Here is a 60,948-nt window from a genome sequence, read left to right as displayed (position 1 = left end):
TTAATTATGTAATTCTTAAAATTTGGCAATATTATTTTAAATTAAATTTCGAATTTTAATTATTTTTTTGAATTATAAAAAAAAATAGTCAATATTAATTTTGTAATTTTATCATTAATTCAATTAATTTATATTATAAAATAGATAATTAAATATATTGTAATGATATGAAGTTATTAATGAGACTCATTTTAGAACTTTTTAAGAAATGCTCCATTGGAGGGGTTGAGTACCTATTAGGTACTATTATTAAAAAAATAATAAATTGATGATGTGTTCATGTGGGACCATTTAGGTACTAAAAAATGAAGTGCTCCATTGTGGATGCTCTTATATAATACTCCCTCAGGATATAAGAAAAAATAATAGTTTACGCGGTGTTTAAGAAATTTAGGTAAGTGTAGTTAATTTTTTTGATTTAATGCAAAATATGAGTTAAGTTTACTATATTACCCTTTGAAAAGTGATTTATGCCTTGGAAATAACATAAACTTCTGAAAAGTGAAGTAAGTGTAAAAATGATTAAATAAGGGTATATTATGAATAGTAATATTAATTAGATTAAAAGTAGTTGACTTTTGCTTATTATTTGTGTCCAAAATTTAAAGTATTTTTTTTCTTCTTATATTTGTGTCCGGAGGGAGTAAGCGGTAACCACAAAATATTCCTTAAAAATAAATTAAATGCAAGTGAATGTAAAAATTTTAAATGTAGAGAATTCAAATCTGTTTCGTTCGTACTAAAATTGCTTCAAAATTGGCAAAACAAAACATTGCTTTTCAGGTTAGTACATATATATTATATTAACATTGTTTTTTTTTTTAATCAAACAAACTTACTACTGCATTTTATTAACTATTAAATGTTCAATACACTAGTTAGGAACCCGTGCAACGCATGGGCGAGAACGATTATATCATCTGATTAAACCAACACTAATTTTTGCGAGCTTATAAATAACAAAACCATGAAATTAACAGCAGCTAAATATCTAATGAAGCAACTAACAGCAGCAAACCATCAAACTAACAGCAGCACCTACTTCTTGCAGGACTCTTATGACTGCTTCATTATTTAGACTAACAGCAGCAAACCATCAACAAACATCACTAATGAAGCAATACCTATTTTGGCAGCAAACAAATTGTTGTTAACATAATATCATGATATTCAAAGATTCATTCAACAGATGTTCAAGACTTCAATAGGCACCAAATTCAAATAATTCCTAATTAATACATAGAAGAAATAATTCCTAATTAATACATTACCAGATCCTTTTTGCCATTCTGGTGTGAATTTACTTTTTATTCACACCAAATATTATAAGTTGTTAAATTTTCTAAGATTCACACCTGATTGTGGTCGGGCTTTATTTCTCTCGCGACCAAACTGTGAATTCCGGGCCCCCTTCCCTCGAGAACCCGATGGTTAATACCCAAAAAAAAAATCTCTAAATGACTAAATCTATTATATAAGTAAGAAGAATATACAAAATTAATTTGTGAGCACAATATATATAGAGATCAATTACACCTGTGTAACATTTGAGTAATGTTACACCGCTCAATAACGCTTTAACGAATACAAATTTTACAAAATCCACCGTTGGATTGAAAACTTATATCGTATAGATCATCTATGTTGAATTGTATAAAAATCTAAAATCGTTTGATATTTTTTGATATATATATATATATATATATATATATATATATATATATATATATATATATATATATATAGGGGAGGGATCAAATTACACCGGTGTAACATTTGAGTAATGTTACACCGCTCAATAACGCTTTAACGAATACAAATTTTACAAAATCCACCGTTGGATTGAAAGTTTATATCGTATAGATCATCCATATTAATTTTTACAAAAATCTAAAATCGTTTGATATGTTATTGAGATCGATCAAGATGAACGGTATTCAATAAAAACGCATAAACCATTAAGCTTGATCAATCTCAATAACATATCAAATGATTTTAGATTTTTATAGAATTGAACATGAATGATCTATATGATATAAACTTTCAATCCAACGGTGAATTTTGTAAAATTTGTATTCGTTGAAGCGTTATTGAGCGGTGTAACATTACTCAAATGTTACACCGGTGTAATTTGATCCCTCCCCATATATATATATATATATATATATATATATATATGGGGGCTGCTAATTTAGACCCAGTTGGGTCTAAATTAGCAAGGTGCACCTTTTGAGTTGGACAAAAATACCCATTTTTTAATTTTTTGGAAGAATAGAGCAACAGGGGCATTTCTGTAATTTTATGCAACAGTACACGCGCCCCCACTTCTTTTTCCCCCCCCCAGGACACGTGGCAGCTTCTCATTTGACAAAAATCACGCGCGTGCATGACACGCGCCGACAGGTGCGCGTGGTGGACAGGATTCCGCGGAGAGAGAAACCTTTTTGAAAAAGGCAGACACGTGTCACGCTATTATTGGGTCTGCGTGATTTTTTTCATTTTATACTTTAAACTCGATTATTTCGTCGTAAATTAATTTTTTATTTTTTAATTTTTATACCAAAATTCATAATTTTTTTTTCTCTACAAATAGAGACTTGGTTCGTTTGATTTGGACACCGAAAAAAAAACGCGATTTTTCACTACTTTAAACTCGATTATTTCGTCGTAAATTAATTTTTTATTTTTTATTTTTTATACCAAAATTCATAATTTTTTTTTCTCTACAAATAGAGACTTGGTTCGTTTGATTTGGACACAGAAAAAAAAACCCAATTTTTCACTACCTTAATCTCATCAAATAACTAATAATCAACTTACTGAAACCATTCTACCAGCAAAATGGTTTCAGATTACAACTCTCTGAAACCATTGTACCAGATAAATGGTTTCAGAAGCAAACACAATTAATAAATTACTCACTGAAACCATTCTACCAGTAAAATGGTTTCAGAATACAACTATGTGCAACCATTCTACAAGCTAAATGGTTTCAGAAGCAAATAACTAATAATCAACTTACTGAAACCATTCTACCAGCAAAATGGTTTCAGATTACAACTCTGAAACCATTGTACCAGATAAATGGTTTCAGAAGCAAACACAATTAATAAATTACTCACTGAAACCATTCTACCAGTAAAATGGTTTCAGAATACAACTATGTGCAACCATTCTACAAGCTAAATGGTTTCAGAAGCAAATAACTAATAATCAACTTACTGAAACCATTCTACCAGCAAAATGGTTTCAGATTACAACTCTCTGAAACCATTCTACCAGATAAATGGTTTCAGAAGCAAACACAATTAATAAATTACTCACTGAAACCATTCTACCAGTAAAATGGTTTCAGAATACAACTATGTGCAACCATTCTACAAGCTAAATGGTTTCAGAAGCAAATAACTAGTAATCAACTTACTGAAACCATTCTACCAGCAAAATGGTTTCAGATTACAACTCTCTGAAACCATTCTACCATATAAATGGTTTCAGAAGGATTTCGGTGTCCAAATCAAACGAACCAAGTCTCTATTTGTAGGAAAAAAAAAATTATGAATTTTGGTATAAAAAATAAAAAATTAAAAATTAATTTACGACGAAATAATCGAGTTTAAAGTAGTGAAAAATCGCGTTTTTTTTTTCGGTGTCCAAATCAAACGAACCAAGTCTCTATTTGTAGAGAAAAAAAAATTATGAATTTTGGTATAAAAAATAAAAAATAAAAAATTAATTTACGACGAAATAATCGAGTTTAAAGTAGTGAAAAATCGCGTTTTTTTTTCGGTGTCCAAATCAAACGAACCAAGTCTCTATTTGTAGAGAAAAAAAAATTATGAATTTTGGTATAAAAATTAAAAAATAAAAAATTAATTTACGACGAAATAATCGAGTTTAAAGCATAAAATGGAAAAAAATCAGGCAGACCCAGTCATATGCTGACACGTGGCTGCCTTTTTCAAAAGTAAAATTTTCTCTCTCCAGCTTATAATCTAGTGTGGCGCAGACATGATGGTAGGATGATCTGGGCTGTCTGATCAATCAGACAGCCTTAATGAGATCACATCTTGGCTGTCTGATGGAAATCAACGGTCTGTAACCATGGTCCTTCCGTACGCGCGCGACACTGGATCCACGTCTATTAATTTTTAAGAAGGTGGGGGCGCGTGTCTTTATTTTTTTTTTTATGTAAAATTACAGAAATGCCCCTGTTGCTCTATTCTTTCAAAAATTAAAAGAATGGGTATTTTGGTCCAACTCAAAAGGTGCACCTTGCTAACTTAGACCTAACTAGGGTCTAAGTTAGAAAACCCCTATATATATATATATATATATATATATATGTTAGTTCTAGTGCCCGTGCTAACGCACGGGAAGCACCAATTTTTAGTAATTTCATACATAATTTTTAATTTGCAAATGTTACATAAATTTGTGATAAAATTAAATGTCAAAATTTTGTTTCTTAGTTTCACTCCTCAATTTAGATGATATAGTTTTTAGTTATTCTTAAGATTTAATGGAAGTATATAGTACAAATAACTATATTCAATCAAATGACAACAAAAATTCCCTCTATAATATTAACAAACTTGATATATGCATAAACATAACCCTTTCGGGATGCCCCCGTATTTTTTCTAAATATAAAACTTGAAACTTAATTATCATAAAGTTACATAACAATGATATCATAATCCCTCTATAATATTTAACAAAGTTGATTTATGCATAAACATAATCCTTCCTTCCGGGACGTCATTGTGTTTTTTTCTAAATATAAAGTTAATATTTAACCAAATTTGGTTGACTAAGCATTATTCACTCTCTCATTGTCTTCCACTTCCTTGTATTCCTATATATAACCAACAGCTTTCACATTTAAAAGAGGGTATAATTTCCTAAAGAATAACAATTACTTTTCCAATATAATATGCATACACCAGGGAAACAAATTAAAGCTTTCATATTTTTTATTAAAGATATTTATACTACATACAATATGTATTGGGATGAAACAATATTAATCAAGATGTATATAACTCTCACCAACCAAACAAACTTATGCTGATACAAATAATAACCTATGTATTCTAGAGATATATAGAAATGATGCGTCTCATATTTAAACACCGCTTGATTGGAGATCCTTAGCTTGAATCCAACGACTTCAAATCCTCTTGAGGAAGATCTTTGTCGTTCATTGTGGTCCTATTTGACTCGAGATATTGGCCTCTACATTTGTGGCGAAGGATACCCTGTTCAAACAAAAATTGATATGAATACAAATATTGAAGGTAAGCTACAATGAAGAACTGAAGCTATATGATAGGACAGAAGCATAAAAGCTGGCATAAAGACATTAACATGAGGCCTACCTTTCTAAATATTTAAAACAAAAGCTCTATATGCAAATGGATACTGCAACTGAAAAATCAAAGTGACTAAACAACTAAAATTTGATCACGTTAGAGGCAACTCAGCCCCCATGATATAAATTTCTTTGTGGCAAGCACAGTATGTACAATGCAGATCTTTATAGTTTCAATGAATTTTAGGTTCTGCATATGTATGACCAATCACTACTTTTGACACTTATTCAATGTGAAGCTATAGCTAGTGTCATTTGATGGAAATTGAATGCTAAGGGAAGGATGCAGACAGTTCTCTAATTCTCTAATTTGCTTGAAAATCATTTCAAATATATTTGTTTGTTGACTTGATCCAAAACAGATCCAAACTCAGCTAATATTTTCTCTTATTCTTCTATAGTTTTCTGAAAAAATGGACTGGTAATTTTGACAGGGTCAATAAAGTCTAACAAATAATTATTTCAGCTAAAATTCAAACTCAGCTACTTCTTAACGATTGTTGAAACTCAACTCAGCTAAAACCTACTGCTTCTTAACAGATTAATTCTAATCATCACATCATATAGACTAAAACCTACTAAATCCAAAATCACTGCTTCTGCAACAATTACAGTATCACAACTTATCATTATCCGTAACATTCTGAGTTATTCCATAGGCATTGGAATAAGATTAATGATAAAAGTTAACATATTTACCTTCAATAGGTATAGAGCCTAGCAGTGACAATGCTGATCCTATTTCCACTGTTGTACTTGCTTTTCCTTCTTAATGTATCCATTGTAGTGTCTCTTTAAGTGGAAGATAAAAGTCATAAAATAAAACTACAAAAATAAGACCACAAAGCAATCAGTTTTTCATATTGAGACATTTCCTCAAACACTTTGTGAGTGCTCACTTTCACAATAAAAAAATTAAATCTAAAACATAAAAGTCATAACTGATTTCAGTCAGCTTCAGCAAAAAAAAAAAATCATAACTGATAAAGCACATATTTGAAACAATAAATGAGTATAGCCAAAAATAAACTATAAATGAAAAACGGATCAATTTATTCCAATCTAAATGAAAAAACAGAATGAACAAACAAAAACACTAATACTTTACAATCTTAACTTTTGTTTAGCTTCATCTGAATAGGATTTAGCGGTGAAATTATCAATTTGTTGATGTCAAAAGCTCCTTCACGTGTCATTAATCGAATATGGTCAGAAATTTGAAATAGTGAGATGAAGAGAAAGGAAAATAAATGGGTAAACAAAAACTAAAATTAGGGTTTGGAAGAAGAAAAATACAAAATTCGAAAGGTTAACAAATAGAAATCTAGAGTCATCAGTGTGAGTGAACAGAGGCAGGGTTGTGAGAAGTTTGCTACTACACAGTCCATTCAAAATTTCCATTGTGCAACTAATGTTTGAATAAAATAATGCACATAAATTGTAGATGTTGCTTTCAATCTCAAATTTTACTTACGTAAACCAGCAAGTTTTCATTGAAACTGCTCTTGACACCAAAAGCACTACCCAACGGTCAATAGGAAAATGACTAATCGCCATACTACTAAGCTACTTAAGAAAATAAAATAAAATTGCATCTCAAAATGAGTATAAACATAGGGTTGTGCTGCAATAATGAAAATCAAAATGAGTGAGAAAGAAGAGAGGGATAAAATGAATTATAAAGGACAAATCTTTGTTATCATTGGGTTGATAAGTTTAGCATAAGAATATTAGTCATTTGAATATGAAATTTCATGCTTTGAATTTTTTCCGGCTTAACATCTCTGGTTCAATTTATTTTTCTAGAATGGTACTACTCAAAATAATCCTAATAATGAAATAAAAAAATTGAATGTTTTGAAATAAGAACAATAGTGTTCTAATAACTCTTTCACTAATCAGTCATCCTATTTTTAAAAACCATATCCTATGAAAATATACCTTTAAACCATTTCTCTTCACAGCATCAACCAAAAACCTCTAGAGTTACCTGGAAAGAAGAAAGGAAAAAATGAGAGGAAAATGCAAAAATCAGAAATAAAAATTGCAATTCAAAAACAAATTAGGCAAAAATATAAAATAGAAATCGAAAATGAAAAATAAAAATAAAATATATTCCTTTCTTAAGAACAACTCCATGGCCGCCACTCATGTTCCTTTCTTCTAAATCTCCTAAAAAAGAAACAAAAGATCTATTTATGTAAATCTTAATGAAAAAAACAAAAACCAACATGCCAAAATGCAGCAGGTGTCGAAAATTCCTATTCATGCCATAACCATTGATTAAAATATCAAATATGGTTGGAAATTTGAAATAGTGAGAGGGAGAGACATGAAAAGGGATGGGTAAAGAAAAATTTAAATTAGGGTTTGGAAGAAATAATTAACGAAAAACTCCAATACAGTTCAAGTCTACATACCTGCTTAATATAGTTTGTTTGGTGCAGCGGAGACAATAAACTACATACCTGCTTAAATAGACAAAACCTCTAACCCTATTTCAATTATAAAATGAATAAATCGATTAAACCCTAAGGCGGGAGAATCTGAAATTGAAATTCAAAGTTACCTTTTACCTATTCATCTGATCTTATCCCTTTGGAGGGAAATCCAAACTGCATGCGCCTTGACCAAACCTGCAAAATCAACAGAGAATGAATCAATAAAATGGGTATTATTCAACATTGGGTTTTTCATCTTGTAAAGACATGAGAAAAAATTCCCAAATTAGAGGAGTATTTGAAGAGAGATAAGGGATTAAAATGGAATTTCTTAAGCTTTGACAGTGTGAGAAGTAGATGTTGCATGGATAAGGGATTGAAGACTTTTGATTTGAAAATTGTTTCAAAGTTCACAGCCGAAAGGAGAAGATGAATTCAGAGAGCACATGTATGATGAAAACGACATAACTCTGCTATTCTGCTGTCTTTGTTTGCCCGCATGCGTTTTTTTTATTATTTTGCACAATCCGGACCGGGCTTGGTTAATATGGTTGGACTGGACTCTTGCTTTAGGCCCAATAAGCGAACAGATGAATTGGAGGGAAAGATAATTCAAAATCATGGCCAAAAGAAGCAAAAATTTTAAAAATTTTCCAGCTAGGAATTTGGCAGATTGGATGTGTGATTAACATGTGTCAAAAATTGCCATTTAGCTGAGTTCAATTTGTGTAGTTAAAATGATAAGAAAATAGACTCAAATCTATGAATACTAGTATAAGAAGTGACCGCCCTAGCAAGGGTATGAGCAACTGAATTCGTTTGCCTCTTAATAAACTTAATTAACCTCAAAGTTTAGAAACGATGACATAAAAATAACAATATCATTAACAATTAAAAGAAATTATGAATTGCCTCTACGCTTCATGTGAATAGCATCACACAACAACTTCGAATCACTTTCAAATTGAACTCGATCTGATGCTTTATGTCTAGCTTCTTTCATAGCTAAAAGTAAAGCACATGCTTCTCCTTTTAAAGTTGACATCACAATCTACTGTCATTGTGTCATACCAGCCATGAACTGACCACTACTATCCCGAAAGCACAATCTCAACGAAATCTTCCTAGAGCGACTAACGAAAGCAGCATCAACACTACATTTTACCTAGTCTGAAGCTAGTTTTTCCCACTGTACCATTAACATTGTATTTTTTTATATAACTTATATTATCAATGTTTTATTCATATTGTTTTTACTTAATTAAATCAAAACTCCTCGTAGAATTTAGGGTTAAACAAGTTTTTATTTTATTTTTTATAACGGAGTAGAGGAACGAATCTAGCACCTTTTATATACTATCTAAATTCCTCACTATTAGACATCACAATTAGACTAAACCTAGTGATTTAGTTAAACAAGTTTTTTCATTGTGAATATAAAAAAAATATTTTAGCTTTTAAAAATAAAAATGACATGTTTTCATCTAAAAAAAAAATCTATTTTGTTTTTGGTTTCTAATAGACAAGATATAATTGATAGATATATAACATAGACCCATCTTTAACATAAAAAAGTCATAACTTTAACATTAAAATGAGCATAAATTTCTTGTTTCAAAAAAAAAAAAAAGAGCATAAATTGACCAGCAATAAATTGGTCCAACTGCAAAGGGTTTTGGTCCCCTCACCTTAATCATGTGGTCAAGAGTTCAATTTTTAGCCAAAGATAATATTATTGACCACAATCATTCTAATTTATTTTAAAATGAAATATAATAAAAAATAGATCCTTTATAGTGTATTTAATTTTGGTCAAAAAATATTCAAATGTATTTAGTCTAAAATTTTGACGAGTTACATTTGACTATTGGGATATTTTTTGTTTATATGGTATTCCGGATAAAATATTAGGTAGTCCAATTATGAAATGACACTTGCCAACTTAGTATAATTTGTATGCAATATAAATAAGAACCCAACCAGTCAAGGCTAACCCACACCAACATAAAATTGTGAAGTTTTCAAAGATAACAATTACAATTTGAGCATCATGAGTCTTCAATATGCTATTCTTCTCTTTATTGTTTTGTTGGCCTCTTCGGCGGTGAGAAATCAAGCTATTCCAGGTGGTTGGACCCCCATCAAGAATATAGATGACCCACATGTGACTGAAATCGCCAACTACGCTGTTACCGAGCATGACAAGCAAACCGGTTTGGACCTTAAGTTGGAAAAAGTCATCAGTGGTGAGACAAAAATTGTCAATGGAATAATCTATTGCCTTAATATTTCTGCTAGCGATAGTAACAAATATAACATTGCTGTGTTGGAGAGGCAACAATTCAGGAACCTCACTTCCTTTGTACCTCTTAAGGATTAAATTATTAAATGTTGATGATTCTAAGACATTATAACATTATTCACATGTAAACCGATTATGAATTATTATATAATAAACAATGGTGTTTTGGACTATATCTATGCATAAATTTTTATTATGATTATAATAACAAGTTGTTTTCCTTTTCTTTTTTAAATTTCACCTTCTAGCTTCTAACGAATCAATTTGACCTGGATGAAGACCTACACAATCCAAACACACATAAATCATGATTTTTTGCATTTTAAACACCGAAAATTAATATTTAAATACATAATCATGAATAAAGTCATTTCTTTTATGACATCGACATTTTTATGCATTTTAATTACTCGAAAATTGGTCCACAAATTTTAACTCAACCGATAAAAATATAAAAAATATTTGGTAGGATGCCGTGATCAGAACCACATTTTATTTTTCTCACCGTCGCTGGTCTTCATATCAATATCACAAAATCTCATTCATTTGATTGTGTTCATCTTCTTATCAAAATTGCAAAACTTTAGTTTTATGAATTCATCAACATCATGAAGAAGGATGATAACAAATTTGGGGTTTAACAATGTCAGTTTATGTTAAAGGAAGTTAACAATGTACAATCATCTTTTTTAATGAAAGAAGATGAAATATCTTAGAGAAAACAAAAAGTTTTATGACCTAAAAGACCAATTTATTAAAAACAATAATCTTAAAGGAACACTTTAAAAACAAAAAGTAAACATAAAAGACCAATATGTTACGAACCTTAAACTAACAAAAGATTGCATAATCCAAGCCACTAGGTTTGATCTAGTGGTGAGGAGTTTGGGTAGTACGCTATAGGTCCTGAGTTTGATCTCAAACTCATTGTAAACAATTTTTTTTTTGCATAATCCACTTAAAAATAAAAATAAGATTTATTTATTGATTTTTTTTTACGTAAATCAAATTTATTTTTGTCTAGTAGCTTTGTGGTTAGAAATTTTACCTTAAAATTGAATCAGTACAGTGTCCGGAATTCGAACCCCGACACATGCAAAATATATGCGATGTCCCTACCAACTGATATAGATTGATTATTATTAATGGTGGTGGAAACTTTGTACCAATATCATGATAACCCAAAAAATTGAACATCAATCAATCATTAGGGACTAAAAATAAAACATAAAATTTCGAGAGGATGAAAACATTTCATTTTTATTTTTAGGAACTAAATAAAAGTTTGTTATATTTTTAGGAAAAATAAATTTTTAGATTTGAATTTGACATAAAATATTTCATATATTACAGTTAGTAGTCATTATTTTTGTTTTTGACCAAAGTCATTCTTTTTTATAATATAGTAAATATATTATTGGTCAAAGATAATATTATTGACCACACTCATTCTTATTTATTTGAGAATGAAATATAGTAAAAAATATATCTTATAATGCATTTAATTTTGGTCAAAAAATATTCAAATGTATTTAGTCTAAAATTTTGACAAGCTACATTTGATTTTTGAGATGTTTTTTTTTTTATATTGTATTCCGAATAAAATATTAGTTAGTCAAATTACGAAATGCCACTTGTCAACTTAATATAATTTGTATGCAATATAAATAAGAACACAACCGGTCAAGGTTAATCCACACCAACATAAAATTGTGAAGTTTTGAAAGATAACAATTACAATTTGAGCATCATGAGTCTTCAATATGCTATTCTTCTCTTTATTGTTTTGTTGGCCTCTACGGCGGTGAGAAACCAAGCTATTCTAGGTGGTTGGACCCCCATCAAGAATATAGATGACCCACATGTGACTGAAATTGCCAACTACGCTGTTACTGAGCATGATAAGCAAACCGGTTTGAACCTTAAGCTGGAAAAAGTCATCAGTGGTGAGACAAAAATTGTCAATGGAATAATCTACTGCCTTAATATTTCTGCTAGCGACAGTAACAAATATAATATTGCTGTGTTGGAGAGGCAGCAATTCAGGAACCTCACTTCCTTTGTACCTCTTAAGGATTAAATTATTAAATGTTGATGATTCTAAGACATTATAACATTATTTACATGTAAACCGATTATGAATTATTATATAATAAAAGATGGTGTTTTGGACTATATCTATGCATAAATTTTATTATGATTATAATAACAAGTTGTTTTCCTTTTCTTTTTTAAATTTCACCTTCTAGCTTCTAACAAATCAATTTGACCTGGATGAAGACCCACACAATCCAAACACACATAAATCACGATTTTTTACATTTTAAACACCAAAAATTAATATTTAAATACATAATCACGAATAAAGTCATTTCTCTTATGATATCGACATTTTTATGCATTTTAATTACTCGGAAATTGGTCCACAAGTTTTAACTCAACTGATAAAAATGTAAAAAATATTTGGTAGGATGTCGTGATCAGAACCACACTTTATTTTTCTCACCGCCACTCGTCTTCATATCAATATCACAAAATCTCATTCATTTGACTATGTTCATATTCTTATCAAAATTGCAAAACTTTAGTTGTATGAATTCATCAACATTGTGATGAAGGATGATAACAAATTTGAGGTTTAACAATGTTAGTTTATGTTAAAGGAAGTTAACATTGTACAATCATCATTTTTAATGAAAGAAGATGAAATATCTTGAGAGAACAAAAAGTTTTATGACCTAAAAGACCAATTTATTAAAAACAATAGTCTTAAAATTCGTATTCGTTATAATAATAAGTCTTTCATGTTAGTCAAAGTCTTTAAAGGAACACTTTAAGAACAAAAATAAACATAAAAAGACCAATATGTTCCGAACCTTAAACTTACGAAATATTGCATAATCCAATTAAAAATAAAAATAAAATTTATTTATTGTTTTTTTTTGACGTAAATCGAATATTTGTTTTTTTAGTAACTTAGTGGTTAAAAATTTGACCTTAAAAGTGAATAAATTGAGTGTCGGAATGAATTCAAATCCTGGCTCATACATAATATATGCGATGTTCCTACCAACTGAGCTATGATCATGAGACTAAATCGAATCGAATATCTTTTACCAATTGGAGAAACTACAGTAATTCCTAATTTTGGCAACAATTTATTTATTGAATATATTTGTTTTTTTGTATTTGTATAGAAATCGGCGAACCGGTAACTAAACAGACATTACGGACAAAAATGGAAATACAAAAAACCAAGAAAATAAAAAGTAGTAAATCAATTAATTAATTAAAAAACAATTATTGCTGTAATTAATTAATTAATTTAAAAACAATATTTTTTTTTTGACACAACAACGAAAAAACAATTAGTTTGATCATATGATTCTGGAGTAACAGCAAAAGCCAGCAAACAGCATAGTCGTAAACGAACAAAACGATTACCGATTATTCATTCTCGATCGATAATCACAAACCCTAACGCAATCAAATTAATATAATCAGATTCTGCAAAAATAGGTGCCTGCGTTTCCAAACCCAAGGGGCTTCGAAGAGCCTCTTCATCGGAAGTGGTGGTTTATTCCGAACCTCCACCTCCGGCTGAATCAAAGAGTCTCTTCAAGCCTAAGCCTCGAACTCCTTCTGACATTGTTCGTAACACTAGAGATCTTCTTCGTCTTCTCCAAAATTCTACCGATAATAACAAACGGGATAATGACAAGGTTCAATTTCAATCAATTCTCTCTCATTTTTTTTTTTATTTTTTATTTTGATTCCGATTTCTGAATTTTCTGTTTGATTTGATGATTCTTATGTTACTAGTTGATCGAGTTGTTTAAGAATTTAAGGGAGCTGAAAACAATTCTGTATGGAAATAGTGAAGCTGAACCAGTTCCTGAAGCTTGTTCACAGTTGACTCAAGAGTTTTTTAACGATAATACTTTTCGACTTCTTGTTCAGTGTCTTCCAAAATTGAATTTGGAGGTAGTTATGAAATTTCAGATTATATGATATGAAATTTCTAATTTTTTGATCATATGGCTGATTTTATTTTTTTAATTTTTGGTGTTTTATTATATTGAGATTTTGGGGTTGTGCAGGCTAGGAAAGATGCTACTCAAGTTGTTGCTAATCTACAGAGACAACAGGTTCAATCCAGGCTGATTGCATCCGATTACTTGGAGAAAAATATGGATATTATGGATATTTTGATATCTAGGTAAAGAATTGTTGGATGAACATTTTTTGTCGAAAAACAATAAACTGTTGGATGAACATTTTGTTTTTTTTTTTTTAATTTTATTTTTTATGTTTGACTTATAGTTTGTTGGTGAATTCTTCGGCTTGACCAAATAAATGTATTGAAATTCGAATCTAATTTTGAAACATTTGCTGAATATTGTGTGGAAATTAGTTAGTCATGTTCATATGACTATGTGCATACGACTTTCTGCTTTTTATTGCGCTTCTTGTGAAATTTTACTTTTTCTGAAATTGATTCTAGCATGCTGTTGACTAATTATTGTTATTTTTTCAGCTATGACAACCCAGAGATGGCTTTGCACTATGGTACAATGTTAAGAGAGTGCATAAGACATCAGATTGTTGCAAAGTAAGGAAAAAGGAGAAAATAATTTCTCGGTTGTGTTTTTCGTGATTTCAAACTTACTGTAAAAGTTATTGTCGTTTTCTGTCAGAAATACAATCATTTTGGTCAAGGTTTTAAAATGTTAAATTAGTTTCATGTTTTGAAAGTCATATTATAAATGTTATTGCTTCCTATACTTCCGCATAATTGCACCTCTAGATGAATTGTTTTAGTTGCCAAGTAATGAAAAAGGAGAAAATAATTTCTTTTTTGTGTTTTATGTGATTTCAAACTTAAAAATAATTGTCGTTTTCCGTCGGAAATACAATCATTTTGATAAATGTTTTAATTCACGTTGGATTTGTTTCATGTTTTAAAAGTCGCATATAAATGCTATTGTTTCATATACTTGCATGTAATTACACCTCGCTCATTCAAAAATCTTGACCGTAGATCGGCAAAAGATTACAATTTTCATACGTATGCTATTTCTTTTGAGCTCAACTTTTGTGACTTACACAATAAGTATTTGTTTTTTACCAGATATGTTCTGGAATCACCTGATATGAAGAAGTTTTTTGACTACATTCAACTTCCGAATTTTGACATAGCCGCAGATGCTGCGGCAACTTTTAAGGTAGTTATTAGTTTCGGTGTCGTGCAATCTTCTCCACATAGTTTGTTATCATAACATGTGATTTTATTGCAGGAACTCATGACGAGACATAAATCTACTGTAGCCGAATTTCTTTCCAAGAATTATGAATGGGTAGGTCCCCGTACAACTCAATTTAGTTAGAAAATATTTTCCTTTATAGTTTATATGCTTGTCTATTGACATGCCACTTTTTGTCTGTCCCACCTCTTCCTAGCATGGGTGCTATGCTCAATTGGTGAAGCTTCTTACAGTAATAGACTAATATAGTTAGTAACTTGGTGCTGGTGAGGGCACTTTTAGTATTTGTTTGAACATACGAAAGCGAGAGGAAAGAAAATGTCAGAAATAAAAACACAATAATTGAGATCTATTCTGCATTTTGGTTTGCAACATACAACAGAGGGAATGGAATAATATACAGGGCCTACGCGTTAAATTGTTTCCGTCCTTTTTGGACGAAAAGCATGAGAAAAGGCTGCATAAAATGTAGTTGTTATCATTACCACAATAACCTTATTTCTTTAATAATTAACCATATGAACTTTTAATTGTTTACGTCATTTCGCCTACATACTCTTTTCTTGTCACTTTATACCAATCAAACAATTTAGCATTCTTTCCTTTCATTTTTTCCCTTCCGAACAACTAAAAAACTCAATTCTTTTTTCCTTCTACATTTTTCCTCTTAATATGTTCCCTTGGACTTTCTCTCAGAAACCAAACAATTCCGTTACTTGCAAATATTTTGTATTTGATTTATCTCAACTCATTTGTTTTTATTGTTAATCCTTTTCAGTTTTTTGCTGATTATAACTCTAAGCTACTGGAATCTTCCAATTATATTACAAGGCGTCAAGCTGTGAAGGTATGGTGTGTGTTTTTTGCATTTATCTTGTCTGTGAGAATATTGAATTAGGCAAGCCAATGCACTAGTGCTGTTCTCATAGTGTTTCTTGTTAAATTGATATGTAGTTATGTTTTTCTCTCTTTTTACAGTTGTTGGGAGATATGTTACTTGATCGTTCAAATGCAGCTGTAATGACAAGATATGTCAGCTCCAGAGAAAACTTAAGGATTTTAATGAATCTTTTGAGAGTATGTTCCTTACTGTATAACTTCATATATGTCTCTTGTGTCACCACTTGTCTTCCTGCCTTGCTTGTCTCCTTACCCGTCGAAACGCAAAAAGGGGGGGAAGGGGATAGTTTTGTTGAACTTCAAAACATCTTTTGTTTCGATAATATAGAAGTATGAATTTGTTATAACTTATAAGCATTGGAAAATGTATTTTGTTTCATTCAAATACTTAGCAACCTATTTACAGGTTCTTACTGTTCTAGCCTGTCTGTTCAGGCATAATGATCACTAAAAATTTAACCCTTATATGGTCAACATTAGGTTTCTGATGAGCATGCATTTTAATATTGAATAGAAAGTTCATCAGTTAATTATATGTTTACACATGATTTTAATGGGTTATTGCTGATATCTTTCTGCAGGAGTCAAGCAAGAGTATACAGATAGAAGCATTTCATGTTTTCAAGGTACGACAATTACTTAATTACGTAATTATACATGTTGAAACTGTTATTCTTAACCTTTTCCATCCCAAAAATTGATTCTCTGTATTAACGTGTTCTTTTCGTAACAGCTATTTGTTGCCAACCAAAGGAAACCACCTGATATCATTGGCATACTTGTTGCGAACAGAAGCAAGCTTCTAAGATTGTTGGGCGAGTTGAAAATCGATAAAGGTAAATGATCTGATATTATTTGTCAACAGTTTACATTTGTTTCAATGGTATCATCTTCCGACATTGCATGTTTATTGGGATTTTCAGAGGATGAACAATTTGAAGCTGACAAAGCTCAAGTTATGAAGGAAGTTGCTGCTCTTGAACCCAGGGAGTAGGGACCATCCTTGAGCTCCATATCGTGTGAAATAGCAAGTTGCATTGCGCCATTTCATTTCATTCGATTGACTATTTTTTACAGTTCTTTTTAGTCTTCATTAAGTTGAGATTTGTTTCCATTTTCATAATTTTATTTTGGTTCTGTAAATTTAGTAGATTAATAAATTGCTAAAATGAGATACATACAGTAGAAATATGGCTTTCTTGGTGTTTAGAAAGCTTTACCTTAGCAACTCAGGATTATAAATTGCACCAGGTTATGCCAAATTTGACCATCTACAAATTGTAGGGTTAATTTATTGTTAGTTCTGTATGATACTTCTGAAGTGCAGTTTAAACTATATTAAGCTTCTGTATGATGCTTCTGAAGTGCAGTTTACATATAAAAATCATGCAAACGTTTCATAGTGTAAGACAGAGCTTCTGAAGTGCAGTTTAAACTATATTAAGTTCTGTATGATGCTCCTTGAGCTTCTGAAGTGCAGTTTACACTGAAACGTTTGCATGCTTTTTAGATGTTTCATAGGAGAGTTGCAAAACTGAGTAGGTTGGAGTTTCCTTTGGGTGTGGCTGGGATGGGAGCAGGAGAATACCCTGTTCGGGGTGTGCAAATAAACTGGTTTAGGAGAAGCGCCAAATTATTTTAAAGAAAAACTGATTCATAACCATTTTGGTTAAAAAATAAAAAACCAGTACCCATTTCTAAAAGCCGGTTACAACCCAAAATACTCGTTTCAACATTTCATCACAAAGAAGTCGCAAAATTCCAACCTTCACCCTAGATTTGCTTCACATCTAGGTACAACGGATCTTTGGTGAGCGAATGAACGACAAATCTCTGATGGCGAAAGGAACACCGCGAATCTCAAACTCCATTTTTCATCTTACAACACTATGAAGCTCAAGATGCAAAAAACTGAATGAAACGAAGGACGCGTCATGGTTGATGATGATTCTTTGATATGAAAGGGGGGCTTTAGATGTGAATTTTAATGCGGAGTTGCAGAAAGAGGGAGAAGAGTGAACCGATGATGATTCTACAAAAGGGTTGTTATGAGAGAGAGCAACAAGTTTGGGGGACTTTATAAAGCAAAATGCAGTTCATCACCATGCACAAGTGTACTCCCATTTAAAGTTCATACAATAAGTATCTTAGTTTAAGCCTCGCAAAATTCACATAATTAAAAAAATGTTGTAACAATAAATGTTGTATTAAAAAAATGTTGTAACAATAAATTTATAGAAAAACCGTGTTACTTTTTTTCTCATAATTACTGACATTATAATAGGGAAAAAAAACAAATATACATTTTTGAAATCAAGTAAATGAATACTTTTTGTATTACTACTTTGGTTTGAGACTTTGAGTCTTGAAATTTATCATGATATTGTTAAGCTTCTGACAATGACATCCAACTCAAAAGTACACTTACTACCGACAGTATTTCAGTACTACGTTAATGTTTTTTTTTTTTTTTTTTTACTTACAGTACTACTGTACGTTAATGTTTGCCTGCCTTCTGGCAGTGATTCTCCCTCAAAAGTACACTTTTGTCGTTTTATGTTTTGAATTTGATACCGAAATGATATTTCCTTCAACTAACACAGTCTTCCAAACTTAGTACAACATGATGAGTATCACCACTTCAACATTCTCTTACATTCCTTTAAATCAATTGCTCAACTCTGCTAAAACCATTGCTCATCTTAAACAAACTCATGCACTCTTTCTCAAACTCCTCCCTCAAAAACCACCTCATCACTTTTTCGATAGTCTGCTACTCCGGGTTCTTCAGTTTAGCTCTGAAAAATCCAATCTTTGCTATGCCCACAAACTGTTTGATACAATGCCAAACTGCTCCAATTGCTTCATATGGACTTCTCTCATTCGAGCATTCCTTTCCCATCGCACCCATTTTCGCCATTGTATTTCCACCTACGCTAGAATGCACCAAAGTGGGATTTTGCCATCTGGGTTCACATTCTCCTCAGTTCTCAATGCGTGCGGGCGTGTCCCTGCTGTGGTTGAAGGGCAACAAGTGCATGCAAGAGTGATGCAGTCGGGGTTTATTGGAAACAAGATTGTGCAAACTGCACTACTTGACATGTATGCAAAATGTGGCTATGTGTGTGATGCGCGTGACGTGTTTGATGGAATGGTTGAGAGAGATGTTGTTGCCTGGACGGCTATGATTTGTGGATATGCCAAGGTGGGGAGGATGGTTGATGCACGGTTGCTGTTTGATAACATGGGGGAAAGGAATTCTTTTACTTGGACCACTATGGTCGCCGGGTATGCAAACTGTGGAGACATGAAAGCTGCCGAGGAATTGTATGATGTCATGAGTGGCAAGAATGAGGTCACATGGGTTGCAATGATAGCCGGGTATGGGAAGTTAGGGAACGTGAGTGAAGCCAAAAGGATATTTGGTGAAATATCAGTGTCACGGGATCCATCAACTTGTGCTGCAATGCTGGCTTGTTATGCCCAAAATGGATATGCAAAGGAAGCTATTGAGATGTATGAGAAAATGAGACAAGCAAAGGTTAAAATCACTGAGGTGGCAATGGTGGGTGCTATATCAGCTTGTGCTCAACTTAGGGACATTAGACTGTCTAACTCATTAACATGTGATATCGAGGAGGGTTTTTGTCGTAAGTCCATCCTTATTATTTTCTTTTCTTTGTTTTTTTTTTTTTTTAATTGTCATGTCAGTTATTAGGTAAAAAACGATTGGCTAACCTTTGTCCGTTTGTTTGGTTGGAACCTATTGTTCTTTTATATCAGAAAGGACACATATTGTTTCCAATGCATTGATCCACATGCACTCCAAGTGTGGAAATATAGATTTAGCAAGGAGGGAGTTCAGTATAATGAGAAGCAGAGATTTGTATACTTATAGTGCAATGATTGCAGCTTTTGCTGAACATGGGAAATCAGAAGATGCTATAGATATTTTCTTAAAGATGCAGCAGGAAGGTTTAAAGCCAAACCAAGTTACATTCGTTAGTGTCCTCAATGCATGTAGTGCTTCAGGTCTAATTGAAGAAGGTTGTAAATTTTTTCAGATTATGACTGGGGTGTATGATATTGTGCCTTTACCTGAACACTATACTTGCATAGTTGATCTCCTTGGCAGGGCCGGGGAATTGGAAAGAGCATACAGTCTCATAAAGGAGAATTCAGCTAGTGCTGATGCAACAACTTGGGGTTCTTTATTAGCAGCTTGCCGGATTTATGGCAATGTGGAATTGGGCGAGACTGCTGCCAGACATCTATTTGAGATTGACCCTACGGATTCTGGAAATTATGTTCTTCTAGCAAACACCTATGCATCAAAGGATAAATGGGAGCACACAGAAGAAGTTAAGAAGTTGATGTGTAAAAAGGGAATGAAAAAACCTCTGGGATATAGTTGGTTACAAAGAGAGACCCAAGGAAAGTATAAAAAAGAATCACACTGCTTGTTAGTTTCAGCAAGTTAGATATCTTTTATGTTTTCCTGGCAACCTTCTGAACCGATGAGCATTGCACATAATCTGTTGTTGCTTGTATGTTCAATTTTTTAAGTTATTGCAACACGGCTTTTGAGTTACAAGCTTTGTTTTCTGGACCATCATACCATGAAGCCATGAAGAAAGGCTGTGAATCAATCTGGTGATAGGAACCAGCTTCATGCTACTGTTTTGGAATTGTATTGTGCTAACGAAGCAGAAAATAAATATTCTACTGTGCAGAAATGAGGATATACTGAGGGTGAGGATGGGAATAAGGGCTTACAAAATTTTCTGACAAAGCCTCTCTGCCAGGGTACACCGTGAGATATCCCGAACACAAGTGAATACTGTATTCTTGATTACTTGAAACTATCTGAGTGTTGAACCTTGGCAGAATTGCACGTGGAAGGCTAGACTGTTTGCATTGTCAGGTACTTGGTTTATTTATACTATTCCCTTTGTCTCTTTTAACTTTTTTAGGTGATGTTTTGGGAATCAATCTTTTTATTCTATTTCTATTTATCTATAACTTCAAAATTTTAAAACATCAATTGTATTTCTCAATAAGCACAATAAAAATGAAAAGGAGGTCTTATGACTTAATTTGGATACCTTACAATAGAATATTTTTTGTTGTTCTAGAGTGGAGCCTAGATCCCCTACATCATCCAGCATTGTGCAGCAAATTTTTCATGTGTCAAAAAGTGTTACCTCGCTTTGCTGCACCGTTACATCTGGGGAGAGGATCCACACCCTCTAGAGTGTTTGCATTGTAAGGTACTTGGTGTATTTAAACTATTCCTTATGCCCCTTGAACTTTTAAGTGATGTTTTGGAAAAGAACTTTTTTATTCTATTTATCTATAACTTAAAGATTTTAAAACAACAACAATTACAAGGATGGGCATGCAATGTGAATGTGGCAAGTTGTTATTATATGCTATCTTTATTCATACGGAACTATATAAAACACAAACTTCCACTTACATTTAAGGATTTCATTTATATACGGTGACAGTGACACTTTTTTTTGCACATTGATTGGATGCATTTTCTAAAAAATATACACTGTCACTGCATGAAAATTAATCCCTATATTTAAAAGATTGTATACTTGCATCAAAATCTAATGGTTCATTTGCTTTAGGTCTGGTGCAGATTTTGACATCATCTCAGCATGTAGCAGCTTTGAATCTTTTTCTGAAGGATGCCCTTTGCGGATGCTCTGTGCCAAACCAAGTGAGAAACTAGTCATTAATCAAATTAACATGTTAACTTGGCCTATCTTAATTTAATAGGTCGTGCTAACAAGTGCCTTATAAAGACATTGTTAAAGGAATCAATAAAAGTAAATTTTGTCCCGTAAATACAAGTCAAAACGCTTGTCAAGGTAATAAATACATAATTTTTTATACAAAAGATATCTCCCTTAATTCTCTGAGCAATGTCTTAAGGACACTCGTTAGCATTATCTTCATCCAATTCATTTTCCTTTTGTCAGAATGCTTTGTGTGACATGAATAACTTTAATCATTTTTCTAATTCTCTTGCTTTCTTATTTACCAAATTATTAGTTTAATGCAGTGTTTTTTCTTTCAAGAATGACACATATTTAATAATGCAACTGGCTTTAGAATGATTCCATTCACATATGGCCTATTGAGCCGGCAACCAAGAAACATCATCGTCTTTTGACCATGCCTTGTTAATTTCCATATTATTATATTACTATATTATAACTCCTTTTTCAATTTATATGTTTTTTAATATTGCATGATCGAGTCTTTTGGTAGTTGGTATTATCTTAAAATCAACAACTTGGAAGAAATATGTAAAAAAATGGCAAGTAGTTGTTAGCCATCCATCATGAAATGAGTTGGCATGCGCCGTCTCTTTCTTGTTTGGTTTACGAACTCTCATAACATACTGTGAACCTTAATGATTAAATATACAATCAAATACAATTGGTTTGGAACAAAGGAATATATAGTTTGAAGATAATTGTATGCCAGAGAAGAAAATAATATGAAAGTTTCTCTTCTCGCGCAGAGGAATATATAGTTTGAAGTTTTCTGTGTTTTTTGGGGTAGAAAAGAAACGTGGGGGTGGGAAGAGAAACTATCAAATAATATTGACCAGTCCAATTGAAGATGGTTCGATGTGTACCTAAACGTATCTTCCTACAGAGGATTTGAGCTGTATGCTTCAACGTCTAACACTAACTTTTTATTAGTCTTTATAATTAACCTCTAATTGGCATCAAAATATAATGTTTTAAAAATTGAAGTAATTAGATAATGAATTGGTTTTGTTTGAACTTTTCTTGCTTTGTTGTTTGATTCAATTTCAGTTGATTCACACATTTAGTTGGTCAAACAAATCAAATTAGTATAACTGAAGATGATGTAGTTTGATATCTGATTTAATCTTTTTTTAAAATTAGTCTAAATTCAAGGAATAAAATTTAATTTGTAGTTGCTTTTGGAAGTATTTGTCACTTTGTCACTTTGTCAGTATCAAATCTCATGGTAAATAAAAAATCACTGTCTTTTGTTTTGCCACAAGCCTAAGAAAGGTGTTGCTCCCAAATAACGTTACTATAATGATATTTGAAACTCCAAGGAATGTAGAAAGAGTAAGATATAAATCAAAAAATAAATTAATAAATACAAATCTGAAGAAATATAAAGTGATAGATTAAATACAGTGTATATAGCTCACACACAAAAGCACACCCCTAAAAGTAAATATCCTGTGAAAGAATTACCTCAAAAGCCAAAACTGAGACTCTTAAGAAGAAGCTGGAGTATCCAAAATATACAAAGGGGTCTAAAAGTAATAAAGAGACACAAAAATAACAGAAAAGAAAATCCAATATAATTTTTCTACACATCATTCCTACACTCACTATGGCCTAGAACCATAACCATTAGCACCATTTGCTTCATTAACACCATTGGAAGTCTTGTTCTCTATTTGCTTCCTCTTCAAGACAACCATCCATGTGTAAGCTTCTAAAAAGACAGCAATACCCCCCAAAGCACCAATAATACCAATGTAAGCATGCTTCCAATTCTTGTAACGATCTCCTACAAAATCTCCCAAGGCTTCAAACCCTTTGAAAACATTCACAATGCTAATGATTATGGTTGCATATCCAACAAGGTGGTGGTAGATATTCCAGTAAAATCTCAATTTATGGTCTTTGTTTGGCCTCAAAAACAGCGCAAACACTTGAAGTGTTGCGAAGGTTACAAGAACAATAGCAAGTGCTCTATGTGTGTCGTATTCAATACCCTCCGAGTCACTACCGAGCTTGAGACCGGTACCGAATCCTGATAATCCAACTATGTATGCAGAGACTTGACATGTTATGTGGAGATAAAACCAAGCTGGGTCTGCTGATTTGAACACCTTCAAATATCTTGCTATTACTGCTCCTGTTGGCATCAAGATTCCCCAACTTATTGCATTCAGTACTCCATGTGTCTGGAAAATTAAAAACAATAATAAATCAAATTCAAAGACCAACCAAACAAAGAATCATTCGTATTTATAAAGCACGAACACAAACACCGAACAAGATGTAATTTAATAATTTGAAGCCGCATAACAATACTCTCTAATATCAAGGATTGTAATAATCAGTGTAAAACTTTTTGCAGTGTCAACCAATCAAAAACTAAATTGTTTGCATTACTTTTAGGTAAATCCTGTTAGTTAATATTTTTAATGATTCAATGGTTATGAGTTATTGAAAATGTAAAAATTCTTATAAATTAGTGCATATATCAATTGAACCTTTAAAAATTAGGTACTTACGTTTCTTCTTCTTTGACGCGAACCAATCCCACTTGCAACCTGGGAAGTACCAGAAACAAGATCCAAGACTTCCTTAGAGTTTGCGTGGGAAGATTCATGGCTATGTTCTTGAGGAGTAGAATCAGAAGTGGTTGTTCCATCTTGCCAAACATGAACAATAGAGGTTGTTCCATTTGGAAGAGTCAAAGTTGCAAAAATAGTAACCTCATTATTCTGATATGTGCCAGAGAAACCAGAAACAGGATAACTAATGCTTCCTTCTGTCAACTGTGTTCTAGTGTCTGCAATGGAAGAAGTATAAAATTTTGGACTTCCACTTGATTGTGGAATAGCAACCAAAGCTTGAGCTCCAACCATGGCTGGTTCAAGGGTGTTGCTTGGATTGATGGCCCAAGCAACCCACCGGTTTGTTGATGTTATTCCTCGGTGTATGAATGCTATGTCTAGTTTGCCACTCGGTTGGTCGTATGACCAATGAAGGTACGCGGTTAATTGTGGAAGATCGCGACATGTTGTGAACACTTTGTTGCCCGAGAATGTTTGGTTTTTACATGTTTGAGCTGAGGATGTTAAAACCACGCTGCTTAAAATACATAAGGCCAACGCCAGCCTCAACATGCTAGCCATTGACATCAAATTAATTATGGTGCTAATAAATTGCTAATGATCTTTTTCTTTCCTTTGCTTTGTGTAGATTCTGTAATTAGTTGATCTTGGCGTCTTGATATTGTAGAAGAATATTAGAGAGACCAAATTTGTGATATGACCAAATTAATGGTTTTTGGAGAACAAATTCAAAGGGGTTTGTTAAATGGGATATGAGAGGGTTGATTTATTTATAAAGAGTTGGTGGTGGGGTTTGGTTGTTGATGTGGAATGGGGGAGGAAGAAGAGGTAAGGGGAGGGAGAAAATATAATATGATTTTTAAATTATTAACAAATTAACCCTCGATTAAAATTTTACTATAAAGTATCTTCGTGAACATAACTCAGTTGGTAGGAATAATATGCGAATGTTTGAGGTTTGAACATGAGATTCTCAACTTATTTACTTAAGGTTAGAATATTTAGTCACTAAACTACATGATGAAAACAAATTACCCTTGTTTTATCTTCTTTTAATTAATCAACCAATGTCTACTGGAATGTAATTGATTTGACAAAGTAAACATAGTTGCAAGTTGCAACATGAATTTAGCATTCGTGATTTTGATGATGAGAGTGACGAGAGGATCAGATCAGAACTACATTAGGCAGTAGTAGGTGCATGAGTGAGGCGGCTCAATAATTTTCAAGTCCAAAGCTTTTTTATTCTTAATACTACAAATATATCTTATTCGGAAAATAACAGTGTATCTTCTTTTTTCGTTTTTTTACGGGGTTATTGTATTCTCGTACATAAACATCATTAGAGTTTGAAATGTGTACCTTTAGAAATGTGTAAATCTTATCTCCATGACAATAACTCAATTGATAGAAATATTTTATATGCATAATTAGAGTTTGAATTCAGGAATGGTTGTGAATTGAACCAAAACGTTGTGTTGTGCACATAAACATCATATTCTAACCATTGAGTCATTGATATATAAATCTAAATTTACCACACCAACAAAAAAATTAACTCCAAAGTTTAGTCTAGTGGTAAAAGGATAAATCTTAGATCCGAAAGATCGGCGTTCTTACCTGTTAATGCTCTTGAAGGGAGATAAATGTACTTACATTTGTAAATACAATAAGAGTTCTAGGGTCTTTTCTGTCTTATACCGATGCATCATTCCCTCATTCTAAATTTTAATTTATCAAAAAAGCAAAAAAAATAATAATTAAATTCATTGCTTAAAGACGCTAATTTAAGAGATGGTTGAGCACCAAGATAATCAAGGGAGGGAGAAATTAGATCATTTTATTATTATTATTATTATTATTATTATTATTATTATTATTATTATTAAAAACTCGGTATCCGAGGAGTCAGGAGACCAATCACATCACCCACTTGCGGAAGTCCCATTTTAAAACCAGAGTTTTTTTTGCTCTGTATGGACTGATCCACCAAAATTGGCACAATAGGAAGTTGAACCTGAGACCTTTTTAGAAGCATACTCTAAGAACCCAAGACAACACTACTAGACCAATCCAAGTGGGTTTAGATCATTTTATTAATGATTGTATATATATATATATATATATATATATATATATATATATATATAAAAAACTAGTTAAAAACCAATAACTAAAATGTGTAAACTATAAATTATTTGGCTAAATTGCACTTTTGCCCCCCTAAGTTTCTGAAACTTGCAATTTTGGCCCCTTATGTTTCAAAATAGCACTTCTAGCCCCCTAAGTTTCAAAAAGTTGCGATTTTGGCTCCCTATGTTTCAAAATAGCAATTTTGGCCCCCTAAGTTTCAGTAGTTGCGATTTTGGCCACCTATGTTTCAAAATAGCACTTTTGGCCCCTATCTTTACCCCTTTTGCAAAAGGTCGATTTTGATCGAGTCAAAGTTGATGTGGCAAGTCACTTAAGTGACTCAGCTGCCACGTCAACATTTTTTTGTTATCTTATAATTAAAAAAACTAAAAGAATAAAAAAATAAAAGGAAGAAGTCACATGCTTTAAATTTATTCTTTCACTAACACACATATATAATCTCAAATCCTAAAGAATTAACCAAATACTTCGTGACGTTTATTCAAAAGGATTTTTCACTATACGTAAAAAAAAAAAAAAAAACTAATTCCAAATTCAAAAATAGGAAACAATGGAAATTGAAAACTCTTCGTGCTTTTTGTTATGTCTTTTTAATTATGTAATGACTTCATATATGTAATGACTTGATTTGTTATGTCATTTTGATTTAGAAAAGTGTCTTGAACTTCCATTTTGCAAAAGGAGTAAACATAAGGGGGCCAAAATTGCTATTTTGAAACATAGGAGGCCAAAATTGCAACTTTTTGAAATTTAGGGGGTCAAAAGTGCTATTTTGAAACATAGGGGGTCAAAATTGCAACTTCCTGAAACTTAGGGGGCCAAAAGTGCTATTTTGAAATATAGGGGACCAAAATCGCAATTTTCTGAAACTTAAGGGGCCAAAAGTGCAATTTAACCAAATTATTTTGAACGTATGTGTGAGCAATATGAAGTAAGAAAACAATCACTAAGTAAGTATTCAATTAAACTCCAAAGAGACAGTAATTAAATTAAACAATTTATTTTGACACAATCCACTTACACAAAAGAGGGCTTCGAAAAAATCAAAAGGCATTAGCGTGTAAGTAGAGAAGAGAGGAGATAAATATAAATAAGAGGACCAAGACCAATTACCCAGAAAGAATCATACAAACTGGTGGTTGATCTTTTCTTCCTTGGGAGCCTGCATGCAAAGCACCTTTTCTTTTTTAATACTAGTGTATAATTATTATTTCTATATAAAATTCTTTTGCTGTAAATTATAGGACACACACCCTATATCATTGGACGAACCAAGGCAATTTGTATCACTGTAAGATGTCGTTTTCATTCTCCTAGTAGACTCACTAACTAGAATAAGGTGTCGTGGACTTTAAGAACAGGTCATTGTAGGTGTACGGTATAGCCGCATAGCACAAAAGTTTAATTACAAGCTTCCACACCTTATTTTTTAGGGTCTTGTTAACATGTGCCCTTAGGGCACATGTTAAGATATACCAAAATAGAAATTCAACATTTAATGATACAAGAAATTTAATGCTTCAAAAGTCAAAATGCACAAATTAGCATTTAATAATTTCTATTTTTGCTTCCTTAACATGTGCCTTAAGGGCACAAGTTAACATTTTCCTATTTTTTAATCTTCACAATTTTTTTTAATTATTATTACTAATATTTAAAAGCAACATTCCAAATTTTAGATAGGAAAATCACGTACAAGTATCTTCGAGATTTTATATAGGCCATATTTTTTTTGACAATATAGTAGAGGCCAAAATTTAAATCTCGGACATTCTACTTATTCACATTAAAAAAAAAAGAAAAAAGAATTTTGATCATTAAATTGCTTGACAACAAAAAATCACATCTTAATCTTAATCTTAATATTATCTTAATACTATACATTTGAGGCTTATTTTATAAGTCCTCATTTAATTGTCACGTACACATGGCACTTCCCACAAAGAATATATGCAATTGCAATTATTTTGTTTATTAAAAAAGGAAAGCATTAAAAACTTTTTTTTTTTTGTGAGGTCATTTTTAGAATGCTTGAATCATGATTAGTCAATCACAAATTTTTCTTTACGTAATTCTTGATACTATCTTTTATAAATTTATTTTCTACTATTTCCTTTTTCAATTTAAATAATAGAGAAAATAATTAAAAACAAATTCTAAAAATTGTAGTTAGTTTATATATTTTATATAAATAAAATATTTGTAAAATTATTTTTATAATAGTAATAATAATTCCCAAAATTATTTAAAAGTTAATAAAGTTTTCAAAGTTTATTTTAGTAAAGTTTGTGTGTTAAATATTAAATTTCCTACAAAAAGTCATAAGATGACATTGACTGAAAAAAGAATCAATATATTTGTTATTAATCCGTTTAATTGCATATTATGGATAAAATTACTTATATACCCCTTTTTTTCCTATATAAATGGTCTTTGGTTGAACATTCAAATCACACATTTTCCATCTCTTTTCTCTTTAGTTATTTTCTTTGTATTATTTTCAATTTATCTTATTTTCATCTTAATCTTAATCTATACTCATCATTCATTTCAATTTTTGCAGATGTGGAACTCAAAAGAAGAATATAAATGATATGCGAACTCTAAAGAAATTGGACCAGATACATTTTCATCATAATGTATGAGTTTTAAGTGATGTTTAATCTACCTCACAAGTATTTTGAGTGTAAATTAATTTTAAAGATGTAATGTGTATTTTTTATTTTATAGAAAAGGTGCAATATATTGTTAATACTATTTCACAGCTTAAGAAATGGTGTTGCTTTGATTGAAAGATTATGTTATTGCTTTAATATAATTTACTTTTTCAATACTAACTTTCATCCATTTATTTTGATTTTCTTAAGAGTCTTTCTTATACATATAATATATCATAACGAATTTATAGAAAGGTGTTTTCAATGAAAATGTGTTGTGTATATATATATATATATATATATATATATATATATATATATATATATATATATATATATATATAGTATTGCTATTTAGTAAGAAATATTTATACAAGAAAGAGAAGAATCCACAAAATTAGGGAATTTGACCAATCAAAAATTGGCTAACCATACATGGGAGAGAGAGTGATTATAAATTGACCAATCAAATATTGCCACATAAAATTCTTCTCTTTCTTGCATCAAAAAATTCTTGCTAAATAGCATTTTCCATATATATATAATAAATTATAAAATATTTTATATTTTTTTGGTTACATATAAAATATTTTATATGAATTCTCATACAGGATGTAACAATGTTAATTTTTTTTAATGAATTCAAATAAATAAACAAATTTGTTTATAAATATATTTAACTTCAAGTATAAATAATGGTACCTCACTAATTTATAAAATAAATAAATTATAAAATATTTTCTTCGAATTTTTGTGTAGTGCGTAACAAACTAATTTTTTTTAATAAAATTAAATAAATAAACGAATTTATTTATAAAAATATAAAAGATTAAATATTTTCTTTGTTATTTTTTATAATTGAATGAATTTTTATGAGATTCATTGTTTTTATTTAAAAGATTAAAATTTTTTTTTTTATATTTTTTGTTGATTTTCTTTGTTTTTATTTTTGTCATACATAAATAACATTAAATTGATTCCATTTTTAAGAAATTTTTGGCTCCTTTTTTTTTGGTCAAGATTTTTTGGCTTCCTTTAATAGATTGAATATTGAATTGAAAGATATAATATTAATAATTAATAAAATCAGATTTTCAGATAAACATTAATAATTAACATTTAATTGATTAAGATTTTTTTTTTTTGATAGACGAAATGACAAAGTCATTGAAAACTCACACACACACACAAAGTGGAGTGACCGGGGTTCGAACCCCGGTCCAGACGTCCGACACTAGCAATTTCGACATTTCTGCCAATTGAGCTGGGATTTGTGGACAATTGATTAAGATTTTATGAGAGTATTTTCTTTTTTTGAGAAAATTGTGTATATTAATCTATAGCTACATACATGCTATATATTTTAGGACAATTTTAAGTCTCAATTAATGATCATGTACACATGACTTTCACTAAAAAGACAAATATAATATTTCATTTAAGTTGCATATTTAAAAAGGAAATAATTCAAATTCAAATCATTATTATTACAAATTCAAATAATTTGAAAACTCGAATAAATTATTTTTACTTGCAGGATATCTTTTTTTTTAAAAAAAAAACAAGTTTAAGTTTTTATTTTAAACAAAAAATTATTATAAATTATATTAAGGAAATAAAATGAATGAATTTATATATGATCTATATTTATACTCATATTAATACGACACCCTTTTTTTTAAAAAAATTAAACAAAATATATATTTATACTCATATATTACTATGATGACTTATATTTTTTTTTTATCCTATTTTTTTTAGTCATATATTAATGCAAGGCTTATTTTATTTTATTGTAATTTATATGAGACCGATACTTATAGTCATATCAAGGTCGGCCCTGCACAAGTGCAGGGTGAGCTACGCAGCCGGGCCTCCAATTTTTGGGGGCCTCAAAAAAAATTTACATGGTAATAGGTCTCTAACAAAATAAAGAGATTGATTTAAAAAAATAAAAAATAGTAGTAGATTTTAACATGAAGTTTTACTGCTGCTCTATTATGTTACAAAATAGAGTTAATGACTTAGTATTGATAGCAATTGACAATGATTATCATTTGAAAAATATATAATATGAAGACTTGATCAACAATTTCGCTTAAAAAATTGCTAGAATTGAGGTTTTTTTTTTAGGGATAATAGGTGTTTACCCCCTTGCAATTTGGACGAGTTTTGATTTACCCCTGTAATATTTATATAGATTTTTTTTTAATTTATACGGGGCCTCTATTTTTACTCATATATTAATACATTGAATTTTTTAATAATTTATGTGATGATCTACTTTTATTTTATTTGGAGGGTATTTATGTGTACAATTAAATAATATAAGCTATATTCGGGAAATTTCTTTAATTTATTTATGTTTCATGTTTATTTTACTATAGATATTATAAGACTAATTTAACTTTTTTGTTTGTTTGGAGGCTTTTTTTTTTTATAAAATTATACGGGTGGCTATAGTTTTACTCATTTTTGTTTGTAATTTATATGAGAGCATATATTATTTTTACTCATAGATTAATACATGACTTATATTTCTAACTCATTAATATATATATATATATATATATATATATATATATATATATATATATATATATATATATATATATATATATATATATATATATATATATATATATATATATATATATATATATATATGGGGGCTGCTAATTTAGACCCAGTGGGGTCTAAATTAGCAAAGTGCACCTTTTCAGTTGGACCAAAATACCCATTCTTTTTAATTAATTAACCAAATTACCATCAATGGACGCGGATCCAGTGTCGCGCGCGTACCGCAGGACCATGGTTACAGGCCGTTGATTTCCATCAGACAGCCAAGACCTGATCTCATCAACACTGTCTGATCAATCAGACAGCCCAAATCATCCGAATCCATCAGATTCCAGCGCGTGCACCACACTGGATTACACCCTGGAGAGAAGAATCTACTTTTTAAAAGCAGGACACGTGTCACTGTCTGATTGGCTGGGCGTGATTTTTGTTCATTTAATACTTTGAACTCAATTATTTCGTTGTAAATTAATTTTTTATTTTTATTTTTAATACCAAAATTCATAATTTTTTTTTCTCTACAAATAGAGACTTGGTTCGTTTGATTTGGACACAGAAAAAAAAATCCAATTTTTCACTACCTTAATCTCATTTTTCACTACCTTACATCAACTCACTGAAACCATTCTACCAGGAAAATGGTTTCAGAGTACAAATCTCTGAAACCATTCTACCAGCTAAATGGTTTCAGAAGCAAACACAATTAATAAATTACTCACTGAAACCATTCTACCAGTAAAATAGTTTCAGAGTACAACTATGTGCAACCATTCTACAAGCTAAATGGTTTCAGAAGCAAATAACTAATAATCAACTTACTGAAACCATTCTACCAGCAAAATGGTTTCAGATTACAACTCTCTGAAACCATTGTACCAGATAAATGGTTTCAGAAGCAAACACAATTAATAAATTACTCATTGAAACCATTCTACCAGTAAAATGGTTTCAGAATACAACTATGTGCAACCATTCTACCAGTAAAATGGTTTCAGAAGCAAACATTAGTTTTTAATTACCGTTTTATCTCATTTAATTAACTAAAAATAGTTTCAGGTCTCCAAAAATTTCATAAAATATACCAAAAGTTCCAGAATATTATCTACTATTTTCCTGGTATAACGGTTTCAGTGAGTTGGTTGAGTGGTGCGTGTTAAATTACAACACACAAGTAACGTATTTAGTAGACAAAAAATGAGATTAAGGTAGTGAAAAATTGCATTTTTTTTTTCGGTGTCCAAATCAAACGAACCAAGTCTCTATTTGTAGAAAAAAAAAATTATGAAATTTGGTATAAAAAATAAAAAAATAATTTACAACGAAATAATTGAGTTCAAAGTATTAAATGAACAAAAATCACGTCCAGCCAACCATTGTGTGACACGTATCCTACTTTTAAAAAGCAAATTTTTCTCTCTCCAGGTTGTAATCAAGTGTGGCGCACGCGCTGGAATCTGATGGATCAGGATGATCTGGGCTGTCGGATTGATCAGACAGTCTTGATGAGATCAGATCTTGGCTGTCTGATGGAAATCAACGGTCTTTAACCATGGTACTTCGGTACGCGCGCGACACTGGATCCGCGTCTATTAATGGGTATTTTGGTTAATTAATTAAAAACAATGGGTATTTTGGTCCAATTGAAAAGGTGCACCTTGCTAACTTAGACCTAACTAGGGTCTAAGTTAGAAAACCCCTATATATATATATATATATATATATATATATATATATATATATATATATTAATATGATGACCTTTTTGTTGCTAATTTATACGGGGGGTCTATTTTTATTCGGTTCAAACTTTCAAAACAAAATCTTCACTAAAAATGTCATGCATTTAAAATTGTGTTAGTTGCTTCTACTTATTGTGTAATATTTTTATGTTGATGTTGTCCTTCTAAATTATATACTTAAATAAAGTGAGTTTACCACGATTAATATTATTCACATTAGAGAAGTCAAATTTCAAGATCAATTCTAAAATATATTTGTTTTATATTAAATTATTAATTGTGTTTCTAATTTTATTATTCACGTTTTTATCCCGTGCAGGAATTCCCGTGGAGATTTTTCTATTTGCGGTTCCAAAGACGGGAATTTTTCTCTCGCGGGAATGGGGGAGAAAGTCCCCCTAATGGAGGTTTGGAGATGGGGACATGATTCTATCCCCCACCCTTTGAAGACTCCGCCTCATATTTGTTGCAACTTTTGTCTCAACCCATATTTTGTTTTTTCTAAGAATGGTGATTTTTGCCATCCTAAAAGGTGATTTATATTCTCCAACATTAAATCTAAAGATGAAATATCACATTTAAAATCAAAATTCACCGCTTCTGACAAAAAAATCGTCACTTTTAGGGCAAAAAATGAGTTATGACCAAAATTGTAAAAAATGTGAAAATAGAGGGACCAAAAAGTTTAATTTTAAAATAAGGGAACCAAACGTGCAATTAAGGCTTTTTTTTTTTAATGTTGATGTGTCCCGTGTGAACTGTGAGGATCTATGGGGATGGAGATGCGAAAGAATATTCCCTAAAATGGGAATGTAGATGGGGATGATCAGATCTTTTTAGATGGTGGAGAAGGAAGTGATGATGTACTCTCTGCTCAATCTTTATCCTGTTGACATCCCTATACATGTAAAACACATGGCTATTTGATTATGATAAGTTTCCATTTTTTTATTTTTAACATAATTTTGCTAACACGTTTAATATGTAACATATATACAGGGTGATGTTTATAAAATATTAAAGCATGTCACTTTTATATTTGAGAAGGAAATAAAAGTGATTGCTAACTTTGTAGTCCGACCGGTTGAATCGGAAACTAGACCTTGTTGAGACAAAATCCTATTTTGATGTTTTAAAGATAACAACCCTTAATTAAATTTTAATTTGATTCTGATCATTTTGTGATCTAACAAGTGCTCTTGAGTGATTTAATTTAAGAACAGATGCAATGGATTAAATTAACCTTGTTTCACTCATAAGAAAAGAATCAAACAAGTTTTAGACAAATCTGCAGTAAGAGAATGATCTCAGATTGGTCTCCAGACTTGTGTATTCTAAAGCATAAGCACTTATTCAAGTCAACTGGTACAAGACAAGAAAGAACTTTTAAGTTGGACTTATTAAAGGATCATAACAGTGCAAATAAGTCATTTAAGGCAAGGAATTGATTTTGGTTCTTGAGCTTACTCGAATAAGCTTCTTTAAGGAATAATAACTTCACATCTTGCAACAAGGCTTTATGTTCTCCAAGAACATCATTAAAGAAGTTAATCTAGACCAATGAGAACTCAGCAACAAGTACTTACAGCTTGCATAGAAGCCTCACATCTGAATCAAGTACAAAGCTTATGACAAGGGTGGCTACATTCCCCCATAAAATAGTACTCATCTTACTATTCATGTGTCCTTTGAAGGACAAGTGAACAGTGGCTACTCTATGCCTTTGATGAAGAGTTTACAGCTGTTTGACAACTTGCAACAACTTGCAACAGCTATATTTTCGTTGGACCTTATCCACACCATCTCAGAGAATGGTCTCCAACGTCCTGGAGAATGATCTCCCAGTTTCTGCACTTAGGTGGCAATCTTATCCAAATGAATTCAAATCTTATTTTCCCACATGGGAAATACATTTGCAACGGATATACACTCAGAGACAACCCATTTACAGTTGGCCAAAGAATATTTCTGACCAACAAGTACAAGTGACTGTCAGAGACCATGAGAAGAACGATCTCCTGAAGCATCTGAAGGACAGAATCACATGGGCTGGTTTGTTTGTCTCTCAACGGCTATTTCTCCACTCACAACGAATATGTGTGATGTCCAAGCATCAAGGGAGCATCTCCATCTATAAATAGCACGTTGGTTTAATGGGAAGAGCAAGAACTTGAAGCACACAAAGCAATCTAAATACATTCCATCCCAAGCAATCAAGCTCTTCTTTTCACTCATACTCTAAAGCTCTCTAGAAATCTAGGATCATATTTTGTAGAGTACTTTGAGTGTATCAATTTGTAAGCTTCACATCCGGTTAGGTGTATAAGCTTAGATCCAAAAGAATCATTGTTAAATCTTTAGGATTCTCTCAAGTCAATTGGGTATAATTGATTGAGGTTACCTTGTAAAGGTAGATCAGCTGAATATAGCTGGATACTTTGTGATCTGGATTTAGGTCATAAAGGGTTCTTTGATCTGGGCTTAGATCAAAGGGAAGTTTCTGTAATCTTGGTCTAGATTATAGTGGATAATCTCACGCAAGTGGGGACTGGAGTAGCCCATACTATTAAGGGGTGAACCAGGATAAATTCTTTGTGTGATTCTCTTCTCCCTTACTCTTTTATTTTGTGCAAACACTATACACACTAATCACTTGATTATTTGCACTTACATTTTAAGGAGAACGTTCTCCAGTTGATCTAACCATCAAGCTTTTGCAGGCTGTTATTGTCTAACTTTATTTTGCAGTAGAAAATTTTAAAGGGTCACAATTCAAACCCCCCTTCCTTGTGACAAACCTTGTTACTTCAGACCTATGTATGATATAAATTGGACTGAAAACTACAAAACCAAACAACCAACCAAAAAATTGGAGGAAAATCAACGAAGCGGAAAAGGGAAAAATCGACGGTTCGATTTATGTCTACTCTATTTTTATTTCTTTCCCTGAGTTATGTCTATGTCCCCATATTTTTTTTTTTGGATACAAAGGTTGAAAGCCATGTCCCCATTTTCTATTTTCCTTTTTTAATAAACTTTTAGTTTATGGAAAAAATTAATTATAAAATAAAATAATAATAAAATAAAATAATAATACGTAAATAACACAATATTTATTAAACCTATTAAAAAAAACATTCAGACAAATTTGTAGCCCGTGCTTGGCACGGGTGTTCATACTAGTACAATTAATTTCAAACTTAAAGTTCGGTATTCAAATGAATAGATAATATCTGATGCCAAAACAAAAGAGAGTGAAAAACAAAGTTTGATAAAATGCAGAATGATTTACTATCGTTTTATCCCACTTCTACTTCTATGAGTGAGATAAGTGGCGAACAATATTCTCCTGATAAATAATAGTTGGTGATTTTTTCAAATTTTTCATTTTTATAACGATCATTATTTAAGAAATGAATGATGTAAAAATAAATTTTCTTCGAGTCTATAAGCCCTTCTAAGTTCAACTTCTTTAAGTCCATACCATTACAATTCTATTTAAAAGTCCATTAAACTAGTTAAGACCCAAAAACAGTCTAATAAAAAATGTTAAAATATATATCCGAAATAATTAACATGAATCGTGAATGAATCGCAAACTCTTCTAAAAATTATATCGATAGACTTAAAGAGAGAAATACATTTTCAAGATAATTAATTGCATTGCCAATTCAATCATTGTTTACTTATCTCATATTATATGGCACTTGAACAAGACACAATAAAAAATAACAGTATTTGGTATTGAACGGTGAACATATATAAGCCCAAATTAACAAGGCAAACAAAATAAATTAAATAAGAAAAAATTGAAAAGTTGTCAAGAATGGGATTTGAACCCATGCCCTTTCGGACCAGTACCTGAAACTGGCGCCTTAGACCAACTCGGCCATCTTGACTTTTGAACTAAATGTACAGTTTCAAGTAATTATATCATATGATCCTTATATTTGAAAGGGTTGTTACTTGTTAGTTTATTATCAAGCTTAATTACAATTTTAGTCTTCTATTTTGGTTGTTTAATGAAACTACTCTCCCTATTTCAGTTTAGACTAGTTTTAGTTTCTCAAAGAATTTTGGGCTTATGTGTTGCATTCTTAATGATTTAAGTGACACAAAATTAGATGAGTCGAAACAATTCAACGTTATCGATAATGGACATATTAGTAATTTACATAATAACCAAATTAAAAAAATATAAAATAACAAATTAAACCAAGAAAAAAAGTAAAAAGAAAACACATAATCTTTCTTCTTCCAATTTTTTTTTTTGTTTTGCTTCGAGAAATACAAAATTTTATTAAAGAGACCCGATCAAAATCAAGAGGTACCTTTAAAGAGATAAAAACATATACAATGTTTGTCATATCAGAGATTACAAGGAAAACAAAATACTAATCCAACACAAGTTGAACCAATGTTTACAAAATACTAATCCTACAACAAAGTTGAACCAATGTTTACAAAAATAAAAACAAATAAGAACATGGGAAAACATGTTTTGATAATCAACATGTTTTTATATCATTTGCATTTGACACTTAGCACAAGATTTATTTACATAAGCTCAAAAATAAGTCAATCCAAACAAACTCTTAATTGATCTGAGTCATAATATGTGGCGAAATACCTTATCAACTTGGAAATGTTAAATACACAAGAGTATTGGATCTTAATTTTAACCAGCACATTGGAAGTTGGAACCATTCCAAGTTTATTAGTATTATTGAAGATTAATTTGTCCTATAATTCTCTAGAGGCGAGGTTCCTTCTAATCTTTCAAGATTCTATTGCGTTGGACGCATTTATTGGAAAGGAGTTTCTATGCAAACAATTCAGATATCCTGATACTACTTATTACTCCTCTTCTCAGGGACGGAAGGTACACATCAAACGGAGCAGCCGCCACCCTTCCACCATATAGCACTCTGGTAACTTTCTTTCAATATGGAACTATGATGGTAAAATTGCATATCAAGAAATATTTGAAGCAACAGAGGAATTTAACATCAAATATTGCATAGGAACTGGTGCTTATGGTAGTGTCTACAAAGCAAAGCTAAGCTACCAAGTGGTAGAGTAGAGACACCGAAGAAAACCCACAATTTAGAAGCTAATAAACCATTGATTAGAAGGATTTTTAACAATGAGGTGAGAATGTTGACAAAGATAAGGCATAGAAGTATTTTGAAGCTATATGGTTTTTGTTTGCACCATAGATGCATGTTTTTGGTTTTGGAATACATAGGAAAAGGGAAGTTTGTATTGTGTTCTACACAATGATGTTGAAGCAATGGAGTTGGATATTGGAGTAAGAGGGTTGACATTGTCAAAGGAATTGTACAGCTTATCATACCTTCATTATGTTTGCAAGCCAGCAATCATTCATAGAGATGTGACAATAAAAAATGTTCTTTTAAACTCATAAATGGAAGCTTGTCTTTCTGACTTTGGCATGGAGAGATTTTGAAATTCTAGTTGGACGAATCAAACACCGAGCTTTTTTCTATTCAAGTTGTTCGAAATTCCGTCTTAATTGTAAACCTCCCCATGTCTATTATGCAAATTTATGTCAAAAAAAATAAACGCTCTTTATATTACGGTGAGTTTGTTAATAAAAGATTTTTGCTGCTCAAGGGTATTGTCGGTATTATGAAAAATTCACACCAAATTTTTTTATACCCACTTTATATATAGGTATAGATTTTAGCCTCCGGCACCTTTAATGTGTTGGGTTAAATGGGTTGGCTTAGTCTCACATTGCTTAAAACTATGGTCAACGTCATGCATATATATGACTTTAGCGGTCCTAATTGTACAATTTGATTTTATAGCGTTCAATTAGGCCTAACCTAAATTCTAAGTCCCATTGCTTCAAATTCATAAATCTTTATTAAAAGAGTTTAAAACAGTGTTTGTTTTTCTAACATAATTAATTTTTCATGCAGAACTTGCTTATACTGATAGTGTGACTAAGAAATGTGATATGTACAGCTTTGGAGTGGTTGATCGGTAAACATACGGGAGAATTTATTTCATTATTAAGATTTGCATCCACCAAAAACATTATAATTAAAGATTTATTAGACGAGACTAATAGCAACCATTAATCAGCAATCTTCTCAAAGTTTAGCTCTTATAGAAACACTAGCCTTTGCATGTCCTCGTTCTCATCCAAGGTGTAGACCAACGTCCAACAATGCACACAATGTGTGAGAAACTTGTCACAGGAAAACCATATGAAGAAATTTCTATCTATAAGGAAGATGTGAAACCAGCAATTATAAACTATGCAGCACCACTACTTGTTTCAACATGTAACTATTTTCAACAATAATTCAACACCAATACACATGTTACATTCAATTCAATCACCTTTTATTTTCTCTGTGTTTGTGTTAGTGTCATATTCAGTGTGTTTGTGTCTGCTTTTACTATTTCTTCATAGATTATACAATTTTTTAGTTGATGAAAATTTTGAATTCTTACTTTTTACTACATTAGCAGCTTCAGAGTCAATTAACAAGTGTGCAACTAAGATAAGGCTGACAATAACTAACTATACATAACAGTGATCAATCGTAACAATTAAAAGCTTTCAATTAGTTCATCTTTTTAGTAGTGGCAGATGCATGTAAGAAGCATTGGGGGCTCAAGCCCCCACAATATTGAAACATATATATTTTTATGATAATACTAGTATATATACATACTTTAATGTAACAAAGTATTAGTATAATTTCTTTAAACCCCAATAAGATTGATTAACCTTCTAATTTACACTTATATATTCAGGCTCAGTTGATATTGATATTATATTATATGTATAGGAGTCGGGGTTAGAACTCCAGACACTTCACTTATTCACCTTTAAGATGAAATTATTAGTACAAGATTATCTTTTCACTTTTAAACTTTGATTAACACAATATTTACTTAATTTATTTTCTCTAGGACCTCCAACTCTCCAATCAAATTTTTAACACAATTTGTCTCTCATAATTTTATTATTCTTAATTATTTTGTAGCCTCTAGCTCCCGACAAAAGAGTAACACAAACCTTTTATTTCCTCTTCTTTTTGTTTTATAAAAAGAAAACAGATCGACAATTTTTTTTTTGACCGTTGGTCATCGACAATATATTCATCTGTTTCTACTATTAAATTAAAAAATTAAAAAATTAAACAAAACATTACTACAAAAAAATGGCCATGGAATATGAGACAACAACCAACGGAGGAATTCTGTCCGAATTCTATGACCATAAGCCACAGTGCAGATCACCACCAGACTTGTAAGTTGTAAGATAGAATGAATTTGTTGAAAAGCAGGCTTGCAAATATCTTGGCATACAAACAAGGAGCTAGTTTTGGAAATCAACTTCAACATTCATAGAATAAATTTGATGTTAATATTGGTTTTTATATTTTCATTTCAATTCATTTTCTTTCAAATGAAATGTTTGAATTTAACGTTGTATAAAAGTCAAATTTAAGCGGGAAGTGGTACGATCAAGTATATGCGGTTATATTTTCATAACTGCATATACTAGATTGTATCAAACCACAATTAAACATGACTTTACATATGTTTAATTACAGAATTAAAGTTTGTTGGAAACGCATGTGACTATGGAAACATGCCATAAAATACCCAAAGAATTAGATCAACTGCTTTTTAGTATCTTTAGAGGCATATTACCAAGTCAGATACTCTTAACATTACATCTAATAATAATATGAAATTATGAATAACAAGTATAAACAAATAACAAGAAAAATAGATAAAGCCTCAGAATTGCAGAACAGTATCAGCAAGGCATAAAAGCCATTCAGTCCCGAAAGATGGTAATTTGTGTATATGATATCGTCATCGGCAATATATCTATCAATCACTGTTTCTATTATTATTATTTGATTAAATAAATAAAATGTGTGTCTCATGGCCAGTCCCAAATGGTAAAGGCAACAACGCTGCTCCACAAGGCAATGGAATATGAGACAACTACCAACGGAGGAATTCTCTCCGAGGAAAGAAAACCATCGACGTCAGTAAACATTTATATGCGACGTTTACTTGGAGTCATACAAACACAATTTCAGTTTGCCCCAATTCAAGTTAGGGATTTGGATTAAAATCCCCCGTCACAAATCTATCAAACTCAAATCAATTTAAATCGGTCAAAACAGGTCAAAACAAAAAACATTAAGATTAACCGGAAAAAAAAAAGTTAACGTGCATCAGTGTATGAATAGTGTCCGCAAAGATATATATGTATCTGGATTCAGTTCAAAGTGAAGAAATATTGATTTACACATCATATGCATTCGTCAAAAACAAAATTCGCTAAAAAAAAGGTAAAATTGAAAAACATGTAGACGAGAAACAATCAAAAAGCCAATGAAAAATGACGAAAGAAACGATGACTCGGCATTGTTATACATCAACGTTAAACAATGGCAGAGACAGTTTATTAGTCTCTTCATCATTCAATTGGAAACAATTGAGGCATTTTTGTAGATTGATTCTAAAATTCAACACAAAATCTAATCTAACTTAAACTAAAACTAATTTTGAAAAACTTGATCGTACCTGGTGATCAGAATAGATTGATGGCCGGTCCGTTGAGCAAGCTTCCACACCGAAGGGGGGGTTTGTACCTGCAGGTGCTCCGATGCCTAAGTCAGCAGGGTGAACAAGAGAGATACAAAGAAGAGAGAGAAAGTATAGTGAGAATGAATCAGAATACCTGGCTCTCCTGTCTAGGAGAGCTTATATAGTGCCCCCAGCGCTGGGCCAAAGGTTGGTCTATTGGGCCGGGATAACCGGCCCAATAGACTCAACTGCCAAGATAGTCCCTGTATCGTAGGGGAAGGCCGTTATTTGCCTCTATCTTGGTTGGAGCCGTTCCGCTATTCGCGGGTAAGGGATAAGCTCCGTGACAGCTGTGGCTGGATAAAGGAGCACGTGCTAAACGTGCTGCTTAGCTGTTAAGCTACGGTTGAATGGATCAGCATGCATGGTTAGGCGAGCATGTGTTTAACGTGCTGCCTACCCATTATGTCGAGCATGGCGCGTCATTGGTTGACGTGTCGGGGAAGTCTCCCCTTATTGGGCTGTGCCCCAAATGTCGGGCAGAAGGGATTGGGCCAGCTCCTGGCCCAGTCCAGAACAGGAGCCCCCCAAGTCGTTGCTCCTAGGCATAGGAGTAATGACTTAAGGTCCAGGCCCGCATGTCGAGGAGTTGTTTCCCCGTCACTCCTAGGAGGAGTTCACAATTCATTGACTATAATTGTTGCTCGTTCGCGCGAGGAGCGCATTTGTATGTTGCTCGTAAATTCCTCCTTGGCACGACGAGGAGAATTATCCAAGGATGAAGCTTCCTTTTGCTCGTGACGCGTGCCAGGATGTTCGTGGAGGAAGTTACGGGGAAGGAATTTTTCCTTTGAAATTTATTGGCTTTTTGTTTCCTCGACGGATTGTCGGGGAGATATTGCTTATATTGCATCAAGTTGATGCTGCCTGTTTTGGCGGGCACGTTTATTTACGTTTGTTTTGCTTGCCCGTAATTCGCGCTTGTCCGCAAAGTCGGGGAGATAATTACGTTGGTGATAACGATGAGCCCCTCGAGAGACGCGTGGTCTGTTCGATGGGATGTGAAAAGACGGATTCTTCATCATTTAATGCCACGTGTGTGGGCTAGTGAAAGGGCGTAATAATTGCCTTGGGAGTGTGCGTTAGTAGCCTCGTTTTACGAGGAGGTTTCTTGACCGTTGGATCCATCGTGACCTTTGGTTTTTAATAAGATTGAATCATAGCCATTTGATGACTTTTAATCAAGACCATTGGATTTGATCAACGATGGATATTGGAGAAGGTGTATCTTTTCGTGATACAGGCACAAGGATCTGGCCCGTCTATAACTAGGGAGAGGGAGAATCATTTGGAACTTTTCGTTCCTCCTTCTCCCTTGCTCTTTGTTTGCTTCTGAGTTTTTGCTGCTGCTTCCTGTGATCTAGAGGCTTAAACATTTTTCAAGACCCAACCTTTGGCTTTTCAAGCTTCACGTTTGCTTCCTCTTTCAACACAAGGTAACAAAGTTTTCTTTGACTTGATTTATTTCCCTTTGTGTTTACTTTGAATGTGTCTGGGCTTTGAACATTACCTTTATCTGAAAACACGTTTTATACTGGTGTTCTGTGCTTCAAACCAGTTATATGTGATACTAAGTGCGTTTGATTGTTGTGGGCTTTGAGTCTAGATTCCTGGGTTTTTCATGACCCATTTCTTGTGCTATTGATTTTAAGCATTTCCCTTAATGGGATTTGGTGTTTGATGGTACTAGATTTGTGTGTTTTAGCACCTTAGTTATTGTGCCTTTGCTACATTTTTGCCATTTTCTGGAAAAATGAAGAACACCCATGAAGGTTGATGGGTTTCTGGAAAATCGCTATGAATGTTGATGAACATTCATGCTTTTCTGGGCAAAACTAATGAACTGAAGAGCAGTGTTCAAAAAATTCTGGGTTTGGATGTGTTTTTCGTTGGGGGGAGAATGTTGTTTCTTCTCCCCGTTATAACCATCATTATTTCGTCGGGGAGAACTGGGTCGCTATTTCTCCCCGTTTATTGTAGCAAAAAGCTAGGTTAGTTGACCCTTATGTCGGGGAGCTTCTCCCCGTTTTCGCCTTCGCGAATTATGTTAAGTGTCTTTATGAATTGTATGAATATCGGGGATCTTCTCCCCGTTTTTTCGTTGAGAAAATGAGTTTGTAAAAACTCTGTGTCGGGGACCTTCTCCCCGTTTTTGCTTTCGCGAATGTTTTAACTGTCGGGGGCCTTCTCCCCGTTATTTCGCTGGGAAATTTGTGGATAAATGAGTTTGTAAAAACTCTATGTCGGGGAGCTTCTCCCCGTTTTTAACTTGGGATTTTATGCCAAAACGGCCTTTGCTTCTACGTGTCGAGCAACGTTGATAGCTTGTGTCGGGGACCTTCTCCCCTTTTTTAGGGTTTGTTTAATGGTTCTCCTCGTTTCCTCTGTTTTCTTTGTGTGCCATTTTGATAAGGGCTTTTGGTCGGGGACAGCGTCCTCGCCCTATCCTACGCCCTTTCACTTGATTTGCGGTGAAAGGGTGGATTTGATAATTGTCGAATTCACTTTATTTTCGCTGCTTTTCAGGTGTTCGAAATGTCAGACACAGAGGAGGCTACGGGGAGCCAAGCGGCGTCAAAGCATAAGTTGGTCGACACAATTACAGATCCAGAGCTGGCCTGGGTTGCGCCCGAGCCGAGGGGCATTGCTTCGACGATTACTGCCCAGGATCCCCGGCTCTTTACTATCGTCGAGGAGGCTGGCTCGGTCAACTGGGAGGTTCACGCACCCGCGGAAGGGGAGCGGATTTGTTCGTCGTACACTGAAGGTGGATTTACTACGTACGAGATGGCGTTCAAAGAGATGGGATACCGGCTGCCCTTCAACAACCTGGAGGCTGAGATTTTTGGCCGGTTAAAGGTGGCTCCCTCCCAACTGCATCCAAATTCGTTGGCGTTCATCCGGGCGTACCAGATCCTTTGTAGGTATCTGGAGGTGGAAGCCACTGTTTCCTTATTTTTCTACATCTTCCAAATCCAACGACAGAAGGTCGGGGACCGGCAGGGTTGGATTTCCTTGAAGCATCAGTCGAGCAAAATATTTAAGATGTTCGTGGAGTCTGCTCGGGGTTTCAAGGAGAGATACTACGTGGTGAAGCCGGTGACGGAGTTTGCTTTGAACTCCTTATATATGGACAGGCCTGTACTCCTCGAGGATGGGTCTCCCCAGTTGGACGAGGGAGGGGAGCCGGTAACGGAGTGGGGCCTTCGTTTTCCGTTGTCTTGGTCGTCGGAGCATTTTTTACTGCGGACCGACGAGTATCTGACGGCTGCCGAGGACCTGACCCCGGCGGAGATGGCAGGCTTTGAGAAGCTTAAGGCCTACGTGGATGGTTTTAAGCCTTGTAGAGTAATGACTAGTCTAGGGGATGTTGCACTAGACAAGCATGGTAAACCGAGGATCGAACCTCGTTTTGTTAATACTAAATTATTACTGTCGTGCAAGACTGTTGCAGCTGAGAATACTTTGCTGGGTATCTACTTTAACTCCTGCCCGTTTTTTACTTGTTTTATATTCAGCATTTTTTGATGTTTTGAGTTTCTCCCCGTGTTTCTGACCACGTTTTCAACTTTGCAGGCAGAATGGCTGATCTAGCTTCCGAGTTGATGAGGATAGCTGCTGAGCAGAAGGGAGAGAAATCAAAGAAGAAGGCGAGGAAATCCAAGCCTAATGTTTTGGTTGCCGAGCAAGCTGCGTCGGGGAGCTTCACCCAATCTTCACCGGTGGGGAGCTCAGCTGGGACCGGGTCTGGCCGGGTGAAGAGACAGAGGGAAGAGCAGATGACGCCTATCGTCGACCTGTCGGAGGGGGACGGTGGTTTCGTCCTCCCCGCGTGCTTGAGCAACAGGAAATTTTTTGATACGAATCCCCTCCAGGTGCCTGCATCGGAGAAGAATTACATTCTGGGTGTTTCTTCAACCGCCCGACAGAACCAGTTGAACGAGGATATTGCTGCTGTCATCCGGCTGGCGGAGACAGCCTTGGTATTAAATGAAGGGGGGCCAACTCTCGAGGCTGAGAAGCTGGCCGCTAAAAACAGGAAGCTGGAGGCTGAGATTGCTTTGTTGGAAAATGATCTGCTCGACCTTAGGAGCAAGCAGGAGAATTATTTCAAGAATATGGAGGAGGCCCGACTTACCGCTGAGCAGCTGGAGAAGACGAATAAGGTGCTCGAGGACCTGAAAGTCAGCAGTGCCGAGCAGAGGGGTAAGCTGATGGAAGAAGTGGCTATGTTGCAAGCCAAGTGTGCCCCTCTTGAGGATGAGAAGGAGGAGACTCTCAAGTTTGCAACTCGAGGAGACCTGGTGAAGGAAATCAAAAGGCAAGGGGGCTTGATGTTGGCGAGTATGGTGCACGGGTGGAAGAATGCGATCGCCCAACTCAAGGTTGTGAATGCCGAGCATGGCTTGATTACTGATGGCATTCACAAGCTCAAGCGGGTTGAGAACGGGCAGATCGTCATCCCTGAAGAGTACAAGGAGATGGAGCTCGAGGAGGAGAAGTTGGATGAGGAGGCGGTTGATGATGAGGACGAGGAGGATGAGGAAGTCGAAGAGGAAGTTGTCGGGGAGGAGAGGGCACCGGAGGGCAACCCAGAGGGTCATGATGAAAGCTCCTGATCCTCCCCGGTTTTTTATTTGGGCCTGCGCGCCAATGACTTTATTCGTCTTTTTTGTTTCATGACAATTTACTTTTGGTGGCCTGCGTGCCCGGTTTTTGTAACATTCGGACAAATGGGTTTTTATGCCCGGTATTTATAACAATGATCGTTTTATTCATCCTGCTCGTCTATTCTATCTCCTCGTTTGTATGTTTAAATTATTGTTTTCGTTTTTGCTAAGTTATGCCTGCGTGGAATATGCATGTCTTTATGCTTGCTCGTTTTTAACTTAACAAATTTTTGGTTTTGATATTCGTATACTTGCTCGACATTGTTGTATGCCTGCTCGACAAAACCGTTTTTATATTTGTAAGTTTTTTGTTGCGAGCACGTTTCGTCGAGGAGGTCGTCCTCGGATTTAACTTAGAAAGTTTAGGGAACTAACTAAGCGCCTAGAGTTGTTTTCTGAGGCTAATACGGACGCCGACACGTTGTTGTGCCCGCCCCCGCGGCTTGAACTTCCCATCGCGAGCTGGGCGTTAAGCCTTGGCACGAAGACGAGGAACTTGTCTCAAAGGTCATCCTCGTCGGGGAGATGCTCTGCCCTTCCTGAGCTAGAGTATCTCCTTTTCAGTTATTTGGATCGAGCACGTGTGCCCGCGTGCTTTCCGTTGTCGAGGTGTCGGGCTCGTTGCTAGAGGATCCGAGGAGCCTTTTAGAAGTGTTTTTTACTTTGGCAATAACTTAGCTATAATATTGTTTTAATTTTTGGGCGTTCCAAGGTCGAGGAAGTTTCTTTCCTCGAAGATCCTCGAGATAATACGCGCCATTTTCTGTTTTGTTAATGACGCGATATGGTCCTTCCCAGTTGGCCGCCAATTTACCATCCTGGGAGTCCTTAGCATTTCGTCTTAAGACGAGGCTGCCCACTTCAAATTCTCTTTTGATGACTTTGACGTCATGTCGGGCAGCTATTTTTTGTTTAAGGGTGGCTTCCCGAAGGGATGCCCCCGTGCGGATCTCTTCGACGAGATCAAGCTCTTCACGGAGAGCTTCGTCGTTCATTTCTTCTTCGAGCGGTTGCTCGGTTCGGCGAGATGGCTCGCCCACCTCCACGGGGATGACTGCTTCTGTTCCGTATACCATTCTAAATGGAGTCTCCCCGGTTGTGGAGTGTGGTGTTGTGCGATAGGCCCAAAGGACGCTTTCGAGCTCCTCGACCCATTTCTTTTTGTTCTGGTCCAATCTTCGACGTAGGCCGCGCAGGATTACTCTGTTGGCGGCCTCGGCTTGCCCGTTAGTTTGGGGATGTTCCACGGAAGTGAAATGTTGCTTAGTCCCCAGGGCAGCGAGGAAGTCTTGGAAACCTTTGTCCGTGAATTGTGTCCCGTTGTCCGTGACGACGGCCTGTGGTATCCCAAATCGGCAGAGTACGTCGCGTTTAAAGAAACGGAGTATCCTGAACGACGTTATGTCGGAGAGGGGTTCAGCCTCTACCCACTTGGTGAAATAGTCCACGGCGACTATCAGAAATTTATTTTGGTGGAGTCCCTTTGTAAAGGGGCCAAGTATGTCCATGCCCCACCAAGCGAAGGGCCATGGTGACGACAAAGATTTGAGTTCGTGGGGAGGAGCTAGGTGCATGTCCCCATGTCGTTGACATTTGTCGCATTTCTTCACATGGTCCTTTGCGTCTTGCTGCATGGTGGGCCAGTAGTATCCTGCTCGAAGAGCTTTCCTGGCCAGCGATCTTCCTCCCAGATGCTGGGCGTTGATTCCCTCGTGTACCTCGCGCAAGATATAGTCGACCGTTTCCTCGTCGACACATTTAAGGAGTGGGATTGAGAATCCTCTCCTATATAACTTTCCGTCGAGGACGACATATGCGCATGCTCGACGTCTAATTATTGCTGCCTCTTTCTGATCGTCAGGGAGGGTTCCATTCGCGAGGAAATTGTATACGGGGGTCATCCAGCAGTTTTGGTCGCCAATGACATTTATGTCGAGGACGTTGCTCGCCTTCTCGATGCTTGGTCGTGGGAGTACTTCCTGAATGACGGATTTGTTTCCGCCTTTCTTTTTTGTGCTCGCCAGTTTGGACAGGATATCTGCCCGTTTGTTGTGCTCGCGCGGAACGTGTTGCACCTCCACGGATTCGAACTTAGTGATTTTTTCCTTCACTAATGCTAAATATTCAGAGAGATTATCATTTTTGGCTTGATATTCTCCCAATACTTGTGAGGCAACAAGTTGTGAATCTGTGAAAATTTTTACTTCTTTTGCCTCCATGTCCTCGGCCAACCGTAGCCCTGCTAGGAAGGCTTCGTATTCTGCTTGGTTATTTGATGTCGGGAAGGATAGTGCTAGGGATACTTCAATGATGATCCCATTTTCGTTTTCTAGGATAATTCCTGCTCCTGCCCCCGTGGAGCTTGACGCTCCGTCGACGAATATTGTCCATTTGTCTGCCTCGCTTGTCGAGGAGGCTGGACTCGTCATTTCGGCCACAAAGTCTGCCAGGACTTGTGATTTTAGCGCTTTCCTGCTCTCGTAACGAATGTCGAATTCGGAAAGCTCGAGGGACCATTTGAGCATCCTGCCCGCCATGTCTGGTCGACCAAGCAGTGATTTGATGGGTTGGTCGGTTCGTACTATGATTGTGTGTGCTAGGAAGTAGTGGCGTAGTCTTCTTGCTGCGTTGATGAAGGCAAGGGCCACCTTCTCGATTTGTGTATATCTGAGTTCGGGCCCCTGGAGAGCCTTGCTTGTAAAGTACACTGGTTTTTGTCCTTCCGTTGTTTCGCGGACAAGGGCTGCGCTGACGGCCTCGGATGCGACGGAGAGGACTGGGGGTTCGGACAGGGCCTTCTTGAGATGTTGGAGGGCCTGTTCGCACTCGTCCGTCCATTCGAACATAGCTTCTTTCCTTAGTAATTTGAAAAGCGGTAATGCGTGTTGAGCAGATTTTGCTACGAAGCGAGACAATGAGGTCAGCATTCCGTTCAGGGTTTGTATGGATTTTTTGTTGCTCGGAGTTGGGAGCTCCGTAAAGGCACGACATTTGTCGGGGTTGGCTTCGATTCCTCGTTCTGTTAGGTAGAATCCGAGGAACTTTCCTGCTCGTACCCCGAAGGTGCACTTTTCTGGGTTGAATCGCATGTTGTGTTTTCTGGCCTGCTCGAAGACCTTACGTAAGTGGGCGGTATGGTCGATTTCCTCATGGGATTTTACGATCATGTCGTCCATGTAGACTTCGAGCATGTCGCCTATTTCTGCCCGGAATACTTTGTTCATCATCCGCTGGTATGTAGCACCAGCGTTTTTTAGACCGAAGGGCATTACGTTGTAGTAATAGTTGCCCGACTCGGTCATGAAAGCTGTTTTTCCCCTGTCGGCCACAGCCATTGGGATTTGGTTGTATCCTGAATATGCATCCATAAAAGACAATAATTTAAAGCCAGAAGAATTATTGACTAATTTATCAATGCAAGGTAAAGGATAGGAATCTTTAGGGCAAGCCCTATTGAGATCGGTATAGTCAACACACATGCGCCATTTTCCATTAGATTTTTTAACTAGTACAACGTTTGACAACCAGGTAGTGTATCTGGCTTCAGAAATAAAATTTGCCTCTAGGAGGTCTTTTACAGCTTTTTCAGCAGCCTCCGCTTTTTCGGGAGACTGCCTACGCCTACGTTGCACTACGGCACTAGCAAGTGGGTCGACAGTAAGTTGATGACAAGCGATGTTTGGATCCAGCCCGGGCATGTCGGCAGCGTGCCATGCAAACAAGTCAGCATTTTCTCTAAGGCAGGCTTTCAGCTGCTTCCTCGCCAATTCGGGGAGCCCTGTCCCAATCTTGACTCCTTTTTCTGGATCCTCGCCAAACTGGATTATCTCGAAGTCTCCATCTAGAATGGGGCGATAATGTTCTTTGCTCGCCTCGTCGTCCTCCTTCTCCTCCTTCCTCAGCTTTTTCTCCTCCTTATGCTCTTTCTTGGAGGTGCGGCTGTCAAGGTCAACAGAGCTCACACTTGGACCGGGCAGACTTGGTGGTGCTTCCGGGGATGGCTTTGGTGGTGTTTCCGAGGAAGGCTTTGGCTTCTTTGCTTCAGGAGCTTTGCCAATGAAGTTGTTGCCTTTGGATGCTGCGTCAAAGCACCTCCTCGCAGCTTCGATGTCCCCGTGCAAAGTAGCAACCTGCCCCTTATGAGTGTAATATTTCATCTTCAGGTGGGCGGTGGAGGGGACAGCCATCAGGTCTGCTATGGCCGTCCTGCCGATGATGCACTGGTAGAGGCAGGGGCAGTCTACGACCAAGAATTTGACCCTGATTGACTTGGCCGTTTCCTCGGAGCCAAAAGTAACTATGAGGTCGACATAGCCCCAAGGCCTAGTGGTTGCCCCGTTGAATCCTGTGAGATCTGAGCCCAAGTACGGGGTGAGGTGTGTCTCGTCCAGCTGTAAGGTCCTGAACAAACTGGCGTACATGATGTCGCAGGAGCTCCCCGGATCGATGAGGACCCGACGAACGTCCATGTTGGCCATGTCTGCCCGGACGAGGAGGGGAATTTGGAAATTGGCTGTCCCACCGGGCAGCTCTTCTCGATAGAAGGCTAAAGGCATTGATCGCCCCTTCGCCTTGTCCAGCGTTGCGTTCATATTCGAGGACGTGTTGATGAGATCCTCAAATTTTCTTTTTATTGATCCGACGGTGTGCTTGTCCATGTGACCGCCGGATATGACGAGTGAGTCTGTGAAGTAGTCCCCCGTGCTAAGCGTAGGACTAGTATGGGTGTCCCCAAAACCGCTGGGGATAGCAAAATCTTCTGGCCGGGAGACGCTCATAGCTATCTGCTTGGCGTTGTTCTTCCCGGCTGGTTGGGGAGGTACTTCCTCGACCGCGCGTGTCTCCGCGGCCTCTGGTCGAGGGTCGTTGTTTCTTTTCACGAACTGTCTTAGTTGTCCGTTTCTGATCATGATTTCAATAGCATCCTTCAGTTGGATGCAGTCGTCGGTCCTGTGACCATAACTTTTGTGGTATCTGCAATACCTATTTTTGTCTTGGCCGGGCTTCAGGGGGGTTGGCTTTGGTTGCTTCACATTTGCTCTGTCGAACTCAGAGATGTGAACCTCAGCGAATATCTCTCCCCGTGATTTGACGAGGGGGGTGTAGGTGGCGAATGTGCTTGGAGGGCCGCGAGGCTCTCGTCTTTCGCCCCTCCTTCTGTCTCTGCCCCTCTCGCCACCCCGATCGCCGCCTCTATCGTGTCCCCTGTCGCCGCCCCTATCATCGCTCCTATGGGAGGACTCGCGGGCAGGGTGGCTGCTTCCAGGTCGGGCAAGGCGGGCGACATCAGCTGCCTGGACTTCCTCGTAATCAATGTATTTTTGAGCTTTTAGGAGGAGGTCGTCCCAGGTGGGTGGTTTTTCTATGCCAACAGCTTTGGCAAAATCGCTGCCCGGGCGAAGGCCCCTCTGCAGCAAGTATTTTTTCATGTCGTCGGTCGTTTCGACCTGCACAGCCTCTTTGTTGAATCTCTCGACGAAGTTGCGGAGAGTTTCGTCTTCAGCTTGGTATATGGCCTCCAAGGCATGCACAGTCTTTGGGTGCTTGCGGGAAGCAGTGAAGTGTCTGCAAAACTGTTCAGTAAGATCCCTCCATGAATGGATGGATTGAGGGGGCAGGCTTTGGTACCATGCCATTGCTCCCTTCCTCAGCGTGGTTGGGAACAGTCTGCACCTAATGGCACCGCTAATGTTCCTGAAATCCAGGTTCGCGTTGACATTGGCTATGTGATCGTCAGGGTCGGTCAATCCATCATACGCGGGGAGCGTAGGAGGTCTCTCGAAACCCTTTGGAACATGTTTCTTTAAGATGTCTCTGGAAAGAGGGCATCGGGGATCGCCCTCGTCACTTCCATCGGGAGAACGGTCCTCGGAAGACCGGGGAGAATCACCGGGCATCGGTGTTGGACTACGGGATTTGCGAGGACGGTAGCTGCCTGACGCGCCATGTTTGGCCATGTTCGCCAACCCTTGAGGTGAATGGCGGCGTGGAGCTTCATGCTTCCCTTTCTTGCCCGGAGAGGATCTACCCTCGCGATGAGGAGGAGTGCGGTCCTTCTTCCGAGGAGTAACTTCTACCCTCTCTAGGTCGGGGCGTCGATGTTTGACGGCCGCCGGACGGGGAGGGGAAGGATCAGCTTGGCGTCTCCGCGGGGGAGAGTTGGTCTTTCTAGGTGGCCGGCTTTTCTCCAGCGCGGCAATCCTTTCGCTCTGCTCGTCCAGTCGACGATTTTGAGCCTGCATGGCCTCCGTTGTTTGTTTGAGGGCAGCGATCAAGGCTGCGATCTCAGAGTTGGGCAGGACGGCGGGCTGTTCGGCGTTGTTTGCCGGAGCTTCTTGTTTGAATTGCGGGCGTTTGCCCATCCGACGATCGGTTAGGTTCTCGACGTCTTCTTCATCGGAAGAGAGTGAGGTTTCCCGTCCGTCGCGGGAGTCGGTTTCTGGACCGCGTGTTACGGTGGTATCGTCACGCACCGGTGATAGGACGGTGTTATGCTGCGGCGGCGGAGAGGACGGAACGTTGAGCACGTTGTCATCGCCGGCGTCGGTGTTGAGTGGCTGCGAAGAACTGGCCATGATGAGGTTTCTTGAGAGGTTTGGTTTTTTATCTTTGTTTCTTTGAGGAAAGGTTTAAAGAATGGGGGAGAACTCAGTCCCCACAGACGGCGCCACTGATCGTACCTGGTGATCAGAATAGATTGATGGCCGGTCCGTTGAGCAAGCTTCCACACCGAAGGGGGGGTTTGTACCTGCAGGTGCTCCGATGCCTAAGTCAGCAGGGTGAACAAGAGAGATACAAAGAAGAGAGAGAAAGTATAGTGAGAATGAATCAGAATACCTGGCTCTCCTGTCTAGGAGAGCTTATATAGTGCCCCCAGCGCTGGGCCAAAGGTTGGTCTATTGGGCCGGGATAACCGGCCCAATAGACTCAACTGCCAAGATAGTCCCTGTATCGTAGGGGAAGGCCGTTATTTGCCTCTATCTTGGTTGGAGCCGTTCCGCTATTCGCGGGTAAGGGATAAGCTCCGTGACAGCTGTGGCTGGATAAAGGAGCACGTGCTAAACGTGCTGCTTAGCTGTTAAGCTACGGTTGAATGGATCAGCATGCATGGTTAGGCGAGCATGTGTTTAACGTGCTGCCTACCCATTATGTCGAGCATGGCGCGTCATTGGTTGACGTGTCGGGGAAGTCTCCCCTTATTGGGCTGTGCCCCAAATGTCGGGCAGAAGGGATTGGGCCAGCTCCTGGCCCAGTCCAGAACAAAACTAAAAAGCCTGACATTGATTTGCATCGGCGCTGTTGGAAGTATTGTGAAGCGATGCAACTTTGTATAGCATTGGGAGCAATTTATAAGACAAGCGTTAACCTAACCCGGCAATCGATACATGCGGACCAAAATACCCTATTATACCTAATGGGCCAGCTAGTGTAATCCATTTCTATAGTGGGCTTAAGATCCGTTACTTAAATAATTGATATTTTTGACACGTGTCTTAATTGCTTAAGACACGTGTCAAAAATATTTCATGTCAGCAATTTTTGGTCAAAATAGTTAATAGGGACCAAGAAATGCAAAAGGGGGCAAACGTGGGGGCCAAAATCGCACATTTGAAACGTGGGGAGCCAAAATCGCACAATTATGAAACGTGGGGGGCCAAAATCGCACATGTGAAACGTGGGGGGCCAAAACTGCAATTTAGCCAAAAAATTATACTGCCGATAGATATAAATTAAATCCAAAATATATCAAGGTACTAACTACTAAGACGGTTTTTAATTTCATATTTCACACAACATGTGAATTCTCACCAGACATGGTTTTGGGCCAAGGCAAGCAGGACCCCAACGCAAGGCCTCTGAAAAATTGGAACCTCAATTTTTTTTTTGCAAGCCCATCATTTAAAACATTGCTTAAGTATTTTTTAGGAGGATAAATATCATGAAATGTTGTTTGGTCTAATGTTCCACACATGTGTTTTAAGATTTCAGGGCGTGGTGGTGGTGAGTTCCTATCTGACTTGCGACAATTTTTTAATTTTACTTTAAGAGATCAATTCATAATATAAATATAGTTAATTTTAAAATCATAATTATATATGTTTCCTTTTAAAAAATAATGAGTTTTATTTTTCAATAAATAGAATTACTCGATGGCATTAGTTAAAAAGAAGAATTACTATATGGCTTATAAATAATTTACTACTTTTTTTAAAAAAAAGAAATTATATTTTATTATATTTTGAAAAATTATTTTTTAAAATTAAGTTGCAATTTTTATTAAAAACACTATAAGTTGCAATTTTTTTAATTTATCCCGCATCTCCAAAATCTCGGAACCGGCTGGCCCTGATTCTCACCATATTACTTTTCAGCAGCTTGACCACTAAAAAAAAATGATAAGCTCAATTGAATAAACATGATCAACACTTCAATAATATTAATATGTGAATACTTTCGCTTTTATTTTTTGTGTGGACCAATGAATTCTCACCATATTACTTTTGTAGCTTGATCATTAAAAAAAAATGGTAAGCTCAATTAACATCAAATCACTATTCAAATCTAAGCATCCATCAGTTAGGTATATATATGTAAAAAAATATTGTAACTGCAGAATTCTGAGAGTGGACTTCTAGAACATGTTACACACACAAAACAAATTATCTGAGGAAGAGGTAAAGGATTACACTAGAGTAGTAGACCAAAAACTTGAGCATCATGTACCCTTTGCTTTGGTTGAATTTCACATGCTTATTACATGGATAAGGAATTAAACAAGAAAAAACAAAATGAAAAATTTACTCATCTCAATCAGTTAAATAAAGAGAATCTCACAGTTTCTTTCATTTCAGTATTGACATTTACAACAAGTTTTGAGATTCTGCATACTACAAAAATAACCTGCTAAAAGGTACATGTTGGAATATAGCTAAATCTCAAAGTTTATATATATGGAGAAACTTTGGATACCATGCATTATGCTAAAACTAAAGTACACAGGTCAAAAGGGTGGCGAAAAAAGGGTCAGTTACATCTCCAAGCAGAGGAGGTGGCCATAGCTCTCTTCATCCAACCAAGATAGAGAGCACCATCTCTATGTTCCAGTCTATAATTTTGATTGTAGTCCTTCAACAAATTTTGGACAGAATGCATCACTGAAGAATTCAATGAGCATTGTCTGAATCCAGCCATGGAAAATCTCATCCTCCACTTTCCAAAAACTTCATGCCTCTCCACCCTCTCAATCCCCTCACAGGCTATCATGTTAACAATGTCCCGTGCCACACAGTTCTGCTCTGTACTAATCCGTTTCTTATCGTCTTTGGCACAAGCCACGTCTATTGATTCAAACATAGCTGTGTAATAATCCATTGTCTCCACAAACCTATGAAAGAATGGAGATGTATTGGTGTTGGATTCTTGCTCAACAAGGGTAACAACCTTTGGAGACAAACTCTTAACCAATCTCAACAATCTGTCTCTATGGTTCTCTATGCTCACACTCTCATCCGGCATATGGTGCAAAAAATAGGGAAAATTGACGGCAAGGGCTTCTCCAGGTATAATTTTAAGATTTTCTCGTTGGACTTCACAACCAGACATTGCAGTGTTGTGGAACTCAAATGGAACTCCGCAAGACTTGGCATAGTCTGAAATCCTTTCTCCTACAATCTGAAGTCCACCACCGCGCGCATGAAATGATTGTGAATCATCGACACCTGTTATCCGAATAAAAGGTGGTCCGCCAGGCCTGTTTGCAAGCGCTTGAATAAGTAGAAGCCACTGTGTTCCCTGTGCAATTTGGAAATCAATTATATGAATCATGGATTCATTTGCCATTGCTTCAGAAATAACAGCATTTGCAGATATGTATGCAAACTTAAAATATGGACAAATCTGATACAGAACGTGCATGTAACTCAATAGTTCTTTGCTCGTTGGTTGGTCACATTTCAATGCCTTGTAGATCAAGCTTCCAGACGATTCTAATCTAGCTCTAAGCCCTTCCAACAAGTAAGCACTTAACCTCTGGATTGGATCTCCAGCGACCGATACCATCTTCGCCAATACATTATCCATCCAGCCTCTTGCTGTTGGAATATCACCATCAGACACAGCCTGTGCACATAGCAAGAGGACTTCTTTCAAGTCAAGCTTTTGAATGTTTTCTGCAATTAGATCCCAATCATATTTAGCTGATGGAGATGCTCCGTGGAGGCTAGTCTCCATGCAGTTTCCGTAACTGTCAACAATATCGAAATCATCAGACCCCAACAACGAATTCTCCAGTTCTCTAAGTTTGTGCTTCAAATCATGGCCATCATCAACACTAGACATCCCGCTTATTGGCGATCCATAAGTGTTGTCAGATGATTGTTGATGATCTGAATGGCATGATTGCGATTGAGAATCTTGTGGAGAAAATGGACTCTTGTTAGATGATACACTGGCATATGAAGGAGAATCGCAATCTATGAAAGCAGCAATTTCAGGGTATGATTCCACGGGGAAACATTCCTCCTTCATGGTTCCGAAAGAAAGATCAGATTGGTGACAGAATTGCCTTTGCATCTTGAATCGCTAGTAGTGAATCTTTGTAATTGTAAATGAAAAGGTTGTTCCCAACTGAAACGGTCCACTCGCTAGTTATGCAGAAGAGTTTAGCAGTACGGTTTTAAGGAGCAGTTTGAGTCACCATTTTGGTAAGTAACTAGATGCAATAATGATCAGCAACAACAGTTCACATATGTATTTAAGAAACACAACCTGCATAACAATAAAACTGTTAGGGAAAGATCTAAGTAATTCAAGCTAGTTGATTACAATCTAAGGAGAAAAACAACTCTGTGGCAACAGAAGATTCCCAATTCGGTCCTTGGGTCGGATACCACCGAGTTTAAAAAAAATAAAAAAAAAGTTCCTAATCAAATGTATCCATGTGACAAATGAGATACATAGTTAAAAACATGTGATCCACTATAAATTTGAAGAAGCAAACTAAACTATGTGTCAATTTGAACATGTTCTGACACCAACACATATTTATTTTCTCAAATTATTGAATATCCTTTCTATGTAAAATGGATTGATTATTCTCAGAATCTGAATTCCAATTAAGGATCCAAATTAATTTATCATATCTTATAGATTTACATCATATATAAGTCTTAAAAACCCTTTAAATTTCCCAATTGAGAATTGATCAGCTAAGGAAACATGATCATAAAATAATTTCTGATATTGAACAATTAACCAAAAGCATAGAATGGAAAAATATTCAAAGAAATAAAAAATCTTTCAAACTGGTTAGATGAAACACAAGTAATTAGTTGAAACCTATAGTACTAATTAGATAGATTTAACAAGTATCAAGTGAAAACATACCTGTAGCTTGTGTGTTTGTTTGTGCAGCAGAGAAGAGAAACTTGATTGGTCTTCACCTAAATCTCACCTAAGGATTATGATTAGGATTAGGATTTTGAATCACTAATCTTTGATTTTATGCAAGTTGATATATATAGACTACTAGGCTTCATATATACGACAAATACTACACAATTATTTAGTATTTAATTATTTATTTATTTATTATTACACGTTTGTAGTAGATAGAAATAGAAGATTCCTGACTATTACTACTACTACTACTCGGTTGAGTTGAATACTCCCTCCGGTCCTTTTTATAAGGAACAATTTGGAAAAAAAATTTGGTCCTTTTTATAAGAAACAATCATTAAATTTATTCTTACAATTCCATTTCTACCCTTATTAAATTGTATCTATTCCAAAGTTATGCATTAATTAGAGTGACATATTCCCTAAGAATAAATTAATACACCAAGGTTAGTTTTGGAATGGATTGTAAAATTTTAGAATTTTTATTAAGAAAGATAAGGTTTCTTGGTATGTGTGTTTTTACCAAATTGTTCCTTATAATAAGGACCGGAGGGAGTACTGTTTTGGTTTAGGTGGGGTACCCTTGAAAGGAAGGAACTTGGAAGTGAGCTTAATTCCAAAAAACAGCCAGAGTAGAGTGTTAATTTGGCATCGTCAGTCACGTTGTTCATCACTTCAATAATCCAATTAATGCTTTTCTTTCAAGTAAGTACTATACTTTATTTATAACAAAATTTAATTCTAAATTTTTATGGTTGGTTGGTACTACATGACGAAAGTAGATGTCGTCGTAGTGATGACAACTGAACGCGCTTTCTGACAAACGTAACCTTGTTTTTTGCAAAATCAATTCTTATTTTTATTCTGCCTCCATTTTATCACAAAACCACGCGTAAATTAACATAGCTAATGGTTTAACTTAAAGAGAATCAGATTTTGATGTTCAGACTAACCATTTTTGCTCTATTTTTCATAAGTTTAATTCAGTTGGTATGGTTTAACTCGGTTGGTATAATATGAGTGAGTTCACGTTCTCTCCATTTATTATCCCTTCATTTATTTTTCATTTGAAGAGAGATAGACACATTAAAAATTAGTGGGATCCATTAAAAGTGGATCCTACTAATTTGTGGACCCCACTAATTTTTTCATGTGTCTATCTCTCTCTAAATGGAGAATAAATGGAGAGATAATAAATGGAGGGAACCTGAACTCAATATGAGTATCTTGTGTAGAAGTTTTTTTTTTTTTTTTTTTGTTTTTTTTTGTTTTATAATTTGAAAGTATTATCTAGCAAATAATAAGAACAATGTCATAAGTAAAAATTTGTTAAAAGTTAATTGTGAATACCTGTTTGAGCAACGTGTATTGGGCCGGTCTGGATTAGTGAGGATATTAACATTTTATATGTGAGATTTTCTTTTGTCGCTTTACTGAGATAGACGTTTCTTGCGCGCCAGACGTTTCTTTTTTTACTTTTCCGCTACTTAAGTAGTGAACGTTATAAAAATAAGTAGAAATTTTTGAGAAATTTTGTAAATATCGTCGCGGACGTTATAGATGAGAAATTTTGCAAAATGAGAAAATTTTAAGACATTTTATAGTCGTTTGGCAAGTGCTCGGATGCACATTAATGTTTTAGTCGATCAATTTCATACTCCCAATGTGATTTTACCATAAACCCTAAACCGGATATTATTCATGTGATGAGTTCAAACGAGCAGCAAACTCTTCCTTAAAGTTTTATCACTAATGCATGGCTACACGCAAGTTGAAATCTGAAACGTAAGATCAATAAAAAAGAAATTTGTACCATCTTGTCAAAACACCTTTTGGTTCCATAAACCCATGTTTTTCATCGAAGGGTTTCTAACACCATTAATGCCACATAAGTAACTTAACATTCTGCATCTTTGGGTTGAAATCCTAACACTAGTTGTACTATTACATGATGGCAATGCCACATAAGTCACTCATGGTTCAAAAATGAAAAAAATAAAATGGACATTTTTTGTGACAAAAGGACTAATGTGGTGTGATTGATTTTTGAAACTTTTTTCCTAAGAATGTTAGGCAATGGACATCTCCAATTACTACTTTCATACATCAGTTTTCTATAACAGTAACAGCCTAATAGACAACAGTGTGGCGCACTCAGCAACTCTCTTTATCTTCTCAGACAAAAAGAAAAAGCAGAATTTTGTTAACGGCAGAGAAATAAGGATAATTTTGTTTAATTATTATATCTTTATCTTTTGAGTGTAAAAATGCATACTTTTCTTTTTAGCTAGATCTTTCCATCACAAAAATGACCAGAATGACATAATTAAAGTTAATGTGAAGCTTTTATAATTTTTATTTTTTTTAATGCGAAGCTTTTTCTCTTTTCTTAGGTTTATACAGAATGCTAAGGATGATCAGATATGAGATTCTTA

General features: G+C 35.3%; 6 protein-coding genes, 1 long non-coding RNA gene and 3 other non-coding genes across 16 annotated transcripts; 4 read left to right on the top strand and 6 right to left on the bottom strand.

Moving 5' to 3' along the window:
* Positions 1-4,951: 4,951 nt before the first annotated feature.
* LOC123909600 lies at positions 4,952-8,299 on the bottom strand. 6 transcript variants are annotated; one of them, XR_006809971.1, is made up of 5 exons: positions 7,795-8,299; positions 7,316-7,546; positions 6,492-6,998; positions 6,074-6,199; positions 4,952-5,261 (listed from the first exon to the last, which is right to left on the bottom strand). It is a non-coding gene; the product is annotated as an uncharacterized LOC123909600 (long non-coding RNA). The 6 variants fall into 6 exon arrangements; XR_006809972.1 differs by having other exon boundaries at positions 7,316-7,364; XR_006809969.1 differs by having other exon boundaries at positions 6,492-6,557; positions 7,795-8,296.
* A 1,566-nt stretch (positions 8,300-9,865) lies between these two features.
* On the top strand, positions 9,866-10,195 carry LOC123905568 (cysteine proteinase inhibitor 5-like). Its single transcript, XM_045955227.1, has one exon. The coding sequence runs from the start codon at positions 9,866-9,868 to the stop codon at positions 10,193-10,195; it is 330 nt and encodes a 109-aa protein (XP_045811183.1).
* Positions 10,196-11,849: 1,654 nt separating this feature from the next.
* LOC123911352 (cysteine proteinase inhibitor 5-like) lies at positions 11,850-12,197 on the top strand. Its single transcript, XM_045962761.1, has one exon. The coding sequence runs from the start codon at positions 11,868-11,870 to the stop codon at positions 12,195-12,197; it is 330 nt and encodes a 109-aa protein (XP_045818717.1). The 5' UTR covers positions 11,850-11,867.
* A 1,270-nt stretch (positions 12,198-13,467) lies between these two features.
* Positions 13,468-17,589, top strand: LOC123909762 (putative MO25-like protein At5g47540). The gene is made up of 11 exons (XM_045960650.1): positions 13,468-13,839; positions 13,940-14,101; positions 14,218-14,336; positions 14,655-14,729; positions 15,249-15,342; positions 15,415-15,474; positions 16,160-16,228; positions 16,360-16,458; positions 16,863-16,907; positions 17,015-17,117; positions 17,205-17,589. Exons 3-11 carry the CDS (start codon positions 14,308-14,310, stop codon positions 17,273-17,275), a joined length of 645 nt encoding a protein of 214 aa, XP_045816606.1. The 5' UTR covers positions 13,468-13,839; positions 13,940-14,101; positions 14,218-14,307; the 3' UTR covers positions 17,276-17,589.
* A 1,026-nt stretch (positions 17,590-18,615) lies between these two features.
* Positions 18,616-23,658, top strand: LOC123908121 (putative pentatricopeptide repeat-containing protein At5g37570). 2 transcript variants are annotated; one of them, XM_045958659.1, is made up of 4 exons: positions 18,616-19,931; positions 20,065-21,205; positions 21,417-21,551; positions 21,921-23,658. In XM_045958659.1, exons 1-2 carry the CDS (start codon positions 18,905-18,907, stop codon positions 20,760-20,762), a joined length of 1,725 nt encoding a protein of 574 aa, XP_045814615.1. In that variant the 5' UTR covers positions 18,616-18,904; the 3' UTR covers positions 20,763-21,205; positions 21,417-21,551; positions 21,921-23,658. The 2 variants fall into 2 exon arrangements, with proteins under 2 accessions (XP_045814615.1, XP_045814616.1); XM_045958660.1 differs by lacking the exon at positions 21,417-21,551 and having other exon boundaries at positions 18,761-19,931.
* Positions 23,449-25,475, bottom strand: LOC123908122 (cytochrome b561 and DOMON domain-containing protein At4g17280-like). The gene is made up of 2 exons (XM_045958661.1): positions 24,596-25,475; positions 23,449-24,262 (listed from the first exon to the last, which is right to left on the bottom strand). The coding sequence occupies exons 1-2, from the start codon at positions 25,226-25,228 to the stop codon at positions 23,681-23,683; spliced, it is 1,215 nt and encodes a 404-aa protein (XP_045814617.1). The 5' UTR covers positions 25,229-25,475; the 3' UTR covers positions 23,449-23,680.
* A 12,134-nt stretch (positions 25,476-37,609) lies between these two features.
* Positions 37,610-37,690, bottom strand: TRNAL-CAG. Its single transcript has one exon. It is a non-coding gene; the product is annotated as a tRNA-Leu (tRNA).
* Positions 37,691-41,577: 3,887 nt separating this feature from the next.
* LOC123911983 lies at positions 41,578-41,670 on the bottom strand. Its single transcript, XR_006810838.1, has one exon. It is a non-coding gene; the product is annotated as a small nucleolar RNA SNORD96 family (small nucleolar RNA).
* Positions 41,671-42,163: 493 nt separating this feature from the next.
* On the bottom strand, positions 42,164-42,284 carry LOC123912047. The gene has a single exon (XR_006810907.1). It is a non-coding gene; the product is annotated as a small nucleolar RNA snoR111 (small nucleolar RNA).
* Positions 42,285-55,936: 13,652 nt separating this feature from the next.
* Positions 55,937-58,766, bottom strand: LOC123911711 (scarecrow-like protein 13). Its single transcript, XM_045963186.1, has 2 exons — positions 58,502-58,766; positions 55,937-57,883 (listed from the first exon to the last, which is right to left on the bottom strand). The coding sequence occupies exon 2, from the start codon at positions 57,686-57,688 to the stop codon at positions 56,141-56,143; it is 1,548 nt and encodes a 515-aa protein (XP_045819142.1). The 5' UTR covers positions 57,689-57,883; positions 58,502-58,766; the 3' UTR covers positions 55,937-56,140.
* Positions 58,767-60,948: the final 2,182 nt, after the last annotated feature.

Source organism: Trifolium pratense, linkage group LG2 (genome assembly GCF_020283565.1).
Source record: "Trifolium pratense cultivar HEN17-A07 linkage group LG2, ARS_RC_1.1, whole genome shotgun sequence".
NCBI lineage: Eukaryota > Viridiplantae > Streptophyta > Magnoliopsida > Fabales > Fabaceae > Trifolium > Trifolium pratense.
This window is presented reverse-complemented; position numbering and strand designations above follow the sequence as displayed.

Bases quoted from the DNA above. Each gene is read 5' to 3' on its own strand.
- LOC123908122 (XM_045958661.1), bottom strand. From the start codon at position 25,228: ATGTCAATGGCTAGCATGTTGAGGCTGGCGTTGGCCTTATGTATTTTA. The intron at 24,263-24,595 runs GTAAGTACCTAA...TTAATTTTCCAG, and splicing joins CGCGTCAAAGAAGAAGAAAC to ACACATGGAGTACTGAATGC.
- LOC123908121 (XM_045958659.1), top strand. From the start codon at position 18,905: ATGATGAGTATCACCACTTCAACATTCTCTTACATTCCTTTAAATCAA. The intron at 19,932-20,064 runs GTAAGTCCATCC...CTTTTATATCAG, and splicing joins TATCGAGGAGGGTTTTTGTC to AAAGGACACATATTGTTTCC.
- LOC123905568 (XM_045955227.1), top strand. From the start codon at position 9,866: ATGAGTCTTCAATATGCTATTCTTCTCTTTATTGTTTTGTTGGCCTCT.
- LOC123911711 (XM_045963186.1), bottom strand. From the start codon at position 57,688: ATGCAAAGGCAATTCTGTCACCAATCTGATCTTTCTTTCGGAACCATG.
- LOC123909762 (XM_045960650.1), top strand. From the start codon at position 14,308: ATGGATATTATGGATATTTTGATATCTAG. The intron at 14,337-14,654 runs GTAAAGAATTGT...TTATTTTTTCAG, and splicing joins ATGGATATTTTGATATCTAG to CTATGACAACCCAGAGATGG. The intron at 17,118-17,204 runs GTAAATGATCTG...TGGGATTTTCAG, and splicing joins CGAGTTGAAAATCGATAAAG to AGGATGAACAATTTGAAGCT.
- LOC123911352 (XM_045962761.1), top strand. From the start codon at position 11,868: ATGAGTCTTCAATATGCTATTCTTCTCTTTATTGTTTTGTTGGCCTCT.